At 38.3% G+C, this 70,065-nt stretch overlaps 1 long non-coding RNA gene across 1 annotated transcript; it reads right to left on the reverse strand.

The window, feature by feature from the left end:
* Window positions 1–7,631: 7,631 nt before the first annotated feature.
* Window positions 7,632–17,797, reverse strand: LOC113924882. Its single transcript, XR_003520837.1, has 3 exons — window positions 17,720–17,797; window positions 15,832–16,029; window positions 7,632–7,691 (listed from the first exon to the last, which is right to left on the reverse strand). It is a non-coding gene; the product is annotated as an uncharacterized LOC113924882 (long non-coding RNA).
* Window positions 17,798–70,065: the final 52,268 nt, after the last annotated feature.

The raw sequence follows: 70,065 nt of genomic DNA on the forward strand, positions 1-70,065 counted from the left end.
AGGTCTTAAAAGTTGCGGTGCCCAGTGTGGGGTTCAACCCCTCCTCCTCAGGAGGAAACTCAGGGTTTGGAGTTCACTCCCAACTGTGGGTCCCTGCACCGGGGACAGGGCTTATGGCAAGATTGTGTCCTAGCTTCTCCTACCTGCTTTGACGTGGGACTTCTCTCACTCACCAGATGCACAGGAGTTGCTCAGATAATTTTTAAGTTTTTTTGTTTTTTTTCCCCCAAAAGAATTTGTTCCATATGCAGCTGCAGGCTGGGTTGGTCCATGGGAGGTCGGGAGCCGGGTAGCCTCCTACGCCGCCATCTTGAACCAGAATCTCCTCCCCAGTGCTTCTATTTCTGTACTTCTGTGGCATGTGTTCTGATAGATCCACTTGTTCCTTCTCTCTTGGATGGCTCTCAGCTAGGCTGCTATCTTTCTTTGTAGCTTCTTTGGGACTTGGATTTTATTGTTGAGAAAGCATAAAAGGCATTAACAGGCAAAGCATTCTCAGGACCTGGGGCATGTAATGAAAAATCGGGTACCAGTCCTGCAGAATTTTCCTGTCATCTCCCACTCTTGAATGACAGCCTTTCAGCTCTCTCTTGGTCTGTGGACACCTAGGGAAGGGGAGACTTAGCACACTCACCTGAAACTGAGGTGGATATTCCCCCAAGATCTTCTGAGGATTAAGTGCCCTGTGCTTGCCATGTGCTTACAAGGTGCCCTGTAATCCAGGCAAGCCCTGTACCAGTTCTCACCAAAAGAAGCTGACAGTGCCTAAAGCCTCACCCACACCCCAAGGCCCCCAGGCTCAACAGATACCTGGCTCAGGGGAGTCAAGTAGTTTCAAACTGGAAGTGGAAGAAAGCAAGCTGTGTCACCCCATTCCTAGAATCACTCAAACTTATTTAGTCACAGAAGGAATCCTTTCACTGAAGGACAACTGTTACCATCCTAATAACCCGGGTTTAGAATTAGAAGTTTGCAGAACATACTTTGGGAAACGCAGGTAAACATCCCCTTAGGGACCATTTTAATGCAAACTGACTTGTTTGGTAAAAGATGTTTTCATAATGCAGGCTTTGGTTATGATCAATGTTTCAAAAACAGTGCTTTTGATAAACCAAAAAAGAAAATCACTGAAAAGGAAATGAAAGTAAAACAAATGCTCTAACTTTACATGATGTTATCTGCGTATTTTGAAAACAATTTCACTATTTAGTGGGAATTTAGATGAAGGCACACACAAATTTAATACTCAAAAGAGGGGAAAACTGGCATCAGGGTATTCTCTGCTCGCCAAGCTGAAAGAATGTTATTGAAGATTCCTTACATAAATGTTCCTTGACCTTTGAGTGAACCAGCAGGTCTTAAACATTGCATTAGCCAAAGCAAATTCCCATAGCAAATAAAGTTTTTAGATGAATGCATTAGAGTTTCCCCTCTTCAGTCTAAAGAGGAATAACCATCAAGCATCACCAGTTAACATTTTCAGGTTGATTCTCAAAGACCACTGGGAGTCTGATACAGAGTAAACATTGTTCCGGTTCTAACAGAGAGACAGGGGTCAAGTAGCTGATGGAAAAATGACTTAAATCCTTATTATAAGATTGTTGCCTGAAACAATCACTGCTCAAAATGTCCAGTCCCCATATGCTATGGTCTTCTTATAACTGTGGATGGCAGTTTTTAGGGAATCGGATGATGGGTGTTTTAACATCCATTACAGAAATGGGATGTTTCAAATAATGTTTTATTTGAAAAAAAAAAAAAGAGTTTTACATTGCACTGGCCATTGTAAGAATCCTTTTTTTTTTTTTAAAGATTTTATTTATTTCAGAGAGCGAGCATGAGGTGGGGAGGGGCAGGTGGAGAAGCAGACTCCCCACTGAGCAGGGAGCCCAATGCGGGGCTGGATCCCAGGACCCTGAGATCATGACCTGAGCTGAAGGCAGACATTTAACTGACTGAGCCACCCCAGGTGCCCCCACTGTGAGACTTCTGTTAAAAATAAGATTGTTAGTCTAGAAGATTAATAATTGATTATTCTGAAATTTAGAGCTTTTTCATTAATGCTTCAGTCACTTGTTTAAAAGATGCTTTGGCTTTTGGGGGGCACCTGGGAGGCTCAACTGGTTAAGTGTCCAACTCTTGATTTCAGCTCAGGTCTTGATCTCAGGGTCCTGAGTTCAAGTGCTGGGTTGTGCTCCATGCTAGGCATGGAGCCTATTTAAAAAAAAAAAAAAAAAGGTACTTTAGTACTTTGGCCTTTTCTAGATTGTCTCCATACTCCTTCCCTCTTCTATTCTAGCATAGCAAGAGAATGCACAGTGCTTAAAATTTTCAAAACTATTTATATGTCTGGTTTCCATTTATTTATGAAAACATATGATCCATCTTATATGTCTCATCTATCTAGATTTCAGAATTCTCTTTGTAGAAAAAACTTTAAGTCACACCAGTTAGGCCCAACTTTCTCAAGTGTTAAATGACAGGTTAATGACAAACATTTTCATTCAAGTAACTGTGTTCTTAAGACAAATGTTAAAGTTCACAAAAATTAAGTAGTTCAAAAATGCTGGGAGCATGGCAGAAAAGCCACAATTCTGTTTACTTTTGCAAAAGAAAAGACCAACTCTGAGGTGTTACAGAATTATGATAGTGCTATATGAGGGCAAGTCCAGGAAATGGTTAACCAAAGCCAACAGTCACTTACTCTGTGGCACTGGCATTGCCACTGTTGGTGGCTTAAGTGATTTTTTTATTCTCTTGTCATCTGTTGGATGCTTTTAGCAGTTGTTAAGGATGAATCCAATGAAAAAACAAACACTCCAAATCCAAAATATTTTCTGGAGACTTCGCCAAAGTAAATAACAAAACAAATGACTTTCAACATGATGGCTACTCCTTCTGGTGTCTTCTGACTTTTGGTGCTCCAGATGAGCAGAACTCAGCAAGTGGGCCTCTGCCTTCAGTGCTCTCCGCTTAGCTGTCACCCCAGTCTCAGAAAGGTGACCTCAGCAGCTTCTGCACACTCTATATTTGCTTCTTTCAAGAGAGAAGTGGTATGGTACAGTGTTTAAGGGCTTTTGAATCAGGTAGTCATGATGCCAAATCTTACAATTTTCTAGACCTTTTCCAAGCCTCAATGTCTTCCCCAGCAAAACAGCTTAATAGTCCTACCTCACAGGCTTACCATGAGGATGAAATGGGATAAGGTTTGGAAAGAACACATTAGCATAGTGTCTGGCATGTGATAATCAGTAATGAATGTACCTGAAAATACACAGCCTCTCTCCTGAATCTCTTCTCTCTTTTCTCCTTGCACTAGAGACATGCAGAAAAGGAAGTGTTGGGACAAGGCATCGCACTTGCATTTTCTGATGCATGAAGCCCTTCCCTCTCCTGTCATCTGTTCTACAGTTGAGGAGACAAGACTTTTCATAATCAGACCTTTCACATTCTCTCAGCCTGGTCTCCTGCCTCTTCTGCACCCCACAATGAGCTTTTCTCCAACTGTCCACGCAAACACTCCATGCAACTTCAAACTTTATGCAGGTGCAGGTTGCTCTTCCTGCCTCAAAGGCACTTCCCAACTTGAGTCCACCAAAGTCCTACTCATCCTTTAGCAAAAATAGACTCCTTTTGTGAATTTGAAGTACATCTCCGTCAGCCTTCTAAGCCTCTCTCTCGTCTGTACTCCCCTAGCACTTTGTTTTCAGTTTTCTAAGTCTTGGATCATCTTGGAATTTAATGATGCATTGCTAGGATTGTCTTTCCTAGAAAAGTGTGAATCTGTCCAGGACAGCACCCATCTCTTATGCTAGTAGGATTCAGACCAGTGTCTGGCACTTAATATTTAATAAGATGTTTGTAATTAAAGTAAATGGACACTCATCTTCTCAGTTCCCCCAATAAATCCCATCCTTTCCCATTCACATCAAATCTCCCATAATCTATTTTGATGTTCACTGCTCTGAAAAGATGAAAGACACAATACATATGTGTACCAAATGAACACTTTATACACCTAAAACCTACACAATTATGTGTCCATTGTATCTCAATAAAGCTGGAAAACACAAATCAACAAATCATGAAAGATAGCCACTGACACCCTGCCTCAGTTTGGCTCCCCCAAAAGCAGACTCTGAAACAAGGATTTTTAATGCAAGCAATTTATTTGAAAGGTAATCCCCAAAACACCAAGAGGAAAGTGGGAGAAGTCAGACAAGAAAGAGGAAGCAGCAAATAAAAGTGAATCCCACGTGGGTGCCGGGGGTGGAGTCCTATGAGAAAACAGTGTAAAAGAAAATTGTCTCACCTGACGAGGAAAGGAGCTGAAGAACTCATCCACCAACTCTGACAGTCACTGGGGGAGACTGCTCCTGGAGAATGTCAAGTCCCTGGCCCATGCCTTGGCACAGTAGCCACCCTTGGCTTTGAAGAAAGTATCAGGCAGAGTTGACCTGTCTTACTGAGGTGTGAGGCTTGCTTGAGAAATAAGAGCAGGGCACCAAGAGCAGACTACCTCTTGGTAGTGGCTCCCCCCTGGAAGCTTTGATATAGCCCCATCAGGAGCAAGGCCCCGATTCCAACCCACATTCAGGGTGACAAACAAGGAATTTAAATAGCAAAAATTTTCTTCCCAGAGATAGCAAGCCAACATGAAAGAGTAAAAAGGATTTTTACAACAGCTGCTCCTTATTTATAGTTTGCTGCTAGGATTGTGAGCTAGAAAAATACATAAATGGATTATCAGGAGAATGTTGCTTGCAGGCAGAGGGGACCCCCTCATAGTCTCACGGCTCTCAAGGGAAGCATCCATTCCTTTGATGATCTAGTCCAATATTGAAATGCCCTTAACTTCGAACAATAAAAATAGCTTCGTGGACATTTACTGTGCCTCAGGGTGCAAAGCTGAGCTCATTAATCCTCACAGCCACCTTATCAGATAATTATTGTTATATCTGTATTTTTCATATCAGAAAACCAAAGTCAGATAAGTTAAGGAAACTGCCCAAAGTTATAGACTGCTAATAAGTATTTGGAGATGGGACTCTCACCTAAGTCTCTTCGAATCCAGTATTCATATTCTTAACTTATACTGATTAATTTCATTATCCCATGTGCTCAATAAAGAGAAAGATCCAGTTAGTCAGCATTTTCTTCAAATACCCCTTCTTTAAGTTAAATTATATTCATTGCTTTAGCCATTCCTCATAGAACTTACTTTCCTGTCTTCTACTTACATATGTTTCTGTCTCCCCACCTCTTAATTTTTTATATTGTTTAATAAAATATGTCAAACTGCTGGGTGTAAAGACCTCATCTAATTCCTGGCAAGTCCATAAATCACAAAACTATTATTGAAAACTATGCATAAGCACTTATGTTCCAATCTTGAATTATGCTAGCCAGATAAAAGTATTACTCCCAGATTTAAAAAAAATGATAGCATGTGGGACATAAAGCAATCCTGAAGCAGAGTAAATTCATTACAATCATGAGAATAACTAAATGGTGCTTTGGGTGGTGAAAGTATTCTGATTATGCTCATAAGTAGGCTAACAAAGAAAATTCATTCTTCAACTACCACATTCAAGGAAAATTTTGTCTTAAAGTTGATTTATGTTTGCAAATGTATGGTGAGCTCTTTCAGCAAGGATCCTTTCCCAGACTCCTTAAACTGGCACAGTTTCTATAAAGTTTATTTTGCTTCTTTGCAATCAGATCTAGGGCATATGATATATATAGTGTGGCAAGCTTCAATTTTTCTTAAAATTTAGCATCATTACTGTCACTCTGTGGGTCTTAAATTTCAGCAGTTTCCAAAATTGTAACTGTATGCTAATCAAAATCATTAGTTGTTATATATTACTTTTTTGGCTTTCCTGTATTATAACCAGAATGTAAGGTTTAATGGAGAAAAGCACAAACATGGGTATATGTGTATGGTACTCATCACTCATTCCTCTATGGCCCTAAATAAGAAGAGAGATGCAGCTACTTGCCCCTTTCTGACCTGAGTGACTTTTTGGTGCATATGATGGCTTTCTTAGTTTGCTCCTCCAGATCCCTTTCTCCCTACTGCTCTGTGCCTCTATGGCTGACTTGCACGGACTCTGTCAATGAGCTCCCTCACCCTCTGCTTTTTAGTTGGCTTTGTGCAATGGGGAGCACTGATTCTACCTGTAAGTCAGTTTTTAACATCATATTACAGTAATTTATTCATTCATGCATAGAATAAATATCTATTGAGTACTTCCTGTGTGCCACATTCTGCACTAGTCACTGGAGATCCAATGGTTGCTAAGGTAAATGTAGCATTTATGTTTCATGATCCTAACATTTTCCCTTTTGAATCCCATGTTGAAAGTATCTTTCTACTGGGCTGTATTTATTAAGTAATTTTCTACTTTTAAAAATTAATCAAAGACCATCAACAGATAAGCAGATAAACAAAATATTGCCTATACATACAACAGAATATTACTCAGCCATAAAAAGAAATGGGGTACCTATACGGGCTACAATGCAGATGAACCTCAAAAATATTAGGCTTAGTGACAGAAGCTAGATAAAAAACGTCACATATTGTATGATTTCACCTACATTTAATATCCAAAATAAATAAATCCCAAAAGACAGAAAGTAGATTGGTGGTTGCCTGGGGCTAGGGGGAGCAGGAAATAGGGAGTGACTACTTAATGGGTATGAAGTTTTATTTGGAGTGATAAAAATGTTTTGTAACTACTAGGAGGAAGTGTTTGCACTTTATGAATATGGTAAGTGCCAATAAATTATACACTCTAAAATGGTTAATTTTATGTTATATGAATTTCACCTCAATAAAAAGAATTAATCAACAATAAATATAGTGGCCAATCAGCATTCTACCAGCAGGGATAACCAGAGATTACTATGTTAAGGTGAGGTAATGGCAGCTAAAAGCAAAAAATGAAACAAAACAAATAAAAAAATTACCTTTAATTTGTACATAATCTAATCTTTTTAAAATTTTTTTTATTTTTTATTTAAATTCAATTTAGTTAACATATAGCGTATTATTAGTTTCAGGGGTAGAATTTAGTGATTCCTCAGTTGCATATAACACCCAGTGCTCATTACATCAAGTTCCCTCCTTAATGCCCAGCATTCAATTATCCCTTCCCCCCACCCACCTCCCCTCCAGCGACCCTCATTTTTTTTTTCCTATAGTTAAGAGTCTCTTATGGTTTGCCTCCTTCTCTGTCTTTATCTTATTTTATTTTTCCTTCCCTTCCCCTATGTTCATCTGTTCTGACCTCATTACAGCTTTCTACCAGTTCTATATCTAAATTATCCTTAAACCAAGAAATTAAGTACTACTGAGAGGCTACCCAAGCATTCCAGGTACTATACTACGCTTTATTATAAATTTATATATTAACTTTCTGCTTTACATACAAAAATAAAAATAGTAATGATAATAACAGAACGATGAAAATCCACAACATCATTGTCGCCATCTAACATTTACTGAGGAGTTAGTATTGCCAGAAATGGGCTAAGTGTTTGAGAAGCATCATTTCATTCACACTTCACATTTTATTCACATTATTTCACAACAATAGTAACATATGAGGTACTATTATTATCCTACCTTTTCCAGATGATGACACTGAGACTCAGAGGTCAAATACTGTGACCAAGTTCAAAATCTAGTAAAAAGCAAAGTCAAGGTTTAATCAAGCAGTCTATCTTCAGCAACCCACATGATTAATCTCTCTGCTATGCTGCTATACACAAAGCTTTGGCAGATTTGCTAAGCTCTGTTTCCCGGATGACAGGAAATTCAAGCATTAACAAAACTGAGTACCTAGGCCAAAAGGCGAGGTCCAGACCACATTTGGTGGTAATCCAGAGTCCTAGAAAAGCCCAGACTTGGTTTTGACTACTTGATATACCCAACATTTATATTTTTTTTTAATTGAAGTATAGCTGACACACAATGCTATATTAGTTTCAGGTGTATAACATGATTCAGCAAGTCTATACCTGATGCTATGCTCACCATAAGTGTAGCTACCATCTGTTACCATACCATGCTAATACAATACCATTGACACTATCCCCTCCGATGCTGTACCTTTTATTCGCATGTCTTATTCATTCCATAATTGTAAGCCTGCACTTTCCACTCCTCTTCACCCATTTTGTCCATCCTCCCATCATCCTCTCCTCTGGCAACCATCAGTTTGTTCTCTGTATTTACGGGTCTGTTCTGCTTTGTTTCTTAGAGTCCACATATAAGTGGAATTACGTGGTATTTGTCTTTCTCTGCCTTATTTCACTTAGTGTAATACCCTCTAGATCCACCCATGTTATCACAAATGGCAAGATTTCATTCCTTTTATCGCTGAGTAATATTCTCCATTGTATATATGTCCACATCTTCTTTATGCATTCGTCTATTGATGGATACTTGGGTTGCTTCCATATCTTGGCTATTGTAAATAATGCTGCAATAAAAATGGGAGTGCATATATCTTCTCAAATTAGTGCTTTGTTTTCTTTGGGTAAATACCCAGTAGTAGAACTAGTGGATCATATGGTATTTCTATTTTTCATGTTTTGAGGAACCTCCCTACTATGTTCCACAGTGGCTGCATCAATTGACATTCCCACCAATACTGCATAAGGGTTCCCTTTTCTCCACACCCTTGCCAACACTTATCTCTTGTCTTTTTTATTCCAGCCATTCTGACAGGTGTGAGGTGATATCTCATCACGGTTTTGATTTGCATTTCCCTGATGATTAATGATGTTGAGCACCTTTTCATGTGTCTGTTGGCCATCTGTATGTCTTCTTTGGAAAAATACCTGTTCAGGTCTCCTGCCCATGTTTTTTAATTGAGTGTAGTTAAGCTCTGCCTATTTTTTAATTCGATTTTTTATGTGTGTTAAGTTGTGTAAGTTCTTTATATAAGTTCTTTATATCCTTATCAGATATACCATTTGCAAATCATCTTCTCCCAAACTAGGAAACCTACTAAAAATAGTCCTTTAATAAATATTCTTTTATTTAACAATTCATTCAGTGAATCACTAACACATTGGAGTATGATATCTATAAATAGGTTCTTCAATTTTAGACACATAAAAGTATATCTATTACAATAGATTCAATTTTACAATAAAGCAACAGCAATGTGAGCCTGTAGAGTTGTGTTACCCTTGATAACTCTTCTGATCCACTTTGCCCTATAAGTACAGTTTGGTCAAGAGACAAATCTTTTTACATATTTTATACAGTAGATTTAATAGCAAAGTTCTACTATACCCATATCAGCAATTCTATATGATATATGCTATTTTAAAATGTAGTTGCAAAATTAAACTTCCAGTTATTTAATCCTTAAGAGAAATAAGTATTATTATCAAGGATTAGTTTGTTGGAACTTTTAAAAAAGATTTATTTATTTTTATTTTAGAGAGAGACGGGGAGAAAGAGAGAGAGCATGCAGCAGGGGGAGAGGGAGAGAATCTCACTGAGTGTGGAGACGAATGTGGAGCTCAATCAATGAGACCCTGAGATCATGACCGGAGCCAAAATCAAGAGTCAGATGCTTAACTGACTGAGCTACCCAGGTGCCCCAGTTTACTGACACTTTTATTTTTTTTAAAGATTTTTTTATTTATCTGAGAGAGAGAGAATGACAGACAGAGAGCACAAGAGGGAAGAGGGTCAGAGGGAGAAGCAGACTCCCCGCCGAGCAAGGAGCCCAATGCGGGACTCAATCCCGGGTCTCCAGGATCATGACCTGAGCCGAAGGCAGTCGCTCAACCAACTGAGCCACCCAGGTGCCCCTTGCTGAAACTTTTAAATTACCAGACACATACAGCTGTTTTTAGGTCTTGCTATAGAAAACAATAATATAGAAATATTATCCCTCAATTCATGAGAATTAGAGCACACCATCCCCACTTGGAATTTATTACGATCATTGCTGTGACTATTTAAATGCATATTTATTGTGTATATCTCACATAATGTTAGAGATTCAAAATAAAGTATACTGAACAACCCAGATGTGTCATAGTGCAAATGACAGGAAAGTATTGATTACTCAGAATGCCTGGAAAATAAGAGTTCTGATTAATTAAACATTCTGGATTATAAGAAATACTTCTACATTTCTATAGTGGTTGAGAGACTCCTTAGGCAGTATTTGTGTTGACTACTATATTTGTGAACACAGCAAAGTGACAATCTCTGAGAGTTAAGTATTTTTCTAATTTCTAAAAATTATTAATATTCTCACCATGATTAGCACAAAGTAGACACTCAAAACAATACATCAGCGGACACAAAGAAATATAAAGATATTCCATGCTTATGGACTGAAAGAATATTGTTAAAATGCTTATATTACTCAAAGTGATCTATAGATTTAATGAAATCTCTATCAAAATACCAATAGTATTTTTCACATAACTAGAACAAACAATCCTAAAATTTGTATGGAACTACAAAAGACCCTGAATAGCCAAAGCAATCTTGAAAAAGAAAAACGAAACTGGAGGTATCATAATTCTAGACTTCAAGTTATATTACAAAGCTGTAGTGATCAAAACAGTATGGTACTGGCACAAAAACAGACACATAGATCAATAGAACAGAATAGAAAACCCAGAAATAAACCCACAATTATTTGGTCAATTAATCTTAAACGAAGGAGGAAATAATATGCGACGGGAAAAAGACAGTCTCTTCAACTAATGGTGTTGGGAAAATTGGACAGCTATATGCAAAAGAATAAAACTGGACCAGTTTCTTCTACCATACACAAAAATAAACCCAAAATGAATTAAAGACCTAAATACGAGACATGAAACCATAAAAATCTTATAAGAGAGCACAGGCAGTAATTTCTCTGACATTAGCCATAGCAACATCTTTCTAGATATGCCTCCTGAGGCAAGGAAAATAAAAGCAAAAATAAACTATTGGGACTACATCAAAATAAAGGCTTCTGCACAGCAAAGGAAACCACCAACAAAGCTAAAAGACAACCTTTTGAATGGGAGAAGATATTTGCAAATGACATATCTGATAAACGTTTAGTATCCAAAATATATAAAGAATGTATACAACTCAACACCAAAAAAACTAAGTAATCCAATTAAAAAACAGGCAGAAGACATGAACAGACATTTCTCCAAAGAAGACATACAGATGGCCAACAGAGACATGAAAAGATACTCAACATCACTCAACATCACTCATCATCAGGGAAATGCAAATCAAAACTACAATAAAACTACCTTACATCTGTCAGAATGGCTAAAATAAAAAACACAAGAAATAACAAGTGTTGGCAAGGATGTGGAGGAAAAGGAACTCTTGTGTACTGCTGGTGGGAATGCAAACTGGGGCAGGCACTGTGGGAAACAGTATGGAAGTTCCTCAAGAGGTTAAAAATAGAACTACCCTGCAGTCCAGCAATCTGGTTATTTATCCCCAAAATACAAAAACACTAATTCAAAGGGATACATGCACTCCTGTGTTTACTGCAGCATTATTTACAGTAGCCAAGATATGGAAGCAGCCCAAATATCCATTGACAGATGAAGGCTAAAGAAGATGTGGTATATTTGTACAATGGAATATTATTCAGTCATAAAAAGAATGAAATCTTGCCATATACAGCAACATGGATGGAACTAGAGAGTATAATGCTACGCAAAATGAGTCAGTCAAAGAAAGACAAATACCATATGCTCTTACTCATATGTGGAATTTAAGAAACAAAACAAACAAGTAAAGGAAAAAAAGAGAGAGAGAGATAGACAAACCAAGAAACAGACTCTTAACTCCAGAGAACAAACTGATGGTCACCAGAGGGGAGGTGGGTGGGGGGAATGGGTGCAATAGGTGATGGGGATAAAGGAGGGCACTTGTGATGAGCATTGTGTGTTGAATGGAAGTGTTGAATCACTATATTGTACACCTGAAACTAACATAACACTGTATGTTAACTATACTGGAATTAAAATGAAAAACCTAATAAGTAGATAAGTTAATAATATTTAAACATTTTTAAAAATTAAAAAGAAAAACAACAATACATCAACCCACTGGTGATGTTCTTGATGCTGGTGAATGGAGAAAGAAGACTGCAAAAGATGTTGCTACAAGGATATTCCCTGAAGTTCACTGACTTCTTCACATGCCCATTGTCTGTTCTTGTGTTGGGAAGGAATCTGTGAAATTCTAAGTTCCTGCTTTGCTCACAAGCCCCTTCTAAGAACAGCAGCCCAAAAGATACTTTGAAAACAGTTGCTACGATTCATACTATGGATGCTGAGTGAAACCTGGCACTTTGGCCTCAGAGAGGAGTACCCAAGTTAAAGGTTAGGCTATCACACAGTTTGATGTGGAAGAGGCCATAACTCTGAAGTGGCTTGCATGAACTTTGCCAGGCCAAGAAATTCATTGTGGTTAGTGACAAATAGACCACGATGTATTATTTTTCTCTCAAGAAGTACTACTAGTTGGGGAAAATTTGGGGACTCAAAGGGACTATATAGTTGAAGACTCTGTGGTCCCTTGCATCCTTGCAACTAAGTGTCATTATCTAGAATCACAATGCACTAGCAAGAGAAGAGTAATATACAGATTACTTGTGACCAATCAGTTTTTAGTGATTAATCAATTTAAACATAATTGACCCAGATTTTTATCTTGTAGACAAAAGTGTGGCAGTGGAAATAATATGGACTTCAGAATAAAAATCATGCTTAAATCCAGATACCTTGACTTTACTATTTAACAGAACATCAGATAATATCAGGCAATTTATGAGGACCTTTTATGAGTCTCAGTCTCCCTTTCTTTAACATGGGCATAATATTTTATACTTCACAGATTCTTACAAGGAAAGGAACTAGTACAGAGGTCTGTCACACAGACAGAACTCAAGAAATATTTGTTGCCCCTCCAATCCTCCCACTGACTCCCTATTTTAACTTTAGATGTGTTTGTGCCCCCAAACCCAGCTAATGAACTTTCTCACTGCCAAATTAAAAAAAAAAACAAAAACAAAAGGAAAACATAGATACAGTTAAAAGAAGAATCCTGAAGTAGACAAAAATGCTGGGAATTGAGAAAGGGAGATAAGAGACCTTGAAATGGTAACAATTATTATTTTTTGAATATTAATATTGAACTTGTTCATTTTGTAAGTGATACTTAAAATTAGGTGACACTTTCCAAGTCTAACAAGGGGAATTCAGAGAGAGAAAATAGTCTCTGTTGTTCTATCCATTTCCATAAGAATCCAAGAAAATCAGAGAACTCAAGATACAACCAAAGAATATGACTTCTTAAAAACTTTATTTGCCCCCAACTTCATCAATCAAACTTTTCATAAGCTCACTTCTGGTATCAGCTAACACGTCCCTATTTTGTCTGAACAGGCCCATCTGATTTCCCCCATCCGTAAATTCAGCTTATGTTCTCAGAACAGGATCTTTTCTCCCTTAGGCCTTCACCTTCTATTTAATACCCTGTGCTACTTTTCTCCAAAATCCCTACAACAAATATTAGCTCACATACAAGGAAAGCAAGCAGAGTTTCAAAATGGGCCAGGGGCAGCATTCTTAAAAATAACTCTGAGAACACTCACTTATCCAATAAAAACAAGAGCAGAATTCAAAATAGTTATACTGTGGGATTTGTAGATTTATCTGCTCTTTGAAAAGGTAAAATAAACATGAAACATTCCATAAAGTCCTAAGCAAAATTCACCTGCCATCACCACCACTCTCCTTTACAATAAACACTTACTGGCAGAAGCGGGAGAGAAATCCAAGTTTCTTGCCTCTTGAAGTGACAAGTACATTCTTTCCTCATTTGCCAAACTGCTTTTCTCCCTCCGAAGCTCCAGCTGTTCTCAAAACCCAGACACTGTTCCCTTCACTGGCTGGCCTCTGGCTCTAACCCTCATCCAAGGGTGCATCTCCCTGAAATCTCTTGGGGACACTAACAGCCAGGACTTGGAAGCTTGTGCCTACTTAAAGCGAATTGGGTTTTTGGCAGAGAGAGAAGGGGCAGGGGGGGTGGGCGGATGAAGGGGAAACACTGTGTGTCAGCACAAGAACTCAAACAATTGTGTTTGGACAATGCCTGATACTTTGGTGCTGCCAAGTGATGGCTGATGATTCTCATAGTGGTTTGCAGACTTTGGCTGTGGGATTTTTATTCACTGTGGTTCACAGCCTGGGACCCCCAAGTTCTGCTATGGAAAATAAAAAAGTGTTTACAAAACAAGTATATCTATTATGACTACATTTTCTTTCAGTGATATGAATGAGAAGATCCATAGAACCATGGGATCTTGCGGGGGGGATTTTAAACCCATTCATTTATATAAATAAGCTCCACAAAGGACAATACGAATTAATTCTTCCTCAGCGATTATAAAGAGTGAACTGTTTATGTTTCTCTCGATTAATAATGTTCCACTCTTGACCATAATATGATAGAGGTGGGAGAAAAGGGATACAAAGGCACATTTGTTCAGGTCCAAATTGCAGGAAATCAACAATCAGAAGAAAAGGCAAATACCTGCAATTTTTTAGAAATTCTGGGTTTTTTAAAAAGTTAAAGCTATCCTATGTCCAGGCTACCCTGACTTGATAAGTAACCTAGAATGAATTTTAACTCCACACATAGCTGTTAATCACTGTCTCCAGGGATTCTTGAAAGAATAACACATTAACCTGTCCTTACTTAAGAGATGGTAGCCAAAGACTAACCAGCTAAATTAGTGAGAGCTAACATTTGATGAGGTGTGAAAGGGATCTAAAAACATAGAGTCTATTTCTCACCCTTATAACAGTATGACTGCACATGATCCAAAGCTAGGAATGCTGGCGCTTTCTGTTTGCACACCATTGCAAGGACATTTCTGTCATCTACCTGGTCCAAGATGATCTTCACTGTAGCCAATGAGAAGTGGGAAAGGGGAATAAAGGTGGGGGTGGGGTGGGGAAGTCCACCACTTCCCTTTAAGAGCATGACTCAGAATTTGCACACATCATTTTCACCCACATCCCCTTAGCCATAAGTTGGTCACATGATTATTGTCTAAAATATGTATTTATTTTGGGCACCGTGTGACAGTTAAATATCAAAAATTCTATTAACTTAATACAAGAATCAGCAAACTATACCCATGGGCCAAATCTGGCCCACTACCTGGGTTTAAGTGACCTAAAAGCTAAGAATGATTTTTACATTTTTAAGTGGTTGAAAAAAAATCAAAAGGAGAATAACACTTCATGATGTGAAAATTATGTGAAATTCAAATTTCAGTGTCCATAAATAAGCTTTTATTAGAACACAGCCATAGTCATTCATTTAAATATTATCTACAGCTGCTTTCATGCTACAAGGGCAGAGTTCAGTAGTTGTGACAAAGACCACAAGGCCCACAAGGCCTAAAATATTTACTATCTGGCCATGTATTAAAAGAACTTTCTGACACTTGCTTTAGAAGAAAGAAAGAAAAACAAAAAAACAGGAATTGATGGATAACTAGCTAACTTGGTCATACTGAAGTGGAGAAATTGGGAGTAGAGGAGGGTGGGTTTTAAAAGCGGCTGTAAATGAGTCCTAGTTCCTTAAAAGTTCTTCACCCCATTGCTGAATTAGTTATCCATTTATGTATTAAATATGATCCTAAAGCTCCTAACTCCTAAAATTCCTATTTAAACCATTAAGTAGGTTAATGGTTTAAATAGGAATTGTGTATTGCTTAGTTTCTATGGGTCAGGAGACCAGAAGTCACTCACCTGGTGGGGGCTGGCTCAGAGCCTCTCAGGAGGTTGTAGTTAGGATACTGGCTGATACTGCAGTTTCATCTGATGGCCCGACTGGGGCTGAAGGTGCCACTTTCAGATTGCTCACTCACATGGCTGTCTGTGGGAGGCCTCAGTTCCTCACCACATGGGCTTCTAGCCTGGCTGCTAGCTTCCTCCACAGTGAATTATCTGAGCTTGAGAAAAGTAGAAATAGAAAGAGAAAGATAAAAAATAAGCAGGAAGTCACAGTGTCTTTTTTTTCTTTCTTTTTTAAATTTTTTTATTGTTATGTTAATCACCGTACATTACATCATTAGTTTTTGATGCAGTGTTCCATGATTCATTGTTTGTTCATAACACCCAGTGCTCCATGCAGAACGTGCCCTCCTCAATACCCATCACCAGGCTAACCCATCCCCCTACCCTCCTCCCCTCTAGAACCCTCAGTTTGTTTTTCAGAGTCCATTGTCTCTCATGGTTCATCTCCCCCTCTGACTTACTCCCCTTCATTCTTCCTCTCCTGTTATCTTCTTCTTTTTCTTTTTTCTTAAAATATGTTGCGTTATTTGTTTCAGAAGTACAGATCTGTGATTCAATAGTCTTGCACAATTCACAGCGCTCACTGTAGCACATACCCTCCCCAATGTCTATCACCCAGCCACCCCATCCTTCCCACCCCCAACCACTCCAGTAACACTCAGTTTCTTTCCTGAGATTAAGAATTCCTCATATCAGTGAGGTCATATGATACATGTCTTTCTCTGATTGACTTATTTCACTCAGCATAACACCCTCCAGTTCCATCCACGTCATTGCAAATGGCAAGATCTCATTCCTTTTGATGGCTGCATAATATTCCATTGTGTATATATGCCACATCTTCTTTATCCATTCATCTGTTGATGGACATCTTGGCTCTTTCCACAGTTTGGCTATTGTGGACATTGCTGCTATAAACATTGGGGTGCACGTACCCCTTCGGGTCCCTACATTTGTATCTTTGTGGTAAATACCCAGTAGTGCAATTGCTGGATCGAATGGTAGCTCTAATTTCAACTGTTTGAGGAACCTCCATACTGTTTTCCAGAGTGGTTGCACCAGCTTGCATTCCCACCAACAAAGTAGGAGGGTTCCCCTTTCTCCACATCCCCGCCAACATCTGTCATTCCCTGACTTCACAGTGTCTTTTATATCCTGTCTTTGAAGTCTCACACCATCACTTCCATTATATTCTTTGCATTAGAAGAGATTCACTAAGTCTACCCCAGCTCACACTGGGTGTGCAAGGAATTGTCTTCCATCTAGTGAAGATACATATCAAAACTATGGTCATTTTAAAACCACCACAATAGTACCTGAGGGAAAAAGTAAATAATCTGTCTTCAGATAATGCTAGGGACATGAGGCTAGTGATTATGAAATAAGTATAAGTTATTTGACCGGGGAAAAAGGAATATTAAGGCTCATGTTAGAGATGGCAGTCATTATATTAGAAATGGTTTTAGCTCTCTTGCCAATCAACTGGTAGTAGTTGCCTGGAGTACTACGTTGAGAAAATTCTGATTGACAGATATCAAGTACACATATTTTGTCATTGGCGCAAAACTCAAAATTTTAAGCAATGAGAATTTGGAGAAAAAGCAATATGTGGGGCATGTTCAAGTCTCCAGAAAGCTTATCAAACCATGGCTCTTAGGCAGCTTCCCTAGGGTGTTTCTCTAGAATACTGGTATCCCATGAGATTCATTACCCTCTCTCCATCAATCCTTCCTTCCATGAAGCCTTCCTTCCATCAATAAGAACTTATTGAACACATTTGTGTTACACATAGATACTCTGGTCACCAGAGCTAAAATGAGGAACAAAATAAATGTCTCACCTTTATAGTAAACTAGGTATTTCGGTCTTCTGTAAAAAGTCTTCATTTTTCTTCTCTTTTCCAAAAGCTGTATGTTTTATTTCTGATTACTAACCAGTTGCACTAAATAATCTAGATCAATACCATAGAATAATGGTGATTTTTCATGTTTCTGGTCCCTATATTGCAAGGTTTCCCAGAGTATGTGTCACAGAAGTATTTCCACTGGGCATTATTAATAGGAATAACTTGAATAGAAGGGTTTCATGGCACATAAGATTGGAAAATGCCAGATTACACAAAGGTAAACAGATTTCTCTACTGTCAGCAACTTTAATGGACCAATGAATCACCAGGAAAAAGATGGTGTAACATGCTGTATTTCCAAAAGTTCCTTGAGTTTAAAATCCTGTGTGTTTGTTTCATTTTGTTTTTACAGAATGCTTATTCAGGTGGCCTGACAAATGCTGCTGGAGATTTAAAGTCACTGTTTCCCTATCCCTTTCCCTATCAGCCACATCAGTTCCCTTACATTTCTCTAAGACCTTAGAGTTCAGTGAGACACATAAATGTCCATCATTACAGTAATATACAAAACCTAGGTGGAAAAGAAATAGTGACAATTATTCTCATAGAGTGTTTCTTTAATATCTAAGTATTTCAAAGCCATACAAGTATTTTAAAACACATAACTTATATAGAATGTTTGCACATACATACATTTATGTAAAGAAGTACATGTGTGTGGGGGTGGGGTGGGTGTGTGGGTGTGCATTTTGGAGTCAAAACTTTCCAAATTACCTGGAAATATATATTTATTAAGTGCACACAATGTGTCAGAAACTTATAAGCATTTAATACAATGATGAGCAAGAGAGAATGCTTTACAAATACTGTCATTAATGTAATTAATAACTCAGAGTATTTGAGGACAAAAACCATTAAGCACATTATTATCCATTATGGATAGTTTGTAAATAAAAGTACAGGATACAAAAAGAGGCTATATCAAGGGCTCTGCATCATTTAGCATTTGTGTGTACTGTATATAACAGAAATCTGATGACAGTGGCTTAACCAAACAGCCTTGCGTAATTTGTCTCACATAAAAAAAGTGCAGAGACAAACAGCCCAGTGGTTCCATGGTCTCATCAGTGCCCCAGGATCCTACTTCCTTTTCACTCCTCATTCTCATTACGTAGCCTAATTCCTCATCCTTACTGTGAGATGTCTCCAGTTGGCTGTTACCTTCAACCTCACTATGTGCTTTCCAGGCAAGAACAAGAAGGAAAGAAGAGTAAAGAAGTAGAATCTAGGAGATTTTCGTCAATTATTTCATCAGCTGAAATGTCATGCCACTACCCCAAACTGTGGGCAAGTCTGGGGAAGTATTTTAGCTGGATCCATGGAGAACAATTCAGTTTCTGTTAAACATGAAAAAAGAGCAAATATTTGGTAGTCCACTCACCGCATCCTTTTCAGACCCTTACACAGTCTGTGAGGGCCAAAGAAGGAAGAAGCTAATAATAATGTTTTTAAAATAGATATACTTGTTTCTTTTTAAACCATCTCCATTTATCATACTTCTAACTTCCAAATAACTTTACACAAGCAATTTACTTTTGTCATAAACACAAACTTTTAAGGAATTCCTACTACTTACTTTGAATACCAATGAAATAAACGTGAAAATAATTTCCATTAAATGTTTGAAATTTTCAACTTTACTATGTTAAGAAATAGTGGCTTACTTCTGTTTTTGTTTGAACTGTTTTGGCCAGCAAAAATAATTGTTCACATTGGCAGAAGTCGAACATTTGCCAGCATGAAAAAGCACTATTTAGAATAGCATTTAGCATACCATAACATATATTTTCTTACTTTCATAAATCTAGTTTAAAACCTTAATTTTTTATAGCTGTGGCCTCAATACTTCAGAATTTTAACTTTTTTTCAACTTTGCAGCATATAAAAGTACATGTGTTAGCTTATAATGCCAAGAAAAGTTTTTTTAACGTTAATTGCATTTCTACTTGGAATTAATTCTGGCTTCATTTTGCAGAGACCATGCTGAATGCCTTCCTATCCAGAACACAGAAATACGTTATTATAGTCACTAATCTCTCTACTAATGCCTTAAATTTCTCTTTGACTCTCTTTGACACCCAAAGAGCACTTTTCACTCCTTTCTTGTTTCTTTCTTTCTTTAACTCCATGGTACCAACTTCTACAAATGGTTGGTGGAACAGGTACTGGGTAATTCTCATTTTTAATAAATTCTTATGTCTAATGAACCCAAAATGGTTCTTAGAAAATGTATTCCCCCCAAATGCAATGAATCAAAATACCATCTATGAAGAATATAATTCAACTTACCCATAAAAGTACATGTTTCCTAATATCTCACCATAGGAAAATGGTTTAACATATGTAATACGATGAACTAGTATATTGCCTTGTAAAATGATAATGATAAAGACTATGTAACAACATGGGAAAATGTTTATGATTTAATATTAAGCAGATTACAACTCAAGGAAAATGAAAGCATTAGACAAAAACTAGAAGGTAATGTGCAATGATGAAAATAATTGTGGTAGGTTTATATTTTTTCTAAGTTCCTTAATTTTTTTCCCATACAGTCTGATTATTCTTCAATGTGCATGTATTATCTTCATAATTATAAAAGGGGGGGTAAAATAATTTTTTAATGAAAATATATTATGAGAGGTGTGATGCTCTCTACATTTGAACATCCCCCTATGTGCTCATTGCTTACCTAGATGTCTTAATAGTAGAGCTGTCTGCTTAGAAATAATCCCTCTTTTGTTTTTCTTCATTGTTATTTATCTCTGTCAGATAATCCCATAGCTCCATGGACATTGGCCACCCACAAAAATAACTTCCTTTTTGCCTTTGGCTGGTAGCACACATGAATTGCTAATCCTTTCTTAAACATCTAGGTGAACCTCGAATTCTCATGGGACTCATATTTCCTCCAGAGGGCTCACTACATAAGGGCCATTCCCTCTGTGGAGCTCTTTCCTGATTGTTCCTCACAAACAATTAAGTGTGAAAAATGACCGCTACACCTCACTTCCCCCTCCGGTTACCTCTGTCTATCCTTTGGCCTGAGTTTTAAGGTAAGATTACCACCAGGTTTTTTTCTAACCTTTTGTAGCAAGATTGAGAGGTGAGGGGTGAGTTTTACTGGGCACTAGTAGAAGGTTCCTATAACACCCACATAAAGAGGGAATGTGGGAAAGCCAAAGCAAGCAGAGTGATTTAAAACCAGCTGGAATACAGCCCAGAAAGAAGTTAACACCCTAGGCTTTCCATGAACTTTTCTACTGTGAGTCCGAAGCCAGAGGATCCTTCATGATCAGAAAATTATTGGAAATCCAGTTTCCAAAATTCACTGGAAAAATGATACAAGAAATGCCCAACAGGGAAGGTTTTACTTAGATTACTTGATTAATTAAAGACCACATTTCAACAACTCAAGGTTACTTTGTGGATGTAAATGTATGAGTAATACCCAAAACCACAAACCGAGGAGCAAAAAAAGGCCTTAGGTTGAAAGTTCTACTGTCAGAATTATCCTGATTTTCCTCTGAGCAACTAGGGAGATGAAAATAAAGAAACCAACAGGAAAATTCATAAATCTGTGATTCTGGAAGGAGGTCACATTCTATTGAGAAGGTGCTTTCCCTAGGTCCAGTAGGAACTGCTTTCTATAATGTGTTGGGAAGTGAGTCCAGAATAGAAAGGTTCTTTTCAACTTGTGTCTGGACTTGTCTACTTCTCCTGCTGGCTCACCCACACATTACGACTGCCTTTACCCCTGGTGAGCTCCATATGCCAAGCCACCTCTGGAAAGGAATTATGCTTCTGATGGACCTTCCCGGCCTCTGAACAGCTCTCCAACAAGCAATGAATACCCAAAGCCTCGGTTGAACCCCCAATTTTTTTGACTCGGGTCTAAAAGAAAACAGAATATACAAACTTACCAAGGTTCTTTGGCTATGAGTTAGCAATTTCTTTCCTCTAGAATTCTAACTTTCTTCTTGTTATGGGTTGAATTGTGTCCCCCAAATTCATATGTTGAAGCTCTAACTCCCAATACATTAGAATGTGACCTTATTTGGAAATAGGGTTGTTGCAAGTATAATTGGTTAAGATAAGGTCATGCTGGAACAGGATGGGTCCCTTATCCAATAAGACTGGTGCCCTTATAAAAAGGGGAGGGGTGCCTGGGTGGCTCAGTTGATTAAGCGCCTGCCTTTGGCTCAGGTCATGATCTCAGGGTCCTGGGATTGAGCCCCACATCAGGCTCCCTGCTCAGTAGGAAGTCTGTTTGTCCCCCCTCTCTCTTCCTCTGCCCCTTCCCCAGCTCGTGCTTGTGCTCTCTCTCTCTCTCTCAAATAAATAAATAAATAAAATCTTTTAAAAAAATAAAAAGGGGAAATTTGGACCCAACACTCACAGAAGGAAGATGAGGTAAAGACACACAGGGAGAAGACAGCCATCTGATTAATAGAGATTGGAATGATTCACCTAAAGCCAAGGAGTGCCAAGGATTGCTGACACAGAGCAGAAGCTGGGAGAGGCAAGGAAGGACTCTCCACCACAGATTTGAGAGAATATGGCCTTACTGACACCTTGATTTCAGATTTCTCTAGAACTATGAGACAATGAATTTCTGTTGTTTAAGCTACTCAGTTTGTGGTACTTTGTTATGGCAGCCCTGGAAACTAATACAGTGGTCTATCACCAAAATTTGCTTAGTGATCTATCAGCCGATTTGTTAAAGAATTGGAAACTACCTTACTTTGAGAAACATTTGTTACTCACTTGAGTCATTCATTTTCTCACTTTCTGGGAGGAATTCCACCAAAGAATCTACCCAAACTTCTCAAGTAACTATTAACTTTACCTTTTATTCTTATTTGGAAACGTCTTGTTTACAGAGCTAGAGTTAGATAAAACTAGGGTAAAATAACCCTAAATATTGGAAATTAAATAGTTAGTTTCCCCCTCCTCACTGTTACACATATTGGACCATCTAAATTTTCCCACAATAATGCAGAAAGTCTTATTATTTTTGTTTTGTTTTGTTTTGTGTTCCATGATTCATTGTTTGCATATAACACCCAGTGCTCCATTCAATACACGCCCTCTTTAATGCCCATTTGTATCTTTGGGGTAAATATCCAGTAGTACAATTGCTGGATCATATGGTAGCTCTATTTTCAACTTTTTAAGGAACCTGCATACCGTTTTCCAGAGTGGCTGCACCAGCTTGCATTCCCACCAACAGTGTAGGAGGGTTCCCCTTTCTCCACATCCCCTCCAACATCTTTTAAATGAATGAGGCTCAGTTTAGTATCTTGCCTAAGTGAAAAACAAAACTAGGATATGAACTCATTCAATAACCAGTCATGTTCTTTCACCCAAACTGCACTGTACTGCCTTATTCGTTTACTGCGTCTCCATTTTGGAGGTCCCGGAAGTGATAAACGAGCATAAAGGGAAACTGTAAGCCTAGAATATACTAAGGCAGTGAAGTGGTAGTGGCTAGCTCTAGAAGCAGACCAGAAGTTCTAAATTGAACTGTTCTTTATCTTTGATTAATTAAGAATGAGAAACAACTATCTTATAATAAGTTCTCCCTGCTGGTAGACATTATTACTCAAAACACGGTAGGAAGAAATAATTAGAGGAAAATTTGGTGACCAAAAAGAAATGGGGGAAAATTGCTTTAAATCAGTGTTAAATTAAGGTATGTGCATTTTAAGGGGAAAAAATGAGGCATTAGCCAAGAACCGAAAAGCAAAGAGTAGCATCTGTCAGGAGATTTAAAAAAAAAAAAAAAAGTGGGGTCATGAGGAAAGCCACTGGAGTCCTGAAATCACCTGAGTGAGGCTGACTCAAGTTTCTCAGCTTGTCAAAACCATTAAGAGTCATAGAAGCTGCTTTTATCCCACAACAGCCTCTGTTTAATAGTCGTGGGTGCACCCATTACACACGATTACCATGGCCTTATGATTCTTGTTTCCTTGTGAAAGTGTGTTTCCTGCTCTGAATCATCCTGTAATTTGCTTCACAGGGTTTCCATTTGTTTAGATCAAGTGTGAAAAAGAACTGCCTGAATCCCATACTTAATTTGGTGCAATGACAATTCATATGGCAATGTAACAAGGTCATGCCACAAACTTCACACCCAGATATGCAGCGGGGGGAAACACAGCGTCTTCTTATTTTAAAACTGCTCTAATCTCCCATGCCAATTAAAGACATCTCTTCCTGCTTAACTATTTCTTTCCAGTTAACTCTCTTTCGGGTAAGTTATTCATCTTTGTAGCCAACCTTTCCCCCTTTCTGCTCTCCAATATGTTATCTGTGGGTATGAGGGAAATCGTGTGATTTTAACTATCAGAGGAAGGGGTGCTTACATTCCTCACCTGTAGGTCTTTATGCCTTTTCTTGGTATTTGGGTTTATGAAGTAGTTGGATATGGTTTGGCCCCTGGGAATTCTATGATGACATCTCCTGAAATGTGGCTGATCACTCCTAGCCCTACAGAGCATCATGAAGACACCTACTGCTGAAGTCACTAAACACAGCCATTAGTTTGTTCTCAGGAAGTCCCTGCACATTGCTGCCTCTTTGTTCTAAGTCCATGTCTCCAGTCCTCTCATTGCCCCCATATCATCTGCAGTGTGGAATCAGGCACAAGACCTCAGGGTCATTCCTCTAGACACCATCCTCCATCTGTGTTTATTTTCTTCTCTCACCATGTTAGATGTGGCTCAGGCCAAAAGCAAGGCTTTGCATAAAAATCTGCACAGATAGCCTAGTCACTTTGATTCCCCCATACCTATCCAGATGGTTTTATAGCCTTCCCTCAAAACTCAAACCCAAAGAAAGAATAACAAGCTTACAGACATCTCACCAACCTGCTGCCCTACTTTCTCTTCTCTTCAAATATTTTATGTTTTCATCAGGTCTAACACACACATTATTTCTTATTTTAACATTACTTATATGTATCTTTATAGATATGTGCAAGAAATTCTCTGGGTTTAAACACCCAAGAATCTGCCAGGCCATACGGCATAACAGCAATGAACATACCACTCCACACATCCATGGGAGAACATTAAAGTATCTATCGTGACATATCCTGACCTACACTTGTATGTACATTTCTAATGTTTGCTGTTCTGATAGCTTTAATACGGCATCTCACTGTTGCTTTAACATCTCTGATTACAACATGTGAAGTTGCTCTTTATGACTCGTTAGCCATTCAGATTTCCCTCTTTATATTGCCTTTTCATATCCTTAACCTATTTTTTGTGGTTGTTTTTCTATAAATGTTTCTATAAACATTTTTATCTATTAGCTTTAGAATTTTTAACCTTCACAGTGATGTCTTTAATTCATGCAGAGTTGCCTCTTACACAGTGTAAAACAGGGATCCAAATTTCTTCTTCGTATGTGAGGATTTTTCCAGTGACACTAAAATAATCTGTTCTTTCATCATTTTTTAATATGTCACTTTATCTCTCAGCTATATAAATTCCCCATATACGCAGTTCAATTTCTGAGTCTATGTTCCATTTCACTGATCTGTTTGTCTGTTCCATAACCAATAATTTTAAAAAAGTTTAAACCATATAATTGTCAAGTGTCTTAATATCCGATAGAGGAAGTCCTCTCTCTTTTCTCTTCTTTTTCAAATGTGGCTTAGCTATTCATAGACTTTTATTTTCCCAGATTTTATAAAGAGTTTTTCAAGTTCTTCAAAAAATATAAATGGAATTTTGACTGGAATTGTATTGAGCTAGTAGATTTGTTTGAGGAAAATTGACATCTGTACCACATTAAATCAGCCTATCCATTTATTCAAAATTTCTTTTATGTTTTTAATGGAGCTTTAAGTATTTCTACACAAAGATACTGGCTTTCTTTTTTAGGTTGGTTTCTAGATATTTATTCATTTTGGGTAATATTATAAAGAGCATCATATTTCAATTATATCTTCTAGTTGATAATTGCATAGGAAAATACTATTGATTTTTATGAATAGGTCGTATACCTAAAACTTTGCTGAACTCTTTTCAGTTCTAATAGATTTCTCTTAATTCTGTCGGAATTTCTATGTATATGATCATTTCACCACCAAAATGACACCGTGTGACACTAACATTTAGCACTATGTTGGCTGGCATGTCACAGGTATGGAGGAAACTGCATAGGAGGGAGGAAACTCCCTTTTTCCTAAACCCATAAACTCAGACATTCACAACTGATAGTGAAACATCTTTAAAGTAAAATAAAAAAGAGCCAGTAGGCACAATATGAAAAATTCTCTACAACTCTCTTTTTTTATTCTCTTACTTGGCTTAAGTTTGATCTTTTTTGTTTTCAGATTTTGAGTTCTTTGAATTTTATATATTCTATTTCTATAACTTTAGTGGTTACACTTATAGTTTCTACATGCATAATCTGAATTAAAATCTGAAATAATTTATCTCTCTTCTTCCTGGGTAATAAAAGGTCTGCAGAACTTTTCACTCTACTCACATTCCTCCTATTTTACACATTATTATTGCTTAGTATTTTACCTCCACATATGTTTTATCTTTAAAACTAATCAGTACTGTTTTTATTGTTTTATAGAGTTAGTGATTATGTAGATACTGCCATATTTACCAGTTTCTTTTTATCACATTGCCTCTTGCTTCTCATATTTTCCTTCTACACATTCACAAGTCTTTATTCCTAAAGTGTGTTCTTGAGTTATTTTTTCCATGAGAATATTTAACTAGTAAATTCTTTCAAGATTACTTTTCAATGTCTTCGTTTTACCTTTGCCCTTAAATCATAGTTTAGTTGGGTATACTAGATTGGCAACTATGTTTTCTTTAAAGATATTTCTTTTCTTTCTTCTGTCTTCTACTGTTGCCACTGAGAAGTCTGTTGCCAATCTAATCTAATTACCTACCCTTGTAGTTAATGTTTTTTTCTTTTCTATTAGTGTTTTAGGTTTTCTTTTATTTTCTGTATTTGGTGCTCTGCAGTCTGATTCTGATATATAAAGTACAGACTTATTCATTTATTTATTTTTTCTTCCTTGGAGCTTATTTACCACAAAATTCAACTCTGAGCTGATTATTAACCTGTTCTACGAAGTCCTATTTAGACACGGACATATCAGAAGCTAGCCTAATGGATTCACTATAAGTCATTCCAGTCTGGAAAATTGTCCATTTAGACTTCATTAGCTTCCCCCGATACAAAATCATATGAATTGAGGTACACACTGTTGACATGCCTTTGGCTTTTATCAAGGTTCAATATCAGCCACATACATACTGTTTCTGTATAGTCTATAAATCATAGTTGAAAACATTATGTTACAAAACTAAGATGTGAACAGTTCCAAATTTCTCTACCACCACCCCCAACTATTAATCATTCTCTCCATCCATCCTGGCTCTGAGAAACAGAAGTATCTTTTTTCCCTTCCCAAGTTCCCAGGTTCACCCATCTTTCCTTCCACTATCTCTGACAATTGGCTCAGTATTTATACTTTCACTCCAAGGCCATTTAAGTCTTTTCCACTCCGCCCACTCCTTCCTTACAGATAAAAAAATTCAAGTTTCACACTTCCTAAAAAATAATAATTTTTCTTTATCCTTTCCTGTCCCTCAAGATAATTACATCTCTTTGCCATCCTCACAGCCAAACTTGTCGAAGGAGGGAGGGCTGGTCTCTTCTATACTACCCCTCCCCCCAGTACGCCAATTTCATTCCAGCTCTGCTGAAATCTGGCTTCTTCTCCCAGCACTCATTGAAACCACTGTAGGCAAGATTACTAATGACTTCTTGACCTCCAAACCAGAGGAGTCTTTTCAGGGTTAATCCTATTTGGATGCTCTAAGGCTTTGAACACTTTTTTAAAAGATTTTATTTATTTATTTGAGAGAGTGGGCGGGGGGGCAAAAGAAGAGGGAGAGAGAGAACCTCAAGAAACTGAGCCACCCAAGTACCGCAGCTTTGGACATTTTTGCCTAATTTGTCATTACTGACTTTCTTACTCCCTCAGAATTCTTCTCTGCCTTTTCAGATTGCCCTCCTTAGATCACTTTTTATCCTGTATTACTATTTCTCCACTTCCCTTTAAGTGAGGGAGGTCTATGGGGGTATTTCTGGTCCTCTTTTCAAACCACTTCCATGGCTTCAGCCTGTAGTTATAAATTGGAGGCCCTGAAATATCTGTCTCTAATCCTGAGTATCAGACCTAATTTCCAACAGCTTGCTTAACATTTTCACCTGGATGCCCAACAATATCTTAAATGCACTGTGTCAAAATGGAAGTCCTTTTCTTTTTCTTTCAAACTTTCTCTTATACTCCCTATTTAAGTGCCATTGTCATTCACTGCCCAAATTTAAAACAGTCTTTAATCCAGTGCTGTCCAATAGAACTTTCTGTGATGATGGAAACGTTCTGTGTCTGTGCTGCCCAATGTGGTGTCCAAGACACTCATGGTTACAGAGCATTTCAAATGTGGCTAGTATGGCTGAGGAAATAACTTTTTACTGTATTTAGTGTTAATTTACATAGCCACATGCGGCTATCCTACTGGAAAGCACAGCTCCAGTTCTTCCTCTCACCTAAATTATTTTTGCCATCAGTTCTCATAGTATCTATCTCCTAAATTTTTCTTGAGAAGAGTCTTCTCAAAGCAGTTCTGCTTTCCTATCTTCACTGTTACCATTTGAAAACACCAATATATTTATGTCCTTTCCCTGTCTTAAATGTTTTCATTAACCTCACATTTTATATTTTACATAAGATGATATCTGCACTTCTAGTCATAGCCTCCAAAGCCTTCTGTGATTTGGCCTACCTTCCCTCTGGCCACTCTCTCACCACCACCACTCTCCCAGCATGCATCCTCTATAACAAGCAAACTCAACTCTTTGCTCTTTTCCTATGTGCCCTGTAACACTTCCAAGCTCTTGCACACTCTGTACTTCTGCTCTGTATATACCTTCTCTCTCTCAGTTCCATGAATTTCTACTTAAACTAAAGAGACCAGATCAAATGTCACCTCCTCAGTAACATTGTTCCTGACCATTCATGGAAATATAGCTACCACTTTCTATGCATGTTCATAATATGTAATAGCTACTCTGTCATAGTAATTAGTACTTTTTCTACATTTGCTGGTATATCTGTTTCATTCTAATCCAAAGCAAGGACAGTGTCCTAGGAAACATTTTGATTCCCATATGTAAATGAATGAATGATCATAAAATTCCAAACAATTTCTTCTACAATTAAAGGCCAGAAATGTATCACCTGAAAAACTTGAGTGCTTCCTTTTTTTAAATACTGAAATTATAAGCCTGTATTTTTTCTAATGGCTCTATAAGTCATTGATTCTTATATATATGAAAACAGAGCTTTATTTTTCATAGCTGAATTTAGGCAAATCACATCACATCTCTGGATATAGCACTTATTATCCCACTAAGCCCCAACTTTCCCATCTGAAAATGGGGGATAATTGTAATGAGACAGTGGGAAAAAAAGAAAAGAAAGGTGGGGGAGGAAACATGCAGTAAACCCTCACATGTAGGTACATTTTCCCAGGCTTCCCCAAGTACTCACAGGAATACACAGATTCCAATGGTTTGCAGTTGAAATTTCACTAGATCTGAGAAGCATCTCACTTTTTAATTCCCTCTGTGAAGAAAAGCAAGTTGTAGATCAATTCCAGACAACCCTGGGTATTACCCAGATCAGAGCTTGGTACAAGTCATGGCTGAAAACTAACCCAACCTGTGCCTGACTACACCTTTGGGTAGATGCTTCTGATTCTGAGTTTGGTCTAGGGACCATAATTATAAAATTCATTCCTCTGTAATAATAGTCTATAACTGAGAGGGTTTTCCCGAGGATTCAACAAGATCTTAAGGTGATAATCCTTTTGAAGTGCCTCACCCATAATAAGGGCTCAATATGTGATAGGTTTGATTATTACTTATAGGATTCAATAATTTTGCAACATCTGAAACTATGATAATTTTGAGTGCCAAATCACAAATTTCTTGTAGTCAAGTGCTGAGAAATCAGACTGGAACATTACTAATGGCTGATATGTGTATATGTGCAGCATTTACCAAGGTTATATTTTTTTGTATGATTATCTGCTTGATGTCTATCTCCTCCACTAGACTATAATCTCCATGAAGGCAGGGCCTTGTCAATTTTTGGATCCCCAGTACTTAAAGAGCCTGGCACATGTGAAGCACTCAATAAATACTGCTGAAATAATTTGCTCACTTATTTGAAAAACATTCTAGGTATTGGGTGGCTCAGTCGTTAAGTGTCTGCCTTCGGCTCAGGTCATGATCCCAGGGTCCTGGGATTGAGCCCTGCATTGGACTCCCTGCTCTGCGGGAAGCCTGCTTCTCTCTCTTCCACTCCCCCTGCTTGTGTTCCCTCTCTCGCTGTGTCTCTCTCTGTCAAATAAATAAATAAAATCTTTAAAAACAAAACAAAAAAAAACATTCTAGGTATTGTGGTAGAAACCAGGGATACAAAAACGTTTCAAAGAAAGTCTTCTGCCATCACTGAACTCCTGTCTAGTTGACAAGTCCTTAAATCAAACCAACGATTACAATAGAGCAAAGTAAGTATTATAGGAACAGCATGGAGTGCTGTGGGGAAATACAAGAAAATATAAGATAAATAGTGAAGAGAGTAGGGAGAATTAGGAAGAGCTTTCCAGAGGTGACAACTGAGATAATCTCAAAATAGGCAAGAAAAAAAGAAAGCAGTTCAGGGAGAGCAAGAAACCCAGAAATAAGAAAGTTAGAGGAAAGGCAAGTTTTTCTGTTTAACTGGAGAAGTATCTGCAAAATAAATAATGGCAAGACACAAGGTGGAAAAGTAGGGAGAAATCAGAACATGTTTTGTGAACCATGTTAAGGATTTTGAATTTCATTTTGAAGGCAATCTAGAGACACTGCAGGATTAACAGAGAAAGATGATAACCTGAAAAATGAGTGGGGTGGACTAGATCTCTAAGGTGTCCCAGTTTTAGCAGTCTGTAATTTAGAAATGTTGAGAGCTGAATTTAATACTCAAATACAGTAACTGTATGTATCAGTTGAACTAAACTACTATAACAAAACAGATCCAAAATATAATGACAGCAGAGATTCATTGCACACTCAGAGAGGAGCCCAGGGAGGGTACTTCTATTGCCTTTGGAGAAAAGAAAGGATCTATCCACTCCTCACACATGCATTCTAGGCTAACACACCTCTACCATATTCAACACATGGCTTCCAAGATCACTCTGGTCTTCAAGTCACCTTTCCACCCTTTGTGAATGGGTTATGGTGTGAAAAACTCCCTGTGGGAGGCTTTCTGAGTCAGATCTGGAAGTGGCACAGATCATTTCCATTTACTAGGACCCACTGGTTAGAACCAAATCACATGGCCACATCTGACTGCAAAGAAGGCTGGGAATTGTAACTTAGCTGTTTGCTAAGGCAGTTTCCACCATACTACTTTAGTTTAGGACTTACAGTATATTTGTGTTCTCTTTCCCCTTGATGGTTTTGTATTTTATTTTTATTTTAATTATCTGTATTTCATTATGTCTCAAATTTATTTTAAATGAATGCAGAGTGCAAATTATAAATAAAACCATAATCATAAATTTGGTTAATGTCAACAAAAGTGCATAGTATTTTGCAGTTTCACACTCTTTAGTTTGGTTTTTTTAAAGCAACTCTGATGAAACAGGGAATTGTTGTTACCACCATTTTTAAAATACGTGACTCAGAGAGGTAAATGACTTATCTGAGGTTGCCCAATTACACTCATTCTAACAGACAGTTAATGTGGGAAACATTTAATTCCTTGAAATCTATCTAAAAATGTAAAAGTATTTTTAAATCTTTTTAATACTATTTCTCTTGATTCAAAAATAAAGGACATCCAGAGTACACATTGAGGTCCATTTTGAAACACTTAGATTCATATAACTCAGCAAAGTTCACCTCAACCACAAATGCAGAGTACACACAGAAACATAACCACTGGGAATGATCCTGTAAACAGACTCCATCTGAGCTAGTATCTTTATGATCTAGAAAAAAAAAACATTTGCAAAAGAGGCAGCAAGAAAGGCTCTTGAAGCATAGATTCAGGCACTCAATTTGTTAAAGGGGTTCAGATGGTGTGTTGGTTTCCTAGGGCTGCTGTAACAAAGTATCTCAAAATGAATAGCTTAAATAACAGAAATGTATTGTCTCACAGTCCTAGAGGCCAGAAGTTTGAGATCAAGGTGTCAGCTTGGCCATGCTCCCTCTGAAGGTGCTAGGGAAGGATCTGTTCCCAGCCTCTTTCCTCCCTTCTGATACTTTTCTGGCCTGTGGCAGCAGAATTCCAATCTTCACAAAACTGTGAGATAATAAATTTCTCATTTGCTTACCTTTGGCTTAGATTTAGTCAATGAGACAAAGGCCTACATATTAGGAAATTAACAGCCTGCAAGGGAATGAAAAGAGCTTTCCTATGCCCAAAGAGTTGGAAAATATAGCAGTAGAAAGAAGCCAACAAAAAATTCCAAATGCTCAGGCCACGTAAGTTTTGCCCTCCAGAACATTTTTACCAGCATTTGGCATGCTGCCCCCCCCCAAGCAATCCTCCCCTGGAAAGTGAACAATGCATCAGCCCCCCACATCTATGTAAGTTTCCCACTTGTCTCCAATGAGCAACATTCTTCCCATGAGGTCATGTTCAAGCTCCTATTCTTATTCCAAATGACTTTTCAATCCTTTTGTCACCTATGCTTTTGTGTATTTCAATGACCCATAAAAACCAAACCAAACACAAGATATGATACAGAGACCTCAGCTGTTCTACAGAAAAATGCCTTTGCAGTTCTTCCCCAGTCCAACTTTTCCACCCAACCCTTTTCTAGCGCCCAAAGGAAAAAGGAGGAGAGAGGGTAAAATGTTTTGTCTGTTCACCAGTGCACTGGGAAGGTATTGCTTCCTTGAAAACTCATGCCCTGGTACCTGGCAAAATGAACCCTCTGCTGCTTCACTTTTCTGACTGCATGGTCACATTTGCCAAGCCAACATCTGTGGATTGCATGGCTTTACAATTAGAAGAGGTGGACAGTATATGTGTGAAAAAAGAAGAAAAATCTTCTTCAGAGAAGAACATCCTCTTCAGAGAGAACATCCTCTTCAGAGAGAACATCTGATAGGATTTGCCCCTCAAACTTCCACACACCTTCCTCTTCCCCACCATTCCAGGGCTCTTGTCCCTAAAATTAGCCTAAGAGATGGAATCACTTCTAGTCCAGACGAAGGCAAGTTTGGCAACTTTTAGGGTTGAATCGTGACAACTTAGTAACAATCTGCTTTTCTCTGCAAATTGCTCAGGCAATGGTGTTGCTTGGCTAATTCAAAAATCAGGTGATGCCCAAATAAACTACAGCACATTCTTGTTTCTCATCCAAGAGCCAAAGCAAGGTGCCGCCAGAGGCTACAGGTCAAGTCTCCTGCTGAAATTCAGTCCCATGAGATTGGCATTCCAGGGCTGTTTCTTCTAGAAAGCGATGAGACTTGGGACAAAAATTTGGAGGGTTATAGGGTAAAAAGCAGAGGAAGAAGACAAGAAGAGAGGGTAGCTGTCACTAGATATGCTGCTTCCATCAATGTGGTCATAACAAAGACCAAATTGGGCAGCAGTTTTATAGGGTATCATACCAAGATGTGAACAGTCTGTGGTATTAACCTGCAAAGAGGATCTTCTCTGTGATCTTTATTTCAATTCTCCCCCTATTTCTTTCCATTATGTTAAATGGTATCCCTAGCTTCCACCTCCAGTCTATTATAAGTCCTGTCAATAAGAGCTACTAAGTAACTCTCTCAGATACATTTGTTTTCCTTCATAACCATTGCCATCAGTGTAGCTCTAGTCATCAGCATCTTCTTTCGCTTGAATGAATGGTCCCTTCTTATTCCTTCCCTTCCCTCCTCCCACACTCTTGTTTCTTTCTAATGTATTTTATAATCAAGATGGTCTTTCTCAAATGCAAACATAAACATATCATTTGACTGCTTAAAACCCATACACAAAAATAGACTAAAAATGGATGAAAGATGTATATGTGAGACAGGAATCCATCAAAATCCTAGAGAAGAACACAGGCAGCAACCTCTTCAGCCTCAGGCACAGCAAATTCTTCCTAGAAACATCACCAAAGGCAAGGGAAACAAAGGCAAAAATGAACTATTGGGACTTCAAGATAAAAAGCTTTTGCACAGCAAAGGAAACAGTCAACAAAGCCAAAAGACAACAGACAGAATGGGAGAAGATATTTGCAAATGACATATCAGATAAAGGGCTAGTATCCAAAATCTATAAAGAACTTATCAAACTCAACACCCAAAGAGCAAATAATCCAATCAAGAAATGGGCAGAAGACACAAACAGACATTTCTCCAAAGAAGACATCCAAATGGCCAACAGACACATGAAAAAGTGCTCAACATCGCTCGGCATCAGGGAAATCCAAATCAAAACCTCAATGAGATACCACCTCACACCAGTCAGAATGGCAAAATTAACAAGTCAGGAAACAACAGATGTTGGTGAGGATGCAGAGAAAGGGGAACCCTCCTACACTGTTGGTGGGAAGGCAAGCTGGTGCAGCCACTCTGGAAAACAGTATGGAGGGTCCTCAAACAGTTGAAAATAGAGCTACCATACGATCCAGCAATTGCACTACTGGGTATTTACCCCAAAGATACAAATGTAATGATCCGAAGGGGCACCTGCACCTCAATGTTCATAGCAGCAATGTCCACGACAGCCAAACTATGGAAAGAGCCCAGGTGTCCATCGACACATGAATGGATAAAGAAGACGTGGTGTGTACACACACACACACACACACACACACACTGAAATATTAGGCAGCCATCAAAAATGAAATCTTGCCATTTGCAATGACATGGATGGAACTGTAGGGTATTATGCTAAGTTAAATAAGTCAATCAGAGAAAGACAATTATCATATGATCTCACTCATATGTGGAATTTAGGAAACAGGCAGAGGATCATAGGGGAAGAGAGGAAAAAATGAAACAAGATGAAACCAGAGAGGGAATCAAACCATAAGAGACTCTTAATCATAGGAAACAAACTGAGGGTTGCTGGAGGGGAGGGGAGTGGAGGGTTGGGGTAACTAGGAGTTGGACATTGGGGAGGGTATGTGTTGTAACAAGCACTGGGCATTATATAAGACTGATGAATCACAGACCTGTACCCCTGAGACAAATAATACATTATATGGTAATTAATTGAATTTAAATAAAATTTAAAAAACCTTCATGGCTCCCTGATACTTTTATAATAAAGGGCCTTCAAGACCCTGCCTCTATGGCTTCTGCCTAATTCTCCAGCTTCTTCTCTTCTTCCCAAATGCATTCTCTGATTCATCCAGGCCAAACTCCTTGTAGTTTCTCCAGGTGTCCTGGTTCTCCCCTGACCCCCTCCCTTGACTCCCACTGCACTCTTTAAGCTCTCTCCTGGTTGCTTGAGATCTTCCCAACTTCTCCTCCTCCTTCTCTTCCCTCTCCTCCTTTTCTTTCTTCTCATCATTTGCTAACTCCTACTTATCCTGCTGGTCCTCAATTCCAATTTCACTTAATCTGGAGAGACTGATCTGCCCCTGTGCTTTGCAAATCTGGGTTAAGTTCCCTTCCCATACTCTTTCTTGGAACCCTCACTTTCTCCTTCCATAAAGTGTTAACACTCTGTGTTATAATTGTCCATCACTCATCTCTGTCTAATTCTCTCCACCCGCCTTCCCAACCTAGGACTACATGCCCTAAGATCAAGGAGCATGCCTATATTGCTCACCATGACCATAACACCATACAAAAAGCATATGCAAAGTGCTCAGTGTTTGTTGATTCAATCAGTCTATCAGTCAATTAAAATATCCCATGCTGCAGTAGTAGAGGTAGAAAAGTCTTTGGCTCAGGTGTTGATTCCCAAAGTCCTCCTATTTACCCCTTGACTATTTATATGTAGTTATACTTTGGCAAAAGACAAATTCATTGCAGCTATTGCATAAAGAAAGAAACTGGGATAAAAGATGAACAGCAACAAAAACACTTCCCTTCACAGTTGTTAGAAGATTCTGCTATTTTTTAACAATCTATGGAGGCTTGATCTTACTTAATCCTTTAGGCTCTTCTCAAGCTCAACTTGTTAGTGATTATCAGAGCATACTTAGCTGAGACCAGGATCCTGAATCCTTAACCTCTTTCCACAAAAACGGCCATCCCTGGAGGGTCAGGACCGATTTACCCATTAGGTCCTGTAGTAGCTCAGTGCCGAGGGTCCACAACAGGTTTAGAAGCCCAAGAACATGTTTTAATTTCTTTTGAAATCAAAAGGAAAAAATAAACTGTTAGGACACACACACAAAAAATGTTAAATATAAATACATTTATTTGTCTTTATACCAACAGTCATAAAATTTAATTTTTAATACTTTTTATGGAGGAAAGTGTCAATGAAGTCAATAGTACCAAATGCTCATGAAAATCATGATTTTAGTCTTTCTGAGCATCTCAAAAGTGATATATGCATAGAGGACAAGGCTAAGGAGTTGGGATCATCTCACTACCTCTGGACCTTGATGGAGCCCCTACTACTGGTGAGAGGGTTGAACCATATTTCCATATGGTTTTCCATATGGTTCGTAAGGATTGCTTCCATGCCTCTGGCCTAAGGCCTGCAGATGGGCAGACTGAGGCTCCTCTTACCCTTGTCTGAGACTTGTACAGGGACTGTCAGCAAAGGAAACCAGAATATGTCAGCTCAAAATTTGCCTCTTTAACATAAAAATTATCTTGAATTAAAGGCAATTAAGCAGTAAATACAGGGGGAAAAAAGCTCCCTGTTTTCTACTTTCTAAAGGCAGAAAATAAATTCTCCTTTTACTAGAGACAAACTCCTATCAGCCCAGAGTTGGCACCAGAGGAATCTGTGAACAAAGCTTATTAAATTAGCCCTACTTAAGGAAGATAAGAACTACCTAGCCCCAGTAGGACTACCCCAAGCCCAAACCCCTCTGTTTTCTCAATTCTTCACAAATTTATTGTTTCTTTGCCTCAAAGGTATAAAAGCTTCCCCTGCTCTGGTCATTTCTTCTAGTACTCAGTCTCTCGTGAGGGCTTCTATATACATGTAAAAAGTTAATAGATTAAGTATGCTTTTATCCTATTAATCTGTCTTCATCAGTTTACTTTTCAGATCAAGCCAGGTATCCTAAGAGGATTGGGAAAAACTTCTTCCTTCCCTACACCACTTTATCTCACCAGCTACCAAAATAAAATTGCTTCCATTACTAGAAATATCTAAGACCTAGTTCAATACTGTAATCATTCGACGCCTTCTATGAAAACAGAATTATATTAAATTAAACTTCTCTTCTTGGACAGGCCCAGTGCTCCAAGTCAGGAGCACTTCAATCCACACACCTTACTATGAGCCATTACTGTGAGGTAAACCAGGCCACAACCTCTCCAGACCACGGGACTAGGGCAAGATCCAAAAACACCCTCCAAACCTAGCTGAAAAATAGAGAATGTGAAGTCACACACTTCACTGACAGACGGGCAGTGGGCATCAAATACAAAATATAAACATGCTCATATTTGCAAACATGTAAGAGAGCCACTGTGTACGGGAAGAATGCATTCATCTGACGGGGTTTATTAAAAGGTAAATGCTCAGAGATCCATCTAGATAAAAAAGAATCAGAAAAATTATACAATAATACAAACATCAGTGGCTCAGTCAGTTAAGTGTCTGCCTTCGGCTCAGGTCATGGTCCCAGCATCCTGGAAAGGAGTCCCTCATTGGGCTCCCTGCTCAGCGGGGAGTCTGCTTCTCCCTCTCTGCCTGCCACTACCCCTGCTTGTGCGCTCTCTGACAAATAAATAAAACCTTTAAAGACATTACTTCACGGTAAGATTGGTTACTAAAATCTGCACTCTGCAAATGTGCATCAGAGCTGATATTTGGACAAACTGGGTCACAAAGTCAACCAATCAGAACACAGAAATTCCCTAACTGCTTAGAATCCACAAATAAAGAATCGTTTGTTTACATAATTAAGCTGTCACAGTATCTGGTTTTGCATTTTGTAGGCAACATATCAGATAAAAATGTGAATTTACTCATGACTAGAGACTACTAACTATAACTAACAACTATAAAAATGAGACTACTAACACTATTATAAATATTATTAAAATGTCCAAAAGCAAAGAATCATAAGAATAGAGGAAAACAGGGAAAGATCATGTTCCTATTATGATCAAAAACTTGCAATGAGGGGCACCTGGGTGCTCAGTCGGTTAAGCTCCAACTCTTGATTTCCGTTCAGGTCATGATCTCACGGTCCTGGGATCAAGCCAGAGCCTTTGGGTCCCCACTCAGCAGGGAGTCTTATGTGTCTCCCTCTCCCTCTGCCCCTACCTCTGCTTGTTCTCTTTCTCCCTCTCCAAAGTAAATAATAGATATTTAAAAAAGAAAATAAAACCTGCAATGAGTCTTCATTCCCTTTAGAACAAAAGCCAAGATCTTTAGAATGGCCTACACCCACCTAATCCCTCCATCTAGCCCACTTTACCACTCTGAGCTCATCTCCCCTGGCTCTCCGATCTGGGCACTCATCTCCTCACTGTTCCTCAAGTATGCCAAGCATGCTCCTGCCTCAGGGCCTTTGCAATGAGTGCTCTTGCTGTCTGGAAGTCTCTCTCTCAATGTATCCACTGGGCCACTTCCTCATTGTCTTCAAGTCTTTGCTCTACAGTCACGTTTTCAATGAAGGAGGCTTATCCCGAATTAAGTGAACTATGTCATCTACCTAATACCCTCCTACCTACATTTCCTCCTCTTTATCCCCAGCTTTAGGGACAGTCTCCTTTCTGCCACACATAAGATTAGCAAGTGCAAAATCACAGCATTTGGTTGAGAAGGAGGAATATAAGCGTGAAGGAAGCTGATTTTGCAAAGCTGAAAAGATACATTTCCACCTCTGAGAACCCTACTGAACCACCTCATTCCAAAGATGCTTTTGGGTATGATACTTAAATGTTGAGCTCCCCCTGTGCCTGGGAGCAGCCATCCAACAATTTCTAGAAAAGCAGACTGGTATTTGGAAGTCTTCAGTAATGCAGAACAACTCATTACTGTGCTTCCCCACAGAAAAAATTCTAAAACTACTACTTTATAAGAAGGAGTTCTCCCATTGGCTTGAAAAGAACGAAGATATTACTTAGCAGATTTCAGTGCAGCACCTAAAGAAAAGAAAGGGCTACCCAAACACAGCAAAAGCTACATGAGAGTGGTTTTTAATGCACATGTGTGTATAAGCTTGCTTCATGAAAGAACTATGTTTGTCTTCTTCATCCCTGATTCTCATGATGCGCACATGCTAGGCTTTCATTAAATAGTTGTTGAATGAATGAATGAATGGTTCAAAAAAACAAAAAGAACCAATCACTGCTCCCTAGGTTTAGTTTAGTGTGGGACAATAGCTAAGCGCTGAGTACCTTTTCTTATAATTCTAAGCACACACGTTTACTTTCTTAAAAGATTATTAAACCCCATAAATGTTTCTTAAATTTTTTTCTTCATTGCTTACTTTTGCATTTCTGTATAACTTCTTTTATCTTTTTAATTAATTCAACAAATATTTGTTCATCCTTAGCCAAACTTCTACTTCAGAGACAATGAGAGAATAAATGCCTTGGAAACAGACATGTGGATCTAAATACTTATTCCACCGATCTCTAGCTAGGTGTCCTTGAGCAAGCTGCCTACCTCTCCCAGCCTCAGCAACTACTTATGTAATCCAGAAACATACCCATCTCAGTAGATTGTTTAAGGGCTAACTGACTTATCTGATAAGTGTTCATTGTCTTCCCTGCTTCCATTTCCTTTAAGAGGTGGGAAATTTAATGGCTGATGACCAATTACAATTCAATCTCCCAGAAATTAGAAAAGGTCAGCCTGAGAGATCCCTTCTGATAGCACAGAGTATGCTGTGTATCATCTAGATCCCACTTTGTTTTCCTCTGGGAATGCAGAAAGACTGCATTTCTCAGACCCCCTTGTAGTCAGTGGGCCATGTAGCTATTAGAATATAGTAGAAGTGACATTCAGCCTTAGCCTCTATAAAAATCTTCCAGTCCTGGCCCCTATCTGAATGCAGAGGATCCAATAAAAGACTCCAAAGCCCTATGTGATGTTAGAGGCATGGAACAGGAGTGTAGGGTCCTAAATTATCCTTCCACCCTCACCAATCTGCAATAAAGTATGAGATGTAAGCAGTTCAATATGGGAGTTGTTTTGTTTTGTTTTTACAGCAGTTAACCTATCTTGAATAATTCACCACCCAATCTAGAACTGAAAACCTGGAAACAGATTAACAGTTATCAGTTCTTTCACTAGATTTCTTGAGAGATAAGACTAGGTCCTAATTTCCTGATATTCCACTCAACACTTAGCACAATACCCTAAATAAATATATTTATAATATAAATGTTATAGTTTTATTTATAAATATATAAAATATATTTATATTTATTAAACACATACATATTTTAAATAAAGTCCATCCTCCATACCCTATTTTAATTTAAAATATAAACCTTATTTTCTGAAATCATTCCAATTCAGGACACAACCAAGATTTGATGACAATTAAAATGGCAATCAGAATGTGATCCCTGTTTTCCCAGGTCACTTAGGAGAACCGCAATCGTGGGAAGAAGGAAGTTATAGAGACAATCAAGTGTGTAGATAAGAATTCTAGTGGTGCATTCAATGCCATCCCTATCAAAATACCATCGACATTTTTCACAGAGCTGGAACAAATAATCCTAAAATTTGTACGGAACCAGAAAAGACCCCAAATAGCCAGGGGAATGCTGAAAAAGAAAACCAAAGACAGAGGCATCACAATTCCGGACTTCAAGCTATATTACAAAGCTGTGATCATCAAGACAGCATGGTACTGGCACAAAAACAGACACATAGATCAATGGAAAGGGACCCTCAACTCTATGGTCAACTAATCTTCAACAAAACAGGAAAGAATATCCAATGGAAAAAAGACAGGCTCTTCAAAAAATGGTGCTGGGAAAATTGGACAGTCACATGCAGAAGAATGAAACTGGACCATTCTCTTACACAAAGATAGACTCAAAATGGATGAAAGACCTAAATGTAAGACAGCAATTCTTCAAAATCCTAGAAGAGAACACAGGCAGCAACCTCTTCAACCTCGGCCACAGCAACTTCTTGCAAGACATGTCTCTAAAGGCAAGGGAAACAAAAGCAAAAATGAACTAATGGGACTTCATCAAGATAAAAAGCTGCTGCGCAGCAAAGGAAACGGTCGACAAAACTAAAAGGCAACCTATGGAATGGGAGAAGATATTTGCAAATCATATATCGGATTAAGGGCTGGTATCCAAGATCTATAAAGAACTTATCAAACTCAACACCCCCAAAACAAATAATCCAGTCAAGAAATGGGCAGATGACATGAACAGACATTTCTCCAAAGACATCCAAATGGCTAACAGACACATGAAAAAATGCTCCACATCACTTGTCATCAGGGTACAAATTAAAACCACAATAAGACACCACCTTACACCAGTTAGGATGGCTAAAATTAATAAAACAGGAAACGACAAGTGTTGGTGAGGATGTGGAGAAAGGGGAACCCTCTACATTGTTGGTGGGAATGCAAGCTAATGCAGTCACTCTGAAAACAGAGATTCCTCAAGAAGTTAAAAATAGAGCTAACCTACAATTCAGCAATTGCACTACTAGGTATTTACCCCAAAGATAGAGACGTAGTGAAACAAAGGGGCATCTGCACCCCAATGTTCATAGCAGCAATGTCCACAATAGCCAAACTATGGAAAGAGCCAAGATGTCCTTCAACAGATGAATGGATAAAGAAGATGTGGTTCATACATACAATGGAATATTACTCAGCCATCAGAAAGGATGAATACCTACCATTTACATCGACATGGATGGAACCGTAGAGTATTATGCTAGGTAAAATAAGTCAGTCAGAGAAAGACAATTATATGGTGTCACTCATATGTGGAATATAAGAAAAAGCACAGAGGATCACAGGGGAAAGGAGGGAAAACAGAATGGAAAGAAATCACAGAGGGAGACAAACCATGAGAGAGAGAGACTCTTGACTCTGGGAAATAAACTGAGGGCTAGGGAAGGGAAGGGGGGTGGCGGAATGGGGTAACTGGGTGATAGGTATTAAGGAGGGCACATGACATGATGAGCACTGGGTGTTATATGCAACTGATGAATCACTGAACACTACATCTGAAACTAATGATATACTATGTGTTGGCTACTGAATTTAAATTAAAAAAAAAAAAAAGAATCCTAGTGGTGTTTGAGTATTGAGCTCTGGATTATTCTTTCAAATCCTTAATGCTTCTCAGTCTCACTGAGTCCTGCAGAGATCATTTTCTCCTTGGATTATATCCTCCAACCACTTCTGGTTTTGCTACTGTCACTTGCATTCTTTTCTCCTGGCAGCCATGCTTCTACCATCATTGTTGGCCCACTTTTTAAACTAATTCTCATATATCACCTTTGATAAATTCCTCTTTCCAGCACAAAAGCATCCATCCCCAAGTGTAAAAGTATTTGGCAACTAAAGAGCAAAATTGCTCTTTCAATTTTTACAGTCCCCTTCCTGGTGGAATGTGGGACACATTCACCCAGAGCTATGTTGGAGAGTATTTATAGGTGATATTCTCAAAAACATTTTTCCCCTGTAACAAACTGGATCCTAAGCTTTAGGACCAGTTGTTAGCTATCTCCAGCTGAGTTGCCTACCTATTTTCTCCAGAAACTAGCAATCAATAATTATCTTTCTTAATTGCTTAAGGTGACTTAATCCCAGTGGCCTGGGTGCCTGTTAATTATTCTCCACTATTTTTTACTGTAAACATTGGTAAATATAATGTATATTCAGAAAAGTAGTCACAGCAAAGTGTCCAGTTCAGTGAATCCATTCACTGTTGTTAGTTAGTTGGTTAGTTAGTTAGCTTTCCCCAAAAGTCTTGGAGAAGGAGTCCTGATAACAGTCCCTGATACCCTAACATCTTTGATGTGAACAGAAAGATTCTCTCCACTCCTCTAGGGCTGCTCGCACATACTCATATCCACATGCTTTTGCTACATAAATGATGAGTTAGAGTCAGCATTGGTAATCTATGTCATGAAGGAATTTTGAAGACTTGATATTTAGTTTATACCCTTGCACACATTGATTTTTATTAAGTAGCACTTCTTATTTGCATGAAAGCATCTGAGGCATAGAATACATATTAAGCCTGTACACCACACTCCAAAGGACATATTTGTATGGTTCACTAGAGTCATATTTATAATGGACTCAAGACAACTCCAGAAATGGGGTGGGGTGGGGGAGGAACTGGCTTCACATCAGACCAAGAAATCCTTTCATGTCTTCATTCATAATTCACCATATGCTGTGCTTCCTTTCACCACTGCCTTTAAAAATCAAGAGGTTAAGATACTGGATTTATAGCTAAATATAAATTTCCATATAGCCAAATCTTTCCTGCTTTCTCATTACCAAAAAATGGAAATTATTCCAAAAGGTGGCATTCCAATGTCTGTCTCTGTCCAATGTCTCTGAGGAAGACAACTGTACCCATATTTAATTCAGAGGAAAGTGGATGGTAAATAAACAAAAGAAAAGTATTCCCATTCCTTCTTGCAGCAAAACACAACCAATCATTTCCTCTTTTTTAACATTCCAATTTTGTATTTAATTAAAATATCAGCCTTTTATTTTCCAAAACTACCCCTGAACCTGGTCTATCCTAGCTGTAACCCTATAACTGTCCACCTATCTTCAGATAAAGCTATCATTCCTCTTTAAAGAATGCTATGGAAATCCTTTTTTGTCCCATTCATTACTGAACAATATTTTATTCTTCATTTTTATTCTCTTGGTCCAGTGAGCATACTCCCAAAACTAAAAGGATCAAAAGATGATGAGAGTCTGAGATAGACTTTATTTAGATCATTAGGTCTTTTTTCCTAGAATGTTTTTTACTCTGCACCACTTTTTTCCTTTAAATGTTTTTTTAATTTAATTTAATTAATTTAAATTAACAGACATTTCTCCAAAGAAGACATACAAATGGCTAACAGACACATGAAAAATGCTCAACATCACTCGGCATCAGGGAAATACAAATCAAAACCGCAATGACATACCACCTCACACCTGTCAGAATAGCTAAAATTAACAACCCAGGAAACAACAGATGCTGGTGAAGATGTAGAGAAAGGGGAACCCTCTTACACTGTTGGTAGGAATGCAAACTGGTGCAGCCACTGTGGAAAACAGCATGGAGTTTCCTCAAAAAGTTAAAAATAGAACTACCCTAAAGCCCAGCAATCTCACTACTAGGTATTTATCCAAAGGATACAAAAACAGTGATTTGAAGGGGCATATGCACCCCACTGTTTACAGCAGCAATGTCCACAATAGCCAAACTATGGAAAGAGCTCAGATGTCCAATGACAGATGAATGGATAAAGAAGATGCAGTATATATACACAATGGAATATTACTCAGCCATCAAAAGGATGAAATCTTGCCATTTGCAACGACATGGATGGAACTAGAGAGTATTATGCCAAGCGAAATAAGTCAGTCAAACAAAGACAAATACCGTATGATTTTACTCATATGTGGAATTTAAGAATGAAACAGATGAACATAGGGGAAGGGAAGGAAAAATAAAATAAGATAAAAACAGAGAGGGAGGCATAAGAGACTCTTAACTGTAGGGAACAAACTGATGGGTGCTGGAGGGGAGGTGGATGGGGGATGGGGGATGGGGTAACTGGATGATAGGCATTAAGGAGGGCAATTGATGTAATGAGCAGTGGGTGTTATATGCAACTGATGAATCACTAAATTCTATCCCTGAAACTAATAATACACTATATGTTAACTAAATTGAATTTAAATAAAAAATTAAGGGGTGTCTGGGTGGCTCAGTTGGTTGAGCTTCTGATTCTTGATTTGGGTTAGGGTCATGATTTGGGGTTGTGGGATCCAGCCTTCTACTTTACCTCTCCCTCTGCTTCTCCCCCGACTCCTGCGCTCACTCTTTCTCTTTCAAGTAAATAAATAAAATCATTAAAAAAATTTTAAAAAGTCTCATTAATTTTTTTGCTCCCATTTAGATAACTACACTTTTTAAAAAAAATCATAGAACCTGATTTTTCACATATACAACCCCCTCCATACCACCACAACACTACCATAGTTGCTTTGTGGAGAACAGGTGCGCTGGGATTTCTTAACACATTCAGACTGCTGCTGTAGGGTCTGAGACTATGGGGGATATGAGAGTCTGGGACTCTTAATGACTGCCCTCCCCCAACACAAATATAAATACGTTGAAATTATTTAGACATTCTTAACATGTTTATTTCACAGCTCTTGAAACAAGTGAAGCCTCATCCCCCACTTTTTTTTATTATGTTCAGTTAGCCAGCATATAGTATGTTTTAATGAATTGTAAATTTTCATGAAAAAAGAGAACTATCTCCTGACACAAGTAATCCTATTTCACTGTTATTTAGGTCAAATGATAAAACATGCCCAATGGGCATAGAGTGATCTAATAAAGCGCCAGATCATAGGAAAAGACAGTAGTATGCCCTGTGGGCAAGCAAGAAATATGAATCTATAAGCGAGCAGGAAATCTGAGTCAGCACTCTTAAAACATGCAGCTGAATTTAATTCTCATCTGCCATATATATGTCTTTAAAATGTTATGATTATTATTTAAAAGTTTACAAAGCACAGATTTTTAGGGCAGTGAAACTATTCTGTAAGAAACTGTCATAGTAGATACATGTCATTGTACATCTGTCAAAACCCACAGAATGTACAGCACCAAGAGTGGATCCTAATGTAGACTATAAAACTTTGGGTGACAATGATGTATCAGTGCAGTTTCATCGACTGCAAGAAACGTGCCACTCTAATGTGGGATATCATACTGGGGGAGGCTGTGAGTATGGGAGGACAGGGAGTACATCTACTTAAAAGAAAAGTTTTCTATCTGGATATTTTTTCACTTAATATTACATCGTATGGAATAAACTACATTATGTCTTCTCACTGCTCTCAAATTCTTTTCTAGATGGCTAAAGGATCACATTGTGATGGCTTCCAACATCCCTACAACTTTGGACGAATCACTCTTTCTTTTTTTTTGTTAAGACTTTATTTACTTATTTGACAGAGAGACAGCGAGGGAGGGAACACAAGCAGGGGGAAAGGGAGAGGGAGAGGGAGAAGCAGACTTCCTGCTGAGCAGGCAGCCCAATGCAGGGCTTGATCCCAGGACCCTGGGATCATGACCTGAGCTGAAGGCAGATGCTTAACGACTGAGCCACCCAGGCACCCCGGGAAAAATCACTGTTTCTGAATGTCTTGTTTTAAAGAGATTTGTAGTCTTTTCTCACACATTTCCTGCACCTACACTTCTCGCTGCATGCAACTTGTCTCCATTTATTGCCACATTGCCTAACAGTCAGAGATGAAATCAGCTTTTCTAAAACCTGCCTTTATTTTTAGCAACTTTTTTTTTTGAGTCTGTATGAAAGAAAGAGTTGCAGAATTAGGTAATACTGGTCCCCTTCTCTCCAATCTTTTCACACCACCCAATCAATTCTACAAGCTCCTGTTAGAGATATCTTTTTAAAGAGCCCAAACCCACTCAATGATTTTTTTGGTTGAAAACTTTGGCTGGCTCCCAGGTTTATGCTGGCATGCCATAAGCACCCCTCTCCATCTGACCTGCACTTACCTTTTCTGTCATTCGCCCAACAGATCACAACACTCTATTTCCAACGATCACTTTTCCTCCTTCCACGTTCCCCCTCTTCTGCCTGGAAGAAAGTGTTTATACATCCTTGCATTTCAACTTATCTTCTCAGTGAAACCCTCCTTAGCCCCCCAAGATAACAGCAATTAATGCAATCCCTCTTCTGGTTTTATCACCAGCATGAAACTTTGTTGTGTTATTATTCACGTAGCTGTCTTCCCACTGGACTGTAAGAAGCTTGGGGCCAACTGATCTTAGTTATTTTTATATTCCCAACTTCTACCTGGGTGGCTGGCACTGAAATAAGTATCCTGAGAAGTCCAGGATTGTTTGATAAATGCATTCACATAATCAATACCTATGAGTAGTTCACCTGACCAAAGCAAGGAGCCAGAACTCTCTAATCTCACCTGTGAAAGGAAGCAATAAGGGTTTTCCTTATTTCTGCTTGGTTGGTGAGTGTGTACATTTTACTTGTATTATATTTTTCAAGGGACATAATTTAACCTCTTCTAATCAATTTAGTTTAGAAGAGCAAATTTTCCCTTAGTCATGAAAATGGCTACATAAGTTTGATTAATGATTATCCACAGATTCACCCATCTATTCAGTCATTCAAATATATTTTGTATCTTCCATGTGGAACAAATGAAATTCTTCTTTTTATCCATGAGTTTTATCTGGGAGACAGAGAACAAGACTATTAATATCAATCTCACAAGTAGAGTACAAAATGTCTCTGAAAATTCAAAATCTTATGAAAATTTTGATATCAGAGGCATATACAGATGCACAATTACTCTTCCAGTAGTTTTTCAGGTATACTTACACAGCACAGAACCAGGTTATATAGGGTCAGTCAGGTTCCAAAATTTTTCCTGACTTACAGGAACCTTAGTTTCTTAGGAACCCAGATGAAAAAGTTATCAGGTTGAAACATATGTCTGAGTTTGATGAGAAATTCATTGGGCTGGAAGTCACTGGACTTGAATTCTCATGTTGATTCTACCATGGTGATCGTAAAGCAATTTTTTACATTTCTAAATCTTAGTTCACTCACCTAGCATAGGACATAATTGTCCAGTCTGTATTTTTTGTATCAGGGTTTACAAACTCTTCAAGGTATGTGGATATGTGCTAGATGCTACACAAAGGTGAAGGATAAATAGGGACCATTATGCTTAATGGTAAGTAATTTTAAAAACTACTTTTATGAGAAAACAAGATATAATTTGATATCAACTTGAAGTTGCAGAAATACTTAAAGATAAAATAGTGAACTTCAAAGACATTATATATTATGCTCATTCTGAGTGGACCTTTCTCTGTGCCTCCATACATCTGCTGAATTGGCTCTTTTTCCTCTGCAATAGAAGTCCTCTAGTGAAAAATGATGGCAAAATACTGATACTCTCCAAAATCCTTTCTATATCTTTTCATCCTATGATTCTTCTGTATTAAATGGAAAACAGCAAGTTTGCCAGTTTGATTTAAACCCTAGTTACAGCTCACTATTAAAACATAATGCTTTGCATGGAGAGAAGGTAAAATCCCTGATTGAGGTATATCACAATCCTAAGTCAAAAGTCCTTTCTTTGTGGTGCAGAAAGGAAGAAACAGAAGTACCATGCGAGGAGATTCTGGCAATTGTGCACTCCCACAGGTGAGGGAAGAAAGCAGGAGTGAAAAGTAAATAAAATGTGTAGAACTAGCCTGGAAACATGGCTGGCAGTAAATGGATCTGTCTCAGAGAGGAGGAACAGAGATGGCATGCTCCCTTCAGGAATGGTAAGAAAAGTAGACTTTAGTAAATATAGTCCAGGTAGCTTGATTACTTTGGTTCTGGATGTCTGTGAGAAGGAAAGGCCTTGAAAGTTTAAATAAATACTTCACAGAGAGCTTCTTCAAATTATACCATCCCCTCTCTCCATATTTCATGTGCACAGATTAATTGTAAATCTTGGTGTAATATATCCAGTTTTCATGATGAATATGATGCTTTTGACTACTGCAACTAACCATAATCTATCCAGTTGACTCCAAAATGGCCCTTGAAACCAAGGATGCATATCCCCACAGACAAATGTGGTATGTTCAGATAGTTTATCTTGACAGTCTCTACCAGCCAAGAAGAAAATGCCCCATTCATTCATTAGGACTTTTATAAAATGGGAACTTATCAGAAGAAACAAGTCTAAATCAAGCTCCACAAAATAAAAAACAAAATGCACTCTTGGGAAGATACATTCATGCGAAAATATTTTTTGCCACTCTAATTTCTACTAATGTCGTGATAATGGGGTTTGTACCAAAATACTAAACAAACAAGGAATCTTTACAGGTAGAACTGCAATTTAGCTGTATGTGCATCTGGCAACATGGTCATTTGTATATATTAAGAAGAGTGTGTGGAAAAATAATATACTGAATAGATTATCTGTGATTTATGAAAAGAAATCAATATCTGCTACCAAATTTATAGGCTCAGCATATTCTGTGTGTCTTACTGCTTCACCTATTTATTAAAATAAAGATGAGAAAAGTAAAAATGGAAGATAATTTTTTTTATGGCAGAGAGGATGTTGCAAAATACCTGGTAAAATAATTAGAACAGATAAATTCATGAGCAAACTAGAAATTTCTATTCTGTGCACATAGTTCTAATGCACCTGGAGAAGAAAACATTTCAAAGTCTTGGCTATAGTGTTTTCTGTGGAGAACAATAAAGTTCTGAAACCTTCACTGGGCTCTCCAAACAATTTGATCTTCAAAGCCCCGATATCATTTGGGTTCAGGATTCCACAGAAACTGCCTTTATGTACCACCATGCCTGTTTCAGCTGGCCAAAGAACAGCTGCCAACAGGCCTTAGGTGTGAATACCAAGGGCTGGAAGCAAAATATTTTCCAGGGAGAAAGTCCATCTTTGGAATTCAGTTTTTCAGTTGGTTTCACCAAGTTCAGGAATATTGGCCTTCAGGCCATAGAATAAAGCCCAATTACCTGATACTTATGGGAATATTTACTGGTAAAATAAACATCAAGTCACAACATTATTAAGATGAAATAAGTATCTTGGCTTAAATTCTCAAAATTCTTTGACTTCCTTTTGAATAGTTCCAAGCATGCCAACGTGTGTTGAAACTATAATTAAGTCCTCCCACTTCTCCGTGAAAAATTCAAGACTGCCTAAATAATGAAGGTTCCTTTGCAAATGGAAGGGGCTTTAGAACAACTGGCAATGAGTTATTAAAAAATTAAGTTCCAGAACTAGAGCATTTATCTGTTTTGCACAACTGGAGAGCTAAAGTAGGAACACAAAAATTCCCATCAAGTGCACTGGTTCATGGAGATGCCCAGGGAAGGATCAACCCCCTTCTCCAACCCATGGAAGCAGAGTCTGCATTTCAGTTGGAGAATAGCCCACCATCTTTAGGAAACAGATTTTACTATGACCAAGCTTCAACTCAAATGTCGCCTCCTCAGAGGCCTTCCATATACATTATAGGTAAAGTAGTGCCCACATCAAAGTGACTCTCAACTGCTTTTTCATAGTAGAACTGGTAGAAGAAAGAATCAGAAAACTTGAAAGTAGGTCATCTGAGATTATACAGAAAGGAAGATGAATGAAAAAAATGAACAGAGCCTCTGACAGCTGTGGGAAACTGTCAAGCTACCAACGTATGTACAATAGGAATCACAGAGGAAAGATTAGAGTGGAAGGGGCAGAAAAAAATGTGAAATAGTGGCCAATAACTTCTCAAATTTGATTTTTAAAAAAAGTTGATCTAATGTTCAACTACTATTTGACAAGGGAGCCAAGAATAATCAATGGGGAAAGGATGGTCTCTTCCATAAATGGTGTTGGGAAACCAAACAGTCACAAGCAGAAAAATGAAATTGAGTGTCTTACGGCACTCAAAAAATTAACTTGAAATGAATTAAAGACATAAATTTAAGACCTGAAACTAAAACTCCTAGAAAAAAAAAACATAGGGAAAATCTCCTTGACATAAGTCTTGGATATGACAATGATTTCTTGGATATGACACCAAAAGTACAAGCAACAAAGGCAAAAATAAACAAGTGGGACTACACCAAACTAAAAAGCTTCTGCAAAGAAACCATCAACAAAGTGAAAGGGCAGCCTATGGGATGGGAGAGACTATTTGCAAACCACATATCAGATAAGAGGTTAATATCCAAAATATACAAATAAATCATATAAATCAATAGCAAAACACAAACAATCTGATTAGAAAATGGGCAGAGGAACTGAACAGACATTTTTCCCAATGAAAGCACACAGATGGCCAACAAGTATGAAAAAATGATCAACATCACTCATCATCAAGGAAATGCAAATCACAACCCCAATGAGATATCACCTCATTCCTGTTAGAATGGCTATCCTCAAGAAAATCCTTGGTGAGGATGTGAAGAAAAGAGAACCCTTGTGTACTGCTGGTGGAAATGTAAATTGGTCCCACCACTATGGAAAACAGTGTGGAGGTTCCTCAAAAAATTAAAAATAGAACTACCATATGATCCAGCAATCCCACTCTGGGTATATGTCCAAAGGAAATGAAAACAGGATCTTGAAGAGATACTGCACTTCCATGTTCATTGCAGCATTATTTACAGTAGCCAAGATATGGAAACAACCTCAGTGAACACTGATATATGAATGGATAAAGAAGCTGTATTAAATATATAATTAAATGTATTTATATGTATGTAATTATATGTTAAACATATTTAGTATATTTCTATAATATATTAAATTTATTTATTAAATATATTTAATGATATATAAATATTATATTTATACATAATAAAATATTCAGCCATGAGAAAGAAGGAAATCCTTTCATTTGCAACAACATGAATGTTCCTTGAGGACATTAGCTAAGTGAAATAAGTCAGACACAGAAAGAAAAATATTTTATGATGTACACGGAATCTAAAAAAGCTGAGCTTATAGAAACAGAGAGTAGAATGGTAGTTAACAGGGGCTGGGAGGTAGGGGAAATAGGGAGGTGCTGGTCAATGGGTACAAATTTAGAAGATGAATAAGTTCTGGGGATCTAATGCACAGCATTGTGATCGATAAAAATTCTATGACGTACACTTGAAAATTGCTGAAGCGGTACATCTTAAATATTCTCACCACAAAAAAGAAACGGTAATTATGTGACATGGAGGTGTTAGCTAACAATATGATGGTGATCATATTATATATATATATAAATACACCAAATCAACACATTATACACCTCAAAATTACACAATGTTATACGTCAATTATAGCTCAATAAATTTGGGGAAAATTAATCTACATATCCAAGAAGCTCAAGAACTCCAAGTAGGAAACACTCAAAGATCAAGTATTTTTTTTTTACTGCTGAATTTGCAGATCTTAAAACAATGCCTACTCTCAATAAATATAACAAATATTTGTTCAATCAGTAAGTGAATTCATTTTCATTTCAGAAATGAAAACCTGAAGCCCAGAGGAGCACAGTAATTTTCCCAAAGTCAAACAGTCAGTGATGAAGTCTGGTTTTAAACCCAGGCAGTCTGCCAACAAAACCCTCAATCTTAATCTCATGCTAGTCTACATCATGTACCAGCCCTTGTGGTGTTAAAATAGTCAGAATATGCATCTTTTTGAAATCCATGTTGACTAATTAAACATCTACTTTTGCCTCCCTTTGCTTCCATCTCAATATATTCATTCATAGATAATGAAATAAGGACAAATGAGTAGAGCCAATTTTAGTCTCAGATTGCCCCAATCCTGCCTCTGTGCTCTCATGCCTAATTCACAGGGACAGGAAGGGCCATACAATGAAAAGGAATTTTCCTGAAATTAGATAATTACTATGTATAAGTCTGTGCTGATAAATCTCAAAATCTCAATGAAAAAAAAGGTTGAGAGGGAAAATATATGTAATCTAATATCAAACAAGAAAAAATGAATAAGCTTTGAAGAAATTGAAAGATATCACCTAATTATCTCCAGTAAAAGATTTTAGGACCAGATATTTTTACTGGTAAGTAATCCAATTCATTTTATTAAGCTAGTATGACCAAAATAGCAAAGGTAACCAAAGAGAGTCCAAAATACAAGTTATAAATCAGTCTTACTTATATGGATTAGAAAAGGGCAAAATAAGAACAAAGTAAATTGATCAGCAGACTGAAGCAAACATCTAACATAATCGAATAACATTGATTTAAAGAGTCCAATACTTGTTTAATATTAGCAAATTTATAAATCTTTCCTTAAACCTACAAGTCAAATAACAAAATCATACAATCATCAAAAGATACTAACAAGGAATCTGAATGTCAGAAACCCATTCTTAAGGGGAAAAAAAAGTAACTTAAAAACTAGAACTAGGGCACCTGGGTGGCTCAGTCGGTTAAGCATCTGCCTTTAGCTTAGGTCATGATCCCAGGGTCCTGGGATCCAGTCCCAGGACTGGAAGCAGGGAGCCTGCTTCTCCCTCTCCCTCTGCCCCTCTCCCCCCCCAACTCATGCCAGTGCGCGCACGCGCTCTTTCTCTCTCTCTTGCAAAAATAAATCAAGAAATTAAAAAAAAAAAGCCCTAGAACTAGGAGGAAATTATTTAATGTGCAAATAAATATTTTAAAATAATAACCTTACATTAAACATATATCTAGAGTCATTTCTATAAATAATAAATAAGCAAAGATATCTACCCAATATCACCCTTGATCTAGTAGAGCTATGCAAATGAAGAGGACAAATTACCATTATACTAGAAGATGAAATCAAAACTGTTTACATAAGGGTGCCTGGGTGGCTCAGTCAGTTAAATGTCTAACTATTGGTTTCAGCTCAGGTCATGATCTCAGGGTCATGAGATCAAGCCCTTGACTGCTCTGGGCTCAGCAGGGAGTCAGCTTGAGATGCTTTCTCCCTCCCTTTCCCTCCCTTTCCCTCCTGTTCTGCTCCTCCCCCTGCTCATGGGCAAGCATGTGTGCTCTCTCTCAAATAAATAAAACCTTAAAAAAATAAAAATAAATAAACTGTTTACACAAAAGTGGTAGATAATTAATTGAAAAATCTCAAATTTAGTATTCAAGTCTAAGATACAATTTATATCCACATTTTCTTATATACCAGAAAGTATGTTAGAAAAATGCAATAGAATATATATTCTATTGACAGCACTATTAAACCCATATAAAATATCTAGAAATATCCTAAAAATATGAGGAACTACACAAAAAAATGATTTTTTTTAAAGATTTATGTATTTATTTTCAGAGAGCAAGAGAGAGAGTGGGGGAGGGGCAGAGGGAGAGGAAGAGAAACCCAAACAGACTCCCCCGCTGAGCCCAGAGCCTGAGGCAGGGGCTCCAGTCCAGGACCTTGAGATCATGACCTGAGCCAAAACCAAGAGTCCGAAGCTTAACCTACTGAGCCACTCAGGTGCCTCAAAACATGACATATTTTTACTATAAAGTGTGAAAAAGAAGGAAGTGGAGGGAATAAGAGGAAAAGAAAACATGGTGAGAGACATATTTTCTTTTTTTTAAATTTAAATCAATTAATTAACATATAGTGTATTATTAGTTTCAGAAGTAGAGTTTTGTGATTCATCAGTTGCACAGAACATGCAGTGCTGATCACATCACCTGCCCTTCTTAATGCCCATCACCCAGTTCCCCCAACCCTCCCCACCTCTCCTCCAGCAACCCTCAGTTTTTTTCCTAGAGTTAAGAGTGTCTTTATGGTTTCTCTTTAATGGAAAAATGGAATTCTGAAAATACATCCATTCTCTGGCTAAAATCCAAGGTGTTTTCCAGGCCCTACAGGGCTGCACATGATCTGGCCCTTGACTACATCTCTGACCTCATCACCACACCCATCACTCCCTCGGATCACATAAGCCTTCCTCCTGTTCCTCTGACCACCGGGCACCTGTGACCCCTCTGCCTGTGGCTACTCTTTTCCATGCACTCTCTCTCACTTTATTCAAATACCATCTGCTCACAGAAATGCTCTCGAACAAAGTTACCTAATACCATCTCCATCATTCTCTGTTTTGCCCTGCTTTTTTGTTTGTCCTACCTCTCACCACCTGACCTTGCGCTATATACTTACTCCTGTTTTTGTCTATCATTTGTCTCCTCTAAGAAACTGCGAGCCCCATGACGGCAGTGACTGCCTATCTTGCACACAATTGCATTCCATCCCCAGCACCTAGAATAAGGAATGCCTGGCACAGTGAAGGACTCCATAAAAAGTTATCAAATGGAGTAATGAAAAATCCTAACTGGATAACATTACAAAATTATTCTAAGTTTAGCCTAGAACTATAAAGAGACAAGAATGCGAATAATTTTTTAATGCAGTAATAAAGGAGTCTCAATATGTATTTTAAAATCACAGTAATTAAGTCAATGTTTTACTGGGAAAGAGACAAACCAACAATCAAACAAAACTGACAAACCCAAAAAACCATAGCTCATAAAAGAACGTAATATATCACAAAGGCAACATCATAAGATGAGGAAAAATTAATTATTCAACAAAGAATGTAAAGTATACTACTTCAACCTTTGAGAAAAAAAAGAGGTTGGGTGCCTGGGTGGTTCAGTCGTTAAGTGTCTGCCTTTGGCTCAGGTCATGATCCCAGAGTCCTGGGATCGAGTCCCGCATTGGGCTCCCTGCTCAGCGGGAAGCCTGCTTCTGCATTCGCCCTGCTTGTGTTCCTGCTCTCGCTGTCTCTGTCTCTGTCAAATAAATAAATAAATGAATAAAATCTTTAAAAAAAAAAAGAAAAAGGCTGTTCTATAAAATCTAATAAACATGTTTTTAAAATGGCTTTAAAATAAAACAATTAAATGGAAAATATATGTGAATATTTTGCTGATATTTGGATGCGAATGATACTTGCTAGGATATCACAAAAAATATGAAAAAAATGGACATATAAAAATTTTAAGTTTCTACCTATAAAAATGCTATAGCCAGTACGAAAAGACAACATAATAGAGAAAGAACTCTTCTGGGCGCCTGGGTGGCTCAGTTGGTTAAGCGACTGCCTTCGGCTCAGGTCATGATCCTGGAGTCCCGGGATCGAGGCCCGCATCGGGCTCCCTGCTCAGCAGGGAGTCTGCTTCTCCCTCTGACCCTCTTCCCTCTCATGCTCTCTATCTCTCATTCTCTCTCTCTCTCTCAAATAAATAAATAAAATCTTAAAAAAAAAAAAAGAACTCTTGGCACAATTATGACAAAGGGCCATTATGCTTACCATATAAAACAAGTTCATAAATCATCATGAAAAGCATTAAAGCTAGTAGAAATATGAAAGCCAACAGGCATATTAAATAGTACATTCTCAGTGGTAACCAAAAATTATAAATTAAAACAATGCTTCTATCAAAATGCCAAAATAATAAATGCTAAAAGTCATTGTTAGTAAAGATACAGTGGGATAGTTCTCATACATTGCTGAGAAAGGAAAATTGGTGAAAAATAATGGAAAGAAAATTTCCTGTTTAATAAGACCCAGTAATTCTACTCACAGAAGCCATTCCTGAAGAAACAAATGTGGACTGAGATTTGTATCTGAAGTTTCATCATCACAACATTTTATATAATGGCAAAAATTTATAAACAAAACACAAGCTCCCCAAAAATATGGTGAACTCATTTATGGGACATTCACACAATGGGTGATTATACAAGTTTTGAAATCTGTTTTCAAGGAATATTTAGTAATATCTGCTAGCATTTATTATATATAAAGTTAGGAGGAAGAGGAGGAGGAGGAGAAAATAATTCAAAATTACATATATATATATAGTTCTTACAGGATATTACAGCTGAATCAGGGCTCAGATTCTGTAGATTAAAAGAATTATGTTTCTCTCTCAACATAGCAATTGAATTTAGAGCTCTGGTCTGTTTGGTGGAGTTGAGTAGAACTATCTGCTTTTATAAATGTGTATGAAATAAAAGGTGCCCCCTGGTAAAAAATGACATGAATCCCAAAGCCATACTCTTGAGAGTCAAAGATATAAAAACATGTCTGATGAACTAGGATGGGAGAGATCTAAACCAAAGCCAAATGTCAACAAGATAAGCTGCTGCCCACAAGGATACCCACGTAAGAAAGGTTAGGTCACAGATCACCAGAACTGAGACCTAGGGCCAAAGTCATTGAAGGGAATGTGGGTTTCAGGACCAATGTGCACTTAATGCTGGAACCTGTTCCAACACAGACTCTCACCACCACTCCCTACCTGCCTCAGGTCCTCTAAGGACACCAGGTGGGAAATGTCTATCCAGCTCTTAGCATTGTCCCTGACACGGAGTTAGTACTCAAAAAACATTTTTCTTGAAGGAAAGAAAAAAATGAGTGAGTCAATGAATCAATAAGTGAATCGAAAATTGTCCACCTTAAGGCAGGCATTTTTGTTGTGGGCACCTCCATGAAGCATGATGCTGAGAGGTATCCTATTTCACACCTCAAAGTGTAGATCCGTAGATATTTTCACCAGGACCAAGTAGGGTCTGAGGAACACCACGAGAGTGGTGCCTCCACACTGAGGAAATGCCTGGGGGCAGCTGAGCTCCTGGCAGAATTCTCCTGGGTTTAGGGGGATGCAGCCTATGGCCCTCAGGGCTGCAGCTGCAGGTAAGCAACCAGGAGACAGAATTGAGGTAGGGGTGTGAGTGACCTGGGTGAATTTCAAGACACTAGGGGAAAAAAACTACCCAGGAAAAAGCATGAACTTTTTGCTCCTCTGGTTGGTGCCCAAGCCATTGTTATTTGGATGTTTCAAAGACAGATTGTTTTATTTTGTGGACACAGACTTTTGTGAAATAAATCATTTAAATTATACAGTAATACACCTGTTTTGTAAAAACAAAAAGTCTAACGTAAACACACACAAGTATATACACATACACATACACTTATATCTCAACATAGAGAAAAATACTTCTGTATTTAAAACGTTTCAAGGAACTTGGATTTTGTAAATTGGGGGGAAAAAATAAAACACAGCTTTTCACTTAAAAAAAGGGTGAATAAAAGGCAACAAACCCTAAGATATTTTCCTGCAAAAGGAGCCGGAGAGGGGGCCAGTTTGATGGGCAGCACTGAGGCTGCACAGCAGAGACTCTAGAGGCTTTTGGGGGCAGCAAAAATAGTATCATTGCGGGGGGGGCCGGGGGCACCAACTCCTCCTGACAGCAACTGACTGAGATACGCCCGTGGAAGGAAACCCAGGCCGACTCACAGAGCTAGTTTGGAAGAATCCGGGGGAGCTAGAGTTCTCACACAGTGGGTGAGGATGGAGCCTGATGTACGTTTTACCATTGTCACTGAGACCCTAGTTTTATTCTGATACCGTTGTGGCCTGGGGAGAAGGTTTTCAATTGCTTCTCCTTTAGGAGTTCTTAACCTTACAGAGGAAGGAAAGCAACGAAGACGTTAATGGTGTTAGACAATATAGGACTAAGTGGGGAATTAGGAACTGACCCCTAAATGCTGTAAGAATTTAGAAGAAAGTTCTCTAGAATCAAACAGCCAGAAAACATTTTCTTAAGGAGAAAGGAATTTAAATTTGGCTCTAAAGGATGGGCTGGAACCAAAGAAAATGAGAAAATTAGAGGCGAGAGGCAGAGGGCATTCCTGTGGCATGTTTATCCTATATCATTTCACAGAAGGCTCTAGAAAGGTTATCTTGAGAAGCAATGGTCAAGGTAACCGGTAAGTTCATTACTTTATTCTAATATATAGTCTAATCTCATAAAAGGACTATTTATTTTCCATGGAATATTATTGAAACTCCAAAAGTCAACACACTAAAGATAAAATATCTGCCTAGAAAGGATGGACATTCTGAAGAAGAAAGGATGGACAGAGAGAAAAGGCGTAATTACAGAAAACCTGTGGTGCTGTGATTCTACTGGAGACAGAACCACCAAAATCTGACAGTATTGAACACCCCCTGGTGGTCATATTCGTGAAGACTGGTTACTTGGGAATTTTCACCCATTTTTCTTTATGGGAAATGATTTCAAAAGATGAAATGGCATTCAATGACTTGATTCTCCTTCCCCTTCATTAATTTGCATACAGATGTGGCTCATCTCGATTTCGTTCCCTCCACCAGCACTGTCTGGTAATTCTAAAAAGCCCCTCTTTTGACCAGAGCTATAGTAAAATGAAGAACAAGGGAGAATTTGTAGATACATAGGCAATAATATCATTAATTCCAGATGGCAAGAAGATACTGTTCTGTATGTTCTGTATCTCTAAAGAAAAGACCAAAGACGAGGAAACTCAACGGTGTGGAAAATTTTGGCATTTAATGTTATTCACCCAGATCTCAGTCGTTGCTGTGAGACAGGCAAAGATTAAATAACTATGCAAAACACCTAGCAAAACCACTGTCACAGAGCAAGTACTCAGTAAACATCATTCCTTTCCCTTGAATTCATACTGATGTATTTCTATATAGGACTCAGAAACAAAATGGACCACACACACACAAAAATGGTATCTATGTGAGGTGATGGATATGTTCATTATCTTGATTATGATAATCACTTCATATTGTGTATGCATATCAAATCATCATGTTGTCCACTTTAAATATACCCACTTCTATTTTTCAATTTTACCTCTATGAAGCCTGGGAAGGAAAAAATGGAAAAGAAGCAAACAGGACAAGTGGAAAAGAGAAACAAGTTAGATTTCACAAAAATAAAAATGCCATTATGTCAGAGAATTGAAAAGTTCATTATGGGATCTATTTTCTGCCTGACATATACTGTCTCTTCTTAGCTTCTGTGTGGGTCCTTCACTCAGCAAAAGTTGAAAAAAAGAGAAAAATGGGGAGAGAGCCATCCAAGTTTCTATCTATTGAACTAATAAGAAAAACTCAGTTCTCTGCTACATTCAAGACGTATGACCTTAAACAAATCACTTAATTTATTTGGACCTCAATTTCTCCATCCAAAAAATGAAGAGATTGTCCTAGATCAGTAGTTCTCCACTGCTGCTCATGGATTACCAACAAACTAAGAGGAGCTCATCTGTCCTTGGTAAAATGAACAATGCAGAGTTTTACATAAAGTTAAATTATTAAATTAAAAGATTGCCATCAATTCTGAGATTCAATCCTTCTTACCCACATGGTGTTAAAATATCCCTTCTTTGGGGGCATCTGGGTGGCTCAGGTAAGTTGAGCGTCTGACTCTTGATTTCGGCTCAGGTCATGATCTCAGGGTCATGATCCTAGGGTCCTGAGACTGAGCCCCAAGTCAAGCCCTGTTTCAACCTACACTGGGCTCCACACTCAGCCCGTCTACTTGGGATTCTCTCTCTCCCTTTCTCTCTGCCCCTCCCCAACCAGCTCATGTTCTCTCTCACTCTCTTGTTCTCGCAAATAAATAAATAAATCTTAAAAAAAAAATCCTTTCATGAAACAGTGGTGACATGATATTAGGGGTGGCTTTAATGTCCTAAGTAAAACAATGCCAATCCTAAACTGACCCCTCAAATTTTGGGTCTATGAAATCACTGAAAATCCACTGAAACCAACTGAAAGAGTGGATATGGTAGAAAGATAGTGAAATCTGGAGACAGCTGACCAGGCTCTGTTAATTACAGACTTACGTGACCTTGTTTGTTTAATTATTCTAAGCCCAAGATGTGATTAGGCAGTCTGTGCTTGAAAGGTTATTGATCACAAAAACCAAAGATTTGAAAACTCCTTTCCTTGCTCTCTAAAGGTCCTTCCAGCTCTGCTTTCTAAAGTGACACATGGACATTCACCTTAGTTACACTGTAACACTAACAGAACCTCCGATCACATGATGTCAACTTAGAAAAAAACACCTGAGTGATCAAATCAACCTCCCCAAGCTGCAGTGAAGAGGGCTAAAACATAAAAGGAGAGGAAAAGACTGGCTATGCATATGCATTACAAAGAAAGACAGTAAAATGCTAACAGAATGCCTACTGTGTATGCTCATTAGACAAATTTTATATGCGATATATACAAGAGTCATTTTATCACCCCTAAAAACATAAATCGCTAGTCATAAGTTTTAAAAATTCCAAACTTCCTCCTTGGGTTTCACTCCCTTATTTAGGTCAACTTTGTGAACTCTCTTTCCAAGGAGGGAAAAAACAAAGGATATTGGGAAAATGAGGACTGAATTATCACACCGGGTACCCGAGTTCACTCGGTGGTCTTTAACACTGCCTCCCTACAGAGTTTGGAAAGTGGAACACACACACACACACACACACACACACACACACACACACACACACACTCATTCTCTCCCTCTCCCTCTCCTTCTCCTTTATAGTGTTCTTCCTCTGCCTGACATACAAAGCTACTGAATCCAAATACAGGTCAAAGGCACCACCTAGAGGCATTAATCATAAGTCTCTCATTTCAGTGAACTCTGATACAAATCAGTTCAAAATGCAGGTGAGTTTCCTTCCAGTCACAGACTTGAAAATTAATCAAGTAAAGTGCTCTCATATCTAAATGCAGTCAGGGGGAGGGAGTAAGACCAAATGAAGAGGAGATGTGCAGATATACACATCCTGTCAAATCATTAGACTTACTATCACCATTTTATTTATTAACACCTCTGTGGTTTCACTTGCTGCCTAGTCCATAAGAAAATGCATGACATTAAAGGCCAAAATTCTACCTTTGGGTGTCAAGGAGATCAAGCAACTGAAACCACAGGATTTAACTCAATAAACAACATGCCCTTTTAATAATGAAAATATGTCTGCAATAAATGATACTAGATCCTGCCGGTTACCATTGCTATCAGGGACAAGGAGTGCATTTCCAGAAAGTTCAGCCTTCATGTGTTGGCTTTATCTCGTCAGCAATAACCAAATATCTGGGTGAGGTTTTAAATCTAACCATCTGCACATCTTATCTATGTAGCATTAACTGGAATAAATAGGTGTCCCAAGTTCAAAGGCCTATCTATAACCAAAGTATCACAGATCACCAGGCAAAGTTAAGGGAGAGTTGAAACTAATGAGGAGCTATGAGCTTCCGATGCGTAACTGAGTCTGCAGTTCAGAAATATGTTTGACAAATACCTTGGACTTCCAGGATACCAGAAAACTAATTTAAAGCTTAGGCAGCTCAGATGGGCAAAAATTATGTTGGCAGGGGACAATGGAGTCCCCGGTTCTAGTCCCAATTTGTCATGATGTAGCCGTGGGATCTAAGGCTATTCATTTACCTTCTCAGTTTTTCTCATATATAAAATAAAGAGGACGTTTATTATGAATTGTAAAACTCTATAAGCATAAAAAATTGTTCGTTATAATTTAAAAGTCTTAGGTATAAAAAAGCTTAGACAAAACACCTACCCTTTTTTGGCATTGATGCTTTGTTCCTACAAACCACTAGTGGGCAGTGTTGGGCTATCTGCCTAAGACACCCGCAAGGTGAGCAATGAGATTTCTCTAGCACTGAAGAATAACTTCTGCAATATTCTTCTCAGAATTGTCTGCAGCCCACCTACCCAGTGCTGCAATCGCTACCTTGTGTTTGCTATATACATACACCAACCAAAATTTAAAGAATAAAAGGCTCAACATTAGAATTTTTTTCCACTGTAAGCTGATCATTAGTCTCCACTCCACTCTACCATTTTTAGTTCAGTCTTTAATTAATCACTTCATTATATCAATTTATTAAAACTACAAGTGTTCAAGAAATAATTAGTATCCTATTTAATGATCTAGAGCAATTATATAGATTCTTGCTTTATCCAAATAGATGTGTTTCTGAAAAGATGGGTATAACAACACTTTTTATGATGACAAAAGTAATACATTTCACTCAATAAATTTTAACTTCATGGAAAAGGCTATATAAATCCAACCAAATCTTAACATTTTGACTTTGTTTTGTGGTTTTTCCTTTGTATAAGCATTTAACTTTTGCTTTTAAAGAATCTGTGCACATATTATTCTATAATGTGCTTTTCCCCCATTAATTATGTCATGAATATTTCCATGACATTATCTTCTCCATCAGCCTTGTTAGTGTCTGCACAGTATTACATTATGGAGATAGGAAAAAAAACTGAGTCAACTGCCTTTTTGTAAACTTAAGATATTTCTAATTTCACAACACAGAAATGAATATCCTTACTGATAAGCCTCTGATACACCTTTGCTATCTGAGCATAACTGTAGGTTTAAAAACTGGGCAACAATTCCAGTCATTTCAAAGTTCAGATGTCTTTGTCTCAGACAGACTGCTTTAAGTAGATTCCTGAATATTTGAAGAAGCCTGGTGGTGACAGTTTTCTAATCTTGACTTACACCAACTCAGATGCTGTCTTAGTCCGTTCCACTGCTATAACAGAATACATGGACTGGGTGGCTTATAAACAATAGAAATTTATTTCTCACAGTTCTGGAGGCTGGGAAATTCAAGATTAGATGAGGCACCAAGAGATTCCGTGCCTGGTGAGAGCCTACTTCCTGGTTCCCAGACAGCTGTCTTCTTGCCATGTCCACACACAAAGTAAAGCTGTGTCTTGAGTGGCCAGCTGCACCCAAGAGGCACAAGGAGCACTCTCTGTAGAAGACTTGTTATTGACACCCTCTACCTTATAGCATATCTTTTCCTCACAATTACTGGAAGGTTCTACAATAACAGAAGCTAGCAGAGAAAGTAAAGTCAAAGACAAGAACACAACCAAGAATCACCAAATAGTTAAAGAAAATCACACCCTAAAATATAAGCATCAACCTAAATATGCAGAACTAACTCCTGAGGGGAAAAAACAATACAACAAACTGAGAGTAGTTTTTAAAGGATAATTAATATCTTCAGAAGCATTAATAAAAGAGATACCACATCCACATAGCAAAATAGGCTGTTGTAAAAACTGATTAGAATAATTAAAATTTAAAATACTGTAACTGAAATAAAACACAGTAGATGAACTGAGTAGATGTGCCTAAAGAACAGACACAGCTGAAGAACAAATTAGTAAACCAGAGCACAAATCCAAAGGTCAAAGTGATGAAAAGTGGGAGGGAGTGAAGAATGAGAGAGTGGAGGCAGCTGGTAAGAATGACTTATAAATAAAAGGACTCTGAGTGGGAGAAGAGAGATGGAAGGAGAGAGAGAATGACATGGAAATACTGAGAGGTGCAGAATTAAGGAGTGTTGGATGATGGAGGAGAACCATAAAGTTAAGCAGAGCAGTGAGGTCCCTGCTGGAGGAATAACTAATGATAAACAAAAATGGGTAACAAAAAAGACATATGTTTTAGAGTATAGGAGAGAAAGAGGTGGAAAGATAGCGGATATGAAGTTTGTAAACTGGCATCAGGAAGTTGTGGAAACTAACATATACTACCTTGTTTTTTTTTAACACAGTGAGATGGGTTTTTGGGGTGCCTGGGTGGCACAGTTGGTTGAGCATCCAACTCTTGGTTTCGGCTCAGGTCATGGTCTCCCGGTCGTGGGATCAAGCTCCGCGTGGGCTCTGGGCTCAGTGCAGAGTCTTCTTCAGTTTCTTTCTCCCTTTCCCCCTTCTACCCCTGCCCCTCCCCGCTCATGCTCTCTCTCTCTCTCTCTCTCTCTCTCTCTCTCAAATGAACAAATAAAAATCTGAAAAAAAAAAAACCCATAGTGAGATGAGTTTTTCTTTCACCCCACCCCTATTTCCTGGAAGCTGAAGGTTTCTATACCTAGGTGATAGAATGGTGGCTGTCTGGTGGGCAGAGGACAGTCTCTTAACATAAGATGTAAGAGAAAAGGGATGTGCTGACAGGAATTAAACGTCTACAGTATAAAGTGTCAGATATTTTTAAAATTTATATTCTACTTTCAGGCCAGACTAGCACTTTTACCTACCTCTCCTATCTTCTGTCCAGCACAGAAATCTTGTGGAACAGAAAAGGACACCTATTTCAGGGGCACCCAGAGCAGAGTAGGCTGGGATTGGGATGAAAGAGAAGTAGTTAATGAAGATCAAGGTCTATGGGGATAGCTCAGGAAGGAGAGTCCAGAAGAGAGACCCTATAGCCACCTCCTAGAGTTTATGTGAAAGCTCACTTACATGAATGCAGAATGAAATGAGTAAAATAAAGCCATTCCTAAATTCTCACCCCCTATGGATATTATATGGGTTAAAATATAGTGCAAACCTAAACTAAGAACAGAATGGACTTCCTTTGCAACTGTTATGTGTTTTTCCAGTTGAGAAAGAGGAAGGGCATGCTTTCCTTCATCAATTAACAGCAATTAACATTTAATTTCCTTCATCAATTAAATGCCTGCATTTCTCCAGTGGAAAAAAAACCATATGTTGGAACAAATGCCTTTCTTTTAACAATTTCACCTTACCATCACAGTCTTCCACCCCCAAGATAATAGGCAGAGAGACCGAGTTATAGTTCACGGCTTCCTACAGGGGTGTCTCCAGGGGCATTTGAGTGTCCAGTTGTACCTGAATCAAATCATAAAAAGGAACTGAGCTAAGAGACAATCCACCATGGCAGCCAAAATATTAGCAAAATGGTACCAAGACAAGTGGCTCCAGAATAAAGTGGTTTGGGGGTTTAGAATTTTTCAGACAGAGGGAGAGAGAAATAGTATATCATTTTATGATCTGCTCACTGGAATCAGTGAGTATATAAATTGAGAAGACAGGAACCATGCCTCCTGCAAACCCAATATTGAGTTTTCTTGCAATATATGGAAAGTGGTATATAGAGCCTCATTATCAGACTAATAATATGTTTTTGAAATCTGGATCACTTCTGGAAAGAGAAGATCCATCCACACAACTTGACCAGGGGTTAGAAATGCAGTGATTATATCAGAACCAATGTCATGGCCTGTGATGGTCAGGGGAAGAGGTAAGGTTGCTTATGTTGTATGCTAGTAGATAGAGAAAGCTAAAGGTATTTGTCAGGAGTGCAAAATAGTTCTCAGATGGGCTAAATCTAAACTATGGGCTGTGGTAAGAATAAGGAGTAAGAATAAAATGTATCAGAACTATAAACAGAAGAGGGCTATGAAACATTGGCAGCTTCTGCCTTCAAAGTTATATGTGGGTTAAATGCCACAAATGTATTGGCCTTGATGCGCAATAGACTGGTGGCCTTCATACAAGACTACAGAATATTGAGAAATTTCATACCACCTGATCACTCAGCAAGAGAGGACAAAGAGACTGCTAATGAGATCATGAGACTATAAATATATATAAACACACACACACACACACATATGTATATGCAGCTAAGAAGCATGCTGGATTCATTCCTTCCCCAAACTCCATGCATGTGGTTTAGGTTGGATTTACCCCAACCCTGGCTCTGGGAGTGCACATAACCCATATCTGAGCAGTGTACTATCCTTACACTCCTACACCAAGGTTTGACCAGTTGCTTCAGGGATGGGCAATCATCAAAAGCTGTATTTGTTTCCTATCGCTGTTGTAAGAAATTACCACAAACTTAGTGACTTAGAAAAGAAGTTATTATTTTATAGTTCTGAAGATCATTATCTATAATGGTTCCGCAGGTCTGTGTTCTTCTGGAGTCTCTAGGAGGGAGTGTGTTTTCTTGCCTTTTCCAGCTTCTAGAGGACATCTGCATTCCTTGATTCATGGCCCCCTTCTTTCATCTTCAAAGCTAGCATCATTTCTCTTCTCTGACCTCCTGCCTCCCTCCTGGGACTAATTCAGGCCCATCTGGATACTCCAGGATGATCACCCACCTTATGAGCCATAACTTAATCACACCTTCAAAATTCCTTTTGCCATGTAAGACAACATATTCACAGGTTCTAGAAATGGGGACATGGATATCTTTGGGAAGCCATTATTCCACCTACTATGCAAGCCTATCAAAGTCTTTCCTGGAACATTTTCTAGAAGTATAAAAAGCACTAACTGAAGAGATATCATGAGCCTAGATCTACTAGTGCCCATATTTTCCATTTGAGACTCAAGAATCAGGCCAACCAAAGGGAAAGTAAAGTTGAAAGATAAAGGAAAATGGTCCTGAGAATATTGTTTAAGCTCCCAGGACCACCCATGCCAAAAACCAACATTACCTATAGACTCTATAGCTACATGAATATTCCCTTTTTGCTGAAGTTTGATTGAATTAGGCTGCTATCCATTATAATAAGAAGAGGCTGTGTGATCAAATTAACGGAAAAGCAAATGATCAATTAGAATTTACCCATCATCATTTATCCACCACTGAATCTGATATGTGTTAAAGAGAAAGAACATTAGTAATATGAAGTCCCTCCACTTTTTAGGGAGTATCCTAGAAAAAAATTGTTTCATTAGAGAAAATTGCTGACTTAAAAACTGTATTAATAATGTATTAATGTCAGAGTATCTAGATTTTGGAGGCCTACAAAATTAAGATATATGTAGAATAGGGCATGCGACAAATTGGCTAAAATAGATTAGTATTTCATGTTGGGAATTCAACATGCTCTAACTGCTGAGCCAGGTGCTCAGTGGTGGTGGTGATTAGTAGTGGCATTTGTGGTGATTGGTGGTAGTGGCATTTCTAAATTTAAGAAATGGGTCTTTTCCCAGAGGACTCATCCTATTGTTACGGGAAACACTGGGACACTCAGCTATTACCATATAACAATTCTTTCCTCGCATGGAAATTAAATGAGTTGGTAGATTGTGAATACTATTTCTTGTTCTTCAACAATATACTGCAAGAATATGTATGTCCCTGCCAGAGGTACCTATGCTACAAGGAAAGTGAATATATAATGCTTGCAAAAATATTATGAAATAGCCTTCTTTTTATCTGCAAAACATTTTTGTTTTCCTTTATGTTAAAAATAGTCTAAGAAACCCTGAAGAACTGAGAAGTTTCCACGGAGTCCCTGCCACTATTCTTTTCTACTCCCTCCTACACAATGACTTAACCCATCACTGTTCTCCACTCCTCTTGATCAAATCAAAATTGCCCAAACCATGGCTACTATTCTACAGACTATTCCTCCCTCTTAGGAGAACATCTTTGCCTAGTTCTCAGAACTACCTAATTGTCAACTGCCCCTTCCTGTAAACCTCAATAAAAAGTTTATGCCCCGCCCCCTCCCCCCAAGTTAGAATGTTCTTCTTAGGCCCAGCATTTTCGAATCAAGTTTTATGATAATGGTGCTCTCTGCGTGGTTACTGTCTACAATAGGAGAGGGGAAAACCTTTCGCTTCAGGATACTGAATAAGGTAAGAACGTTTTGATTTACTATCTCCCCAGGTCTATTCTTTCTTTCTGAAAGAAAGAAAGAAAGAACACTTTCTTTCAGCAGCACACAAAGGACTGACTGATGGTGGCAGGCCTGAGATCTGACCCTTCAGACCAATTGAACTGACACCATTGTAGACCTGTTTGAAGACACCTGCTTTAGACAGAGGGCAGTATGCATTTAGTATCTGAACATACCTGCAAATAAAAGAATATCCCTATAGACCAATCAATAGAAGTCTTATGGAAAGAAAAGAAACTTAAAATAAAATAAAGGTCTAGCTCAGAAAAAAAGTGTTAACCCTACTTAAGGTGGAACAAGAACAAATCTCGAAGTTGTACCTCTTTGAGCATCTGAGCTACAGAGAGTGCTTGGGGATATAAATTCCATGGACATAATGGTATATCTAAACAATCTCATTATATTTGGTAAGTCTTTGGAAGAACAAGAGGAGACTTTAAGCAGCAGACCGCCTCCAAGAGGCAAATCTGAAACTTTCCCACAGTGGTTGTCAATTACACTGTTTCCCTGTGAAGCATATGGGGCAGCATGATCTCAGCCAAGGACAAACACAGTCCCTTAGAAGACCTCTGTTCAAACACTGGCCATGTCCAATTCACTTTAGAGAACTAGAGATATTACATCTGGGAATTACAGGTGGGGTTTATTTTTTCTTCAAGAATTTGGATTTCTAATTTCTCTGTTTTGACTTGAGGTTACCCTTTCACCTTGTCTTCTCTCTCTTGATGACCCCTGAAGGCCATGGGCACTGGAGGAGGAGTGGAGTCACTCTATCCTGGTCCTGTTGGGGGAGGAAGCCTGAAGGCAGGCATTCTGGGTCTAAGTAGGGGAGCAAATGAACACTGTGAGCTCATGTAGGAATGACTCTTCAGGCCAAAGAGAACTGACCATTTTGACTAAGATGTGACTCCTACAGCCAATACATTATATATAGACATCTGTCACTCAGGTGTAGCACCAGGTATGGCAAGACAGATTATGGCATTTGTACATTCCAGACATAAAAAATAACTGACCACTGGAAGCTCATTATACATGTAGTAGAATGGGGCAGTCTCCCTGAGATGGACGGCATCAGAGATCAAGGTCAGGATTATCTTGGTAATAAGGCATTTTAATAACCCACTGCCCAAGGAAGAGAACACACCCTGCCTAAGGCACTGATACTAACATCCAACAAAAAAATTGGAGGGATTACTCTAAAAAAAGTTGCCCTGCTCTCCCTACCACCACCATTATAAGCAAACAGGGGGCTAAAGATAGAAAAAGGGAGGAGATAGAGATGGAGGGACTCCTTGCATCTAGAGAGTGCAGGATTATCTACCACTGTGGTGTGGAAGATAGAGAAGCATGTTCGTCTCCACAGATCTGAATCAAGAAGTGCTTGGACCTGAGGAACAAGATCAATAGATGTGACTAAGGCATTTTGAGATGGGAGGATTATCCTGGATTATCAGGGTGGCCACATATAATCACTCATAAGAGTCCTTATAAGAGGGAGGCAGGGGCACTGGGGTGGCCCAGTCGTTAAGTGGCTGCCTTCAGCTCAGGTCATGATCCCAGGGTCCTGGGATGGAGCCCTGAGTCAGGCTCCCTGCTCAGCGGGGAGCCTGCTTCTCCTCTCCCTTTGCCTGCTGCTTCCCCTGCTTGTACTCTTTCTGTCAAATAAATAAATAAAATCTTTAAAAAAAAAATAAGGGGGAGGCAGGAGGGTGAGAGTGAAAGGAGATGCAACAACAGAAAGAAAAGACAGAGTGAGTCAGGTCAGGGAGCCAAGGAAACTTTAGAAGCTGGAAAACATAAGAAACCAGATTCCTGCCTATGGTCTCCAGAAGGAACACAGCCCTGTGGCACCCTCATCAGATCTCTGACCCTCGAGAACTTGTCAGATAATAAATTTGTATGTTTTCAAGTCACTAAGTTTATGGTAATATGCTACAGCAGCAATAGGAAA

This window comes from Zalophus californianus, chromosome 2 (assembly GCF_009762305.2).
Source record: "Zalophus californianus isolate mZalCal1 chromosome 2, mZalCal1.pri.v2, whole genome shotgun sequence".
In the NCBI taxonomy this organism is placed as follows: domain Eukaryota; kingdom Metazoa; phylum Chordata; class Mammalia; order Carnivora; family Otariidae; genus Zalophus; species Zalophus californianus.